This window comes from Engraulis encrasicolus, chromosome 21, assembly GCF_034702125.1.
Source record: "Engraulis encrasicolus isolate BLACKSEA-1 chromosome 21, IST_EnEncr_1.0, whole genome shotgun sequence".
Taxonomy (NCBI): Eukaryota; Metazoa; Chordata; class Actinopteri; order Clupeiformes; family Engraulidae; genus Engraulis; species Engraulis encrasicolus.
This window is the reverse complement of record NC_085877.1, coordinates 25,062,250-25,134,338: the sequence shown is the minus strand read 5'-3', so window position 1 is coordinate 25,134,338 and position 72,089 is coordinate 25,062,250. Positions and strand designations below refer to the sequence as shown.

Here is a 72,089-nt window from a genome sequence, read left to right as displayed (position 1 = left end):
AGACTCTGCCTCCCTACCCATCACAATGGACACCTGGTGTTGTTTTGGACTTGCTGTGGACCAGGCCAAGGCCGTCTCTCAGGCGGATAAGATCTGGTGCACAGTGGGGATAGGACTACCCAGTGCCACCCCCCCCCCCCCCCCACTTCAACGCGTCCTCTGTCTTATCTGCAACCTCTCTCCCTTCCCCATCTCCAACCCCCCCACCCCCACCCCCCGGTTCATACGAATGTTTGTCTCTACTGCTTTTTTGCTAAAATATGAGGTTTTTTTTCATCTATGCCTTGATGTTGTAACCCTATAATATGAAGACATGGACATATTTTTTACCCTCATCCTTTCCCAATGTGTATTAAACTTGAGCCTAGGTGGTGGAGGTGTGTTAGTGGCGGCGCTCGTATGAGCAGCGGCCCTGGGGTACATGTACAGTGTATTCTAAAACGCAATTTCGTTGTCAAATTTATTTGTCAATGACAATAAAAAGCTCTTGATTGATTCTTGAATGGCCGTCTATGGGCACCTGCAACTCTCTTAAAATCACCTTTAACATTTGTTTTCAAGAATATGCAACTTACCAAGTGTTCAGCAGTATTCACTGGTGTTCCTTAACAATTTTTGTAGGGAAATATGGCATCTGTCGTGTTTTATGTAGCAATTTGTAAATTAAGTTTCACTTTCACTTTCTTTCACAAAATGGCAAATAAAAAAATGACAGAAGCCATATTTCGCCTTGAAACTTGTTAGGGACTGCTAGTGAACACCCCTAACCACATTGTGAGCTGTAGACTTTCGAAAACAAATGTTTAAGGTGATTTTAAGAACAGAGTTGCAGGTGCCCATAGACGGCCATTCTAAACCTGGTTGAGATAAAATCCAAATCAGCCAAATAACAGAGACTGCAGCAAACATGAAATAAACAGTGAGGGGGACTCTAAAACATTGCAGACCACTCAGAAAATGGTCTTAATGTTCAAAAAAATGATTCCAGCGATAGTGTGAACGTAGCTTTGTACGCATAAGCATAGAATACATATTTGTTCATATCACAGATAACATAAACTACTAATATGCACACTTGCCCACTGTTAAAAAAAAATGGCTGAAATTTATGTTCAGAAAATAGCTGTTAAATAAATAGTCAACAACAAAGCACACCCCCACCCCCAAAGACCCTCTAAAATAAATGGCCCTAACAACACCGGGGCTTTCAGCTGTGATTGTTGTCTGAATCAAACAGTCCCTTCTTTGCCAAATCACATCTATAGAAATCCTGCCCAGTGATCCTGTTTTTGCTCTCTTGAATTTCTTTTCATTGGATACAATCGCAGATGAATGTGTGGAGCTCGGCAGAGTGCCTGGTATCCGTCTCGACCTGGACAGTTTATTTGTTTTTAGAGACTGTCAAGTAATTTAGTGATTTAGTTTCTTTTGTGTCCTTTTTAGTCCCAGTCCTTGACTATATTCATCTGGTATGGTAAGAGTCAGGTTATGCCTCTATAGGAATGCAGTAGGCTATTGGTTACCGTAAATATAAACAGGTCATGGACAATGACATTTAATGTAGGCCTACTTAAATTGAAGCCTCACAAATGTATATGTCTTCCAAGCCACAATATTTATCATCCCACAACAGCTGTCCTGTGTTCGTAAACGTCCATAAACCAATACAGTCTTGTCCAAGTGGATCATTACCGTCAGGCTGACTACCTGCCCAGAACCTGAAACATAAATTGAAACATTTTTGAGCAACTTAGTCACTCAGCAATTATGTTTTTGGCAGGAAAGCATCTAAATATGTTGATGATGAGATACAGACGTGATGTTATTGTTGAGTAGTGTGTTGTCCACCCAGCGCCATTCTCCTTCTTTAGCTGAATCAGTCAGGCCAATCCAGCAGTAATTATCAGGTTTCTGTTCCTGTAGGAAATACTGAGTCAAGGAAACCCACAATTAGTTGATACATGCCTATTTTTAGTCTACCCAAAATACATGTTACTCCATCAAACCTGTTCCTCTTGAGTCTCTATGATGACCAGGTGTCCTCCCATAGTCACACAGGCGTCTCTGCTATCAGCCCAGGTCTTCCTATCAGTGGGGAAGTAGTAGTAGTTCCCATTGAAATACTTCCAGCCATCTGAAAACTTCTCCCAAGCTTCTTCCTGTACATCTATTAGAATCAACAACATAATTTCAATCTATAGGCTTTACATTACACAGGGAAAGTGTACCAACACATCCAGACACACAGTTGCTTACACATAGGTTACCTGCTTACACAATTAATAAGCACCCTGACACATAGGTTACCTGCTTACACAATTAATAAGCATCCTGATATGTGTGTTAAGCCGGGCATGCCCGGCTTAACACACATATCAGGATGCTTATTAATTTCATGATTATTGTAAGGAAGTGGTGTATTTACCCTCCCTCGGCAAACAGCATGCAATTGCACGGCAAACCTTGTAAATGATTTACTCTGTAACCAATAGTAATACACACTCCATGGCACACATTCAGAATACTAATCACACATAACAGAAGAGCACTCTGTATAAGGTCAAACCACCCACACCAGCCACAAGGGTAAATGCACACTTAGGGGGCCCACAGCTACATGGGGTTGGCTACCTAGAAGGGGTTATAGGAAAGCAGGTCATAGTTACAGACCGAGGAGGGCAAAATAAGCTGAAATAAAAATAAAAAAAACCACAATGTAGCTTTCCATCAAGCTTTACCTAATATTCCATATAGTTTAGATCAACCTGCCCTACAAGAAAATGAATAGATACCAGACTGCATTTCACTTGGGATATAGGCTGGTCTGGCGATAGCCTAGAGCAGCGTTTCCCAACCAGGGGTACGTGTACCAATTGGGGTACGCGAGCACACTGAAGGGGGTACTTGGAAATTTTTAATTTTAGTAAATGAATGGAGCATAGTCACACTGGAATAGGAAAAGCGATGTAAAACACAGGTTTGGGGGTACTCGTGGCACAACAAAAAGGCTCGGGGGGTACATGAGACGAAAAAGGTTGGGAAACATTGGCCTAGAGCTAAATACCATTATCTTGAATTAAACAAACAAAACCACAATAATTGAAAAAATAATAACTAATAATGCTACAAAGAAACCTATCATTTTTATTATATACTGTATATTTTTCCTTTTTGACTGATTTAAATTCACTTGACATAGCCTTTACCTGTAAGGTTGGCCTCCAACGTCCTTATTACAACAGTGGCGTTGTCATATGACACTTGTAGAGATTCCAGCCTCTGTGTCATGTCTTGTGTGACAGATAAAATTAACGGTAAAAAAGAGCATTGCAAGGATGGAATATACACCATGGTCATTGTCACATCTGTAATTTCTCTTTATTTCGATTCCGTCATATATTTTACCTGTAAGGTTGGCCTCCAAAATCCTCATCACAGCAGTAGCATTATCCAGCCTCTGTATAATATCTTATGAAAGAAAGTATAGGCATAGGGAGTTTAGAGTTCATGAAGTGTTGCTCATGAGACTCTTTTTCTTTACAATTGGACTTTCATTTTTTCACTACCATGTTCTTGCAAAGAGGATAAGCAGCAGTATGATTAACTGTAGGTGACTTGTGCAACACCTGAGGGAGACTGCAAACACTTATTTTGATGAGAGTGATTTATTTAGTAAGGACTGCAAATTCTGGTCCCCCTCGATTCTTTCACGAGTGCATCCTATGACCAGTGCCTCGAAAGACACCCTGGTGTACGTTGGTTTCCTTTTCAAACAACAAAAACAAAACAAACAAAAAACAACAGGAGTTGGTTTACTAGTTGCAGAATATTTGGGTGTAATACTCACCTGAGTTTGTGACCTCCTTCAACACACCTAATAAAAAGCAAAATGTGTCATTAGATGTTCTTCATACAAGTTTACTTTACTGTTAAACCAATTTAATTACGGTGGTAAATCCATATCCAATGTTTTTAACTATCAACCAATAAAACAATAGTTTGTGTGTTCTTCCACTAATTCCAAAGTGAAAGGTACACTGTGTAGGATGGTGGCCAAAGTAGGTATTGCAACTATGCTGCTCATTGAAACTGCTGTCTACTGCCGAATTTGATCTTCTCATTAATATTTACAAAATAGTAAAATAATATTTAGTATGACGAAAGTACAGTAGGCTAGCCTACATTTCGCAGCTAAAAATGTCTATTTCTGGAAAATCAAAATGGCAGACATTTGAGATGATCCTCTTTTCATGTATGAAAAGTGCACATATTCCAGTCATAATGAATACTTAGACCTTGGTGGTGGATGTAAGTAATCATGAAAAAGGTAACATTCGTGAATGGGCATCATGAAATCTGGAAATAAACTACTAAAAATATTACACAGTCCACCTTAAGCATTATGCAGCTGGAAGCTAATAAGAAGAAGTCAAAAGTCTTTGCATGATGCACTATGAATGATTATCTTCACAGAGATAGTAGGCTTAGTGTGTGTGTGTGTGTGTGTGTGTGTGTGTGTGTGTGTGTGTGTGTGTGTGTGTGTGTGTGTGTGTGTGTGTGTGTGTGTGTGTGTGTGTGCGCGCGTGCGTGCATGCAGTACAGTGTGTGTTTTCGTAGGCCTATAGGGTACAAAGCCTTAGGCTACTTACATAGCACTGTCATAGTAACAGTAGTAAGCAGTAGGAGAAGACTCAGGCAGAGTAGGAGAACTGTGCATCTCAGAGAGACAGATGTGGGGCTTTCCTTATCTGGATGTGGACTCAGTGGAGACTCATCAGGGTCAGGTTTGGCTGGTGCAGAAATACAGAAGACAGGCATGTACAAATGTGCATAAAGGGCCCCAAAAGACTTGGCAGCACAAGTGTGTGTAATGCTGTTATGTAGAAGAGAAATAGAAATCAATAGAATGAAAAGGACACACACACACACACACACACACACACACACACACACACACACACACACACACACACACACACACACACACACACACACACACACACACACACACACACAAGATTCAAACTGGAAAAATGTCCAAAGTATCAAATAAGCACAATCAATACTTTATGACAATACTCACAATTTCTCGCTGCTTTGACCTCAGAGTAGATAACTTTGTCCTCGTCACCATCTTCAGTTTGATCACACATAGAAGAAAATGTTACAATGTTATTTCGGCCAACCGAATATGTGCCCTTATCAAAAAATGTAGTCCTTGCTCCACTAAAGTTCTCTGCATGGCCCTGCCAGAGACTATGCGCGGTAACACTTAACTTGACGCCGGCGTCATGTTTGACATAACCGTGTCATAAAGTCGTAATGCATTCATGCAAACATTTTATGACTATCATTAAGTGACATTCGGTTATGTTCATCTCTAATGTCAACTTTTCATGACCATAAAATGTTTATGACATTAACATTATGTTTATGCCTTGTACATAACTGTGTCATGACACTGTTTTCACACTATTATATGACACAGTTATGTCATACGTATGACACCGGCGTCAAGTTAACTGTAATAGACTATTCTCTGCAGGGACTGTTAAAAATACCCTGCAATAATGACTGCAAGCAAGCCGCTTTGGATGAAAGTGTCAGTGAGGTTCATCAGCTACATTCCATGCTTTTTCTTCCCCTTCCCCATGCAGAAACATCACTGCGGGGCCCTAGTTGCAGTCCCCGGAGCAACGTTACTGCAGGGTATTATTTCTAGTCCCCGGAGCAACATCACTGCAGTGCAGGGTATAAGTCAGTGTTGGGAAAGTTACTCAAAAACTGTAATGCATTACTGATTACATATTACTGTCTTTTCAAAATAATCCCTTACACTACTAATATTACTATATTTAAAATGTAAGGCATTACATTACTTTTGCATTACTTCAGTTACTTTCGCCAAAAGAACTGCAGGCCTAAATATGGATCTGGCACTTTATTAGTGTTAATCAAGCTCATGAGTCATGGCTTTTTCACCTCCCATGCAGGAGGTGTTTTGGCAGCATGCAGACTAAAACTACCAGGTTCAGGAATTGCTTCTTTCTGACCCTCCACACTGAATACCACTGAAATCCAGGTCATTGTAATGCAATTGTAACTAAAGTTATTTCGCATTGTAACTAAGTAAATATTACAGATGTTTTGCCATGTAATGCCTTACATTACTGCATTACAGTAAAAAGTAATCCATTACCTCCCAACACTGGTTACAGTCCCTGGGGCAACATCACTGCAGGCTATTAGTTACAGTCCCCAGAGCAACATCACTGCAGGGTATTAGTTACAGTCCCCGAAGCAACATCACTGCAGGTATTGGTTTTAGTCCCTGGAGCAGAGTGGAGTTACGTGGCCCTTGGCTCAAGGCCACTAAAGTCATTACCAGCTGTGAAGTGTGCAGAAGCGGCACCAAAGGGTTGTTCCCAGTTGCTATAGCAACCCCATCAATATGCTCAGCAACTCCAACAGCCCCCTTAAAAACGCCAACAACTGTCAATAGCAACCCCTCGTATTGTATAGCAACCCAACAAGATGCATGTCAGACGGCTTCTACATTCTTCAAGGGGTGTTCTTTGGTTAATGCAGTTTGCAACAGCCGAAGAAGGCCATCACAGGCCGAAACAGATTAGCAATTTTAACGTGTCTAAAAATGAACTATCACTATTAACTATAAGTTTAATTAAAGGCTCATAGCTTCTTTGCGCAGATGGTCCCGCGCAGATGGTCACTGATTGCTGAAAAGACTCAACTACATCATAATGCTACGGCATTACAGAGAGCCTTAGGCAGCAGATTAAGACATTACAATTTTGGTGACAGTAAGTTCTGTGAAAAGTGGTTAACAAAGAACAAGAGTGCCTTGGATGTAATAAAACCTTGGGATTTGAACAGAGGCAATTGTCTGGATAACATTCTATTCCCCATAGGGAAAAGATATACAACTTTTTAAAAAAATAATTCATATGGTATATTGACTGAATCATTTAGGTATGGCACATACTGTAAAAGTGGCCCCTTCCTCACCAGTGCCTTTGTGCTTCTGCTCCTCAGTTCCTTTTTTGATGATGGTGACATCAGCGTAGGTCACCTCCTCTGTCGACATGGCTATGATTAAGCAGACAAAAATGTTTAATTGAAAGCCCAACTGGGAAACTCCAGCTCCCTTTGACATTGTGAGACAGCACTCCCCAGCACACAAGTGAACACTGCACACAACAAAATTGCATTTATGCCTCACCTGAGCAAGGGGGCAGCCCCTAATGGCACCCCAAAGGGAGTAGTGCAGCGGGAGAAATGATCAGTGCAGTGGGATGGTGCCATGCTCAGTACCTTGCCCAGGGTACCTCAGTCATGGAGGAAGATGGGGTAGAGCATTGATTAATTACTCCCCCCACCAACCTGTCGAGTCAGAAGTCGAACCGGCAACCTTTGGGCTTCAAGTCTGACGCCCTAAGCGCTTACCAGACGCCTTTACTGCTTACCTGAAGCACTAACTAGATTCACTAGTAATAAATGTACAGCTTACCTGGGCTTGTGTCAGTTGTGGTAATATCCTTGTATCTTTTGATGGTTTTTTTTTGTTATTAATGTGAAGTCCTTTAAGTATTTACAAGGTAGTTACGAGGTGACTGAGTGAGTACAACGTGTGTGCTGTCTGTCTGTCTGCCAGGCTAATGTGGCGTGTAAATTGTGGCGAGCAAGAACCTTATGCAAAAGAAGAAGTATTTTTCTTTGCATTTCCTACACAAGTTCCCAAATTCAAAATAACATGGGTACCTGTCACCACCAGCTCTCAATTAACTTTTTTCCTCTCCAGCCAAAATGGCTTGTAGATACTGATTGTACTTGCCAAACACATACTCACTAAGGGGTCAAAGTGGCTAATAAATTGTTTTTTCAAATGAAAATATTATCAGCATTTGGCTGGTGTCAATTTAGAGCCCTGCCTGTCACCACTTCCTGTGAAGATTACATTAACATGTCGCTTGGGAAATTATGCATACGGAAATGACCTTGAGAAAGACATGAACAAGCAAGGAGTCAGCTCCTTTCTCCAGGGGAAGTGGCACATGATGCTCAGGCCATGAGTTTACCGTTGACTGAGAGCAGCTGAGTAGGAGCTGAGTAGTGTTGTTGTATTTATACTTCTGATGACTAGTCATTTTACATCGGATGGATATAACATTAACAATGTCACACTAATTTATTTTTTTGAGTGTGATGGTGCAACATGTTACCCCACCTGTGTGTGTGTGTGTGTGTGTGTGTGTGTGTGTGTGTGTGTGTGTGTGTGTGTGTGTGTGTGTGTGTGTGTGTGTGTGTTCTCAGGTGTGTGTTTATTAATGTGCAATATGTATTAAGTCTTTGTGTATTTTTGCATTTCATGTGAGCTGATATACAGTATAGCACATTTATATATTTTGTATGAACAGTCATTTATTACATGTCACATGCACATGCACTTAGGTCCATAAGCCGAATAAATCATTCAGAATTAAATAGTTCAGTCAAGTTTACTTTGATATTTCCTTTAATCCCGAAATACAGTGTTTACATGGCATTTTCAAAGCGGAGTTAAGCTCTAGTCAGAATTAAAGTCAGTTAATTCCGAATTAGATGTCTCATGTAAACGTAGCATGTGTCAGTTTTCACTGAAATCCATTTTGCATCCCTGAGCAAGACTCGTTTAAGACAGGTCATACACATAACCTCACAAGACTATTGCACATATGCCTTGCATGTGTAGCACAAACAAAAACAGAAGCTGGGACCTGGGACCTAGCCCAGTCGCAGATAAAGGCAGACAGAGGACACATGCCTATATACAGACATACAGATACAGGTATACATGCGCACATTAGGGTGCATCAAACGCCCCCTATGAAAAGATATTGCCTTGGCCCTATAGTAAAATTGTTATGCACCCAGTAAAAACACACTGTGTAAAATATTTTGAAATTTGGATGAAGTCTACCGGGGCCACCAGCCCCATGACAATAGAAAATAATGGTGATAGTCAGAATCATGGAATAGAAATTGACATTTCGCTGCATAAAGCTACCCAATAAAAACATATTGCCTCAGCTGTGTGATTGTGAATAATTTCACATTATCACTTTAACAATTTCACTGTATTACCTTATCAAATTTACCTGAAAGAACACACAGGAAACAGAGGTAGCATTTAAAATCTGCGAGCAGATTTTATTGAGTAACGGCCGGAGGAGTTACTGCGTGGGGAAACACCCAGCAAGTCCTAAAGTGTATACAGAAACAAGCCTATTTAACCAGTCCCAGCCCCACAGTCCATGACATAATCTAACAAGTAAAATACTAACGTCATCTTTCAAAGTTATCAATCTCCATGTCAACCTGGAAACATCTGGCTATCTGCCAGGACAATTGTAGGAAGAGTCCCCCTGACTTGGAAAGCAGGAAGGGCCAGCATCGCAGGGCCAGGAAACCCACAGACGCAGAGTCAGACAGAAATACAGAGAGGAAAAGCAGACAAGACAGAAAACAACTTAACTAGAGACCTATATCTATGAATTCAAATGGATATATTTTCATAAAATGTATAAATGCAGTCAATTTATTCACATATCCCTCCTGTTTATGAAAATTTAACCATTATTACTTAACAATCACCGTGGCTTTTATGCATGGTGTGTAGAATGAAAATGTTAAAATATAAAGGTCATAGCTATTCAGAACCATTACACTGCGTTAGTCTGCTCCATAAAGATTGAGCACTAAAATGTACAACAGTCAGTCATTAAATATGAAACTTCCTTCAAAGTTGACACTCTTGTTTACCCAACCTTTTTCCCCAAAGAAATTATGAATGGCCCCTTTATTGAACCACCCACTGTTTGCAAACCCATGTGAATGTTATTCAAACATTTGTATGTTCCTCACTAAACGTTGAATGCAACTGTATGCAATTCACTTCAAAACCTAAAATCAGAAAATTTCCTGAGAATAATAAAATAATCAGCAAATTAAATGAAACAATAAAATAATGGAAAAGATGAACTCAGTGAAACAATTAGGTGTGCAGTATACCCCTAACCTGTCTTACTTGCAGAAGTGGTCACTAACTAATGTCCATAATGTCCATCTTGTTGTTGTTATTGCCAGACCAGTCTCTCTCTCTCTCTCTCTCCTCGCCCATCGCTCTGTCTCTCTCTCTCTCGTGGCCACCCTTATGGGCAGCTGTCGTTGCTCCGTCAGCTCCAGTCTTTGCATGTGTCCATAGCACCCCTCCAGATTAGGACTGTCCGAGCCTTGGAAACACTCGGCCAAGCCCTTTGAGGAGAAGGTATCACGAGACACCCCCTACAAATCCAGTACCGTTCAACTCAGTCTTTCAGCAATCTTTCGACGATCTCTGGTACATTTCTTTGGCACCAGTCCGTGGATGCTGGCATCAGCTCCTTGCCTGCATGGCACTGTGGCAAACCCTCAGCGACTCTTTTGCACTCCTCCAGCCTTTCTCTAGCTGGCAGGATCCAGTCCTGGCATTTGTGCCCACACCTGCCATCAGGTCCAACTGACCTCAGCTCCTTGAACTCTGTCCATCGAAACTCCTCGAACGTCTCCTGACGCCCCTTTGTCACTTGAAACAACTCAGTCCACTTTCAATCAGAAAGAAACACCGTCCATTAATCCACAAAACTTTCAAAACGACATCGTTGATCCTCCGGAAACAGCAACAGATCATCTCAGCAGAGACAACCCTTTTGATGACATCAGTCCAACTGTCCATGTTGAACTTTTTTCTCACTTGAGAGACAGCTCTGTTCTTGAGAGAGATTCTCAGAGAGGCAGAGAGATCATCCACTGGCAACCTTCCATGATGATTTTCTCCTCTTCGACCACTCCTCAATTTCCACCTGTAACTACAAACCAATATTAGCACGCACCCAAATTATTTCACCATTTTCAACAATCAGTGTCAGTGTATTCACTAAACCTCAACCTATATGATGTTGTATGCATGTATGGTGCATTCTAGTGAACTTGTTCATGACCTAAAACAATTCTTTTGGCAAGTCATTTAAAACTCTACACTCTACCCCCCTTCCACAGAGAATAGAATTATTTTCTGTGGAACAGGTCAACTTCTCATATCTGAGAGGTACTTTGTGCCTAATGCAATCTCACGAATGCTTCGCACGCTTACAGTATTAAAACTCCAAGTCTCCAAATTTAGCGTTAACCAAAATAAAATAAGTTCCCCAAAATAAAGTAAATCCCAAAAAGTGTACTTGTATGTGATCACCAATGTCAGATATGACTACATGTCAACTAACTATAGTCTTTATGCTTCACATCTAACTTTGACTTAAGTATCCTTGTGTGCAAGCGTATCAACTTCATGTCATCAGTTCTAAGTGATCAAATAAACCAATTGCCTTTGTGGGCAAAATAACTCAAAACCCCGAAAATGAATAAACAAACTATGCAAACTGAAATCAAAATAAAATAAGAATGAAAAATGAAATGAAACTAAAAATGAGAATGAGAATGAATCACTGCTGTAAAGCATTACCTTAAACTCCTACAGTCTCAAATTTAGCGTTACTCACAGTCTGTGTCTGCCCCACTCTGTCACCATGCACCCCTGCATGCAGTGTCCTTTTACGACAGGTCGTAAAATTCCTTCCTTAGCTACTGAGAGGGAGAGACACACACACACATCCCTGGTTATAACATGTGTTATTACAGATGCTAAAAATACTCCACTGAGTAATGTTAAGAGAATTATTACAGCTATCAATAGCAGTGACGCAAAAATAAAATCAGACATCGTAGGTGATGTCCCAAACTGAAATTAAACCTTTCGAAGAAATAAACAAACCAAAATCCCATAAAGGTAAACCAAAGTAAAGAAACTAGAAGTTAAATAGACTCAATGTGTTTAGTCTATGTGTTGCTGTATTTCTCTACCGTTTTTCTTAAGATTTTCCTAATTTTGAGTTACTTAACAAACAACAGACATTCACACTCACCACAATGGAAGACTCCACATCACCTTGTCTCTTCCATTTCCTTCTTACAACAAGCACTCACTATTCTTTCTCTAAAGGACCCACACACTCACTCAAACCTACCAAAACCAGTGTTGACAAAACAAAACCCAAAACAACCCAAAGCATCGTTTCATAACTTGTACTTGAAATTAAAATAGACAACACTATTACGGGAGGACAACATTGTACAGCAAAATGATGAAAAAAAAAAACCCCAATGTAATCCCAAAACATAACATGAAACAGTCTCACAATAGTTAGGCCTGCACAAATCACTTCGTAACAGAAGGCATGCAGGTCTCACTGTCCGTCGTTCATGAGGTCATGGTAGATGTAGGGTCCTATCCCAACTCTTGTCAGTAAGGACAGCACACTTAAAATATGGAGAGGAAAACAAAGTTTGGGAACACATGCCATCAAAACACTACACACAATTCATAAAACTGGCAACACAAACCACCTTGCTGTCAGCATCGTCACAAATAAGATAGGATGAGATTTGTCTTCACATAAAACTGTGGCACATAACCACTTTTGAAAGAAATAAAATGAAGTCATAACTGCGTCTCATAATATTTTGAAACAAGTAGGCTTATATAAAATGCAAGGTTAAATCTCACCCAACTTGTACATTTTGACCCAATCAACCATAAACCATACTTAAAGCAAAATCAAATCCAGACAGAAGGGAGAAAAATAAAAGCAAACAAAACTGACAAATAAAATAAAGAAATAAATCACAGTTGGGAGATAGTAAAACAAACCTACTGCTTTAATGACTAGACTAGTGAGTCCAGTTAGGTAAAACCCCACTCACGGCACAGTCGCTTCTCAGAGGTACTCAACCCCAGTGTGAGGAAGCGCCTTCATGCACACCGGACCTCCAGCGACATCCAGTAATAGTCATTGAAAAGTTAAGTACCACAGTACTGCAGGACAATGACATAACACAGTGTCGTGATCAATGCATCACAAAGTCAGTAGTGTCATTCAGGTAACAGGAAATTCATGACACTATGTCTGAACGGATTAAAAGAAAAGGGAAAGAAAACCGAACCATTCCTCAGAAAAGCTTAGGCCTACGTTCAAACCAGTATTAAAACACAAAAAAACAAACAAACAGATCCATTAGGGATTATGAAACATGTGAAAGTTGCAAAGACTACTCAAATTACTCAAATGGTCTTGGCTATAAAAAGCTTGAGCATGCAGGTTCACAATGAAATTTCAGAAACAAAAACAAATACATTGTGGAAACAAAATGTGTAAAAATAAAATGAAAAGAACAGGATGACAAACTTCCATGTCGCCACAGCCCATCATAAGCGACAGAACAAAAATGGTCCCCCCAAAAAAAATAACATTGCAGTAAATAAAAACACATTCCATGTTTCGCTGTTTATACTCAGGAAAGTCAAATGTCTCTCGGACATTCTGGAGGATCACACCAACACGGACCAGACCGTCCTTCACTAGACGTCACAATCACTCATTCTTTACGTGCACTCAGTGAGGCAAATCACTCACATACACAACCCGGGGAGTGACACACACCCACACACACAGCATTCACACAGCCGGCACTCAAACATTAACATGGACACAAACATGAACATGGACATGGACACAAACATATACATGGGCCCATTTAGACAAACACAGACATACAGACAGGTAACCTATCAATTTAGAAAAAGTGTTACGTTATGTCACACTCACTGCTCATTAACAAAGTGGAAGGGATATTTCGCAAGTTATTGCCATGGCCAGCTAACTTCCACTGAATTAAGAGCAAATTGGGTGCACACTAGAGATTGGACAAATCAGTTCTTCTTATCTAGGGAACAATCTCGAGCCCAATGACCCGTCATGCCACATGCAAAGCACAAATTATATTTTCGTCTCTCACCCATACACCCTAAGTGTCCTCTACCCCTCCCCCTCCTCTGGGCACGGCTGCCACGCACTGGATTCTCAGTCTTTGGGAAAGAGAGTGCTCGAAAATCATCCAATAAGTCTCGATCTGCAGTCTGGGAATAATTTTCCACTACTGAGGATTGGGAGCGAGTATTTGTTCTACTCATTGTAGGGGTGGCAGAATTGACCTCGAGGGTCATCACCCCCTTTAACACATTGTGTGAGTAGAGAGGAAATGGGACAGGCGTCCGTTCAACTCGTGCTACGGCAAGAGCGTCAGGCGGAGCAGGGGGAACAACTAGGCCTATAGTAGACCTACAAGGTGTTGTGAGTGGAGCTGGGTGGTCCTGATATTGACCTCCTTCCTCACACCTTGTAACAGTCAACACATGGTCATCAGACACATACACAACAGTATCATCGTCATGTAGGCCTACTTTGTCAATTTGCATATGCGTCATTTGCCTATTCCTAAGTTTTGCTTCAGCAAGCCACAATTCACACACTCTGGCTTCTTCTTCATACTCAGCCATTTTTTCTTTGTGGCGAAGAAGCACATTTTCTAATAAGGCCTCACAATTTTCAATTGTAAGGCTTCCATTAAAGCCATATTTTACATTCCATCGCCTCACATAAGCTGAGGAGCCAGAATGCCGTTTTTCCATAAATTCAATATCACCACCATGATCAGGCTTTGGATTTGTGGTACCCATGACATAAAATGAGCTCGCTTCAAGAGATATAACGTGGTGTGACAAATCACCAGTTAGACTCTCAAAACAAAATATCACAAAGAAAGAGTACCTCAGCGTCCTGCCAAGGTTGAAATGTCACCATATGTCACCGGCTGAGGCAACACAAGTGGCTAAAAATAATTTAGAAAAAAAAAACTTTCATCAATTTTGACAAAACAAAACAGAAAGATGTCCAACAATTACTGTACGACCTGCAGTCCTAAATTAATCACAGAGAAGTAAAATAGCACCGCATTTCGGGGAAGCATCCTCTGTCTCAACTATGACAAAATTTTGAAAAGTTAAATTCTAATTGCAGAGGTTTAAAATTGCCATAAACAGAATTTGTTCAGTATCCAACTATTACTTTACACATTCAGCTAACAGCCAACTGCGGGGAAGTACTGCTCATTCTCTGATATGCAATAAATTAAACCGTTCGTATGATGAGAACCCATTGTCTTGTAACAAAACAAGGACAGAATTCGGACAGGCTACCTACAGGTTCCAAATACAGGTAATTTCCCATGCTACATGGCAAAATTCCCGGAGACAACGCTCTATAAACAGGACATTTCCCATGCTACATGGCAAAATTCCCGGAGACAACGCTCTATATACCGGTATGCTTGCCTGAAAAGGACTCACGTATATTACAGCCTGAAAAGGACTCACGTATGTTACAGCCTACAGGGCTTACAGCGTCAAGCCTAGGTCTTGATGCCCAACCAGCCACTAGCCAGGACTTAAGTAGTTCAAACTACTTACGCACGTCTGCGGAATGCCGTCAAGCCCCGGTCCTGGGGGAAAGACCAGAGTTCAACCTCCAAGATCCACGACTCTCACGTGGTGCGCACACTCTTCAGCATCAACAATGACCTGTCACCCCAGGAACGAGCTATCCTGGCAAAAAAAATTTAGAAATAAAAAATCCGAATCCATACTACCTCTATCCTGTGGGTCGCAGTTGGTTCTTTACTCAGTCAGTCGTCGCTGAATATGAAGGCGTAGTGAGGCAAAGTCACCTATTTCAGGATCCCAGTGAAAACTTGGTGTCCAGGCGTCCTTACGTCTTCACATATCAGGGAGGACAATTTTTTGAATCCGGCTCGAAGGACCAAAACATGTGAATAATTTCACATTATCACTTTAACAATTTCACTGTATTACCTTATCAAATTTACCTGAAAGAACACACAGGAAACAGAGGTAGCATTTAAAATCTGCGAGCAGATTTTATTGAGTAACGGCCGGAGGAGTTACTGCGTGTGGAGTCACCCAGCAAGTCCTCCAGTGTATACAGAAACAAGCCTATTTAACCAGTCCCAGCCCCACAGTCCATGACATAATCTAACAAGTAAAATACTAACGTCATCTTTCAAAGTTATCAATCTCCATGTCAACCTGGAAACATCTGGCTATCTGCCAGGACAATTGTAGGAAGAGTCCCCCTGACTTGGAAAGCAGGAAGGGCCAGCATCGCAGGGCCAGGAAACCCACAGACGCAGAGTCAGACAGAAATACAGAGAGGAAAAGCAGACAAGACAGAAAACAACTTAACTAGAGACCTATATCTATGAATTCAAATGGATATATTTTCATAAAATGTATAAATGCAGTCAATTTATTCACAGTGATAAAAATGTTTTATGCACAGTAAAATCACACTGTGTAAAATAAGTTGAAATTTAGATGAATTCTACTGGGTCCACCAGGCCCATGAAAATACAAAATAATGGTGATAGTGATGGGCAACCTGGATTCCAAAGCTGAAGTCCAGTGCCACATATTCCAAATTACATACCTAGTTTTACCTTTCCAATTAGGGCAATTGGACAGGTAAAACCAGGTAATTTGAAAGCTATGGCACTGCTTTTGAATCCAGGTTTCCCATTGTCTTAAAACAGAGGTGGACAAACACTGTGACACATTTGCCCCAGCCAATATAATGAACCAGCTGATCCTAATTACCACTTAAGCCAGGTTGATGAGGTAATAAGTGAAATCACCTGTATTGGGAGCACAGACAGAAGGAATATCTAAGCAGGGTGTGTATTCAGTCGATCCACTTACACAGACTTCAGTCTCGGGACAGACTGATGGTCAAACTGCTATATTCAGGCAAAATTGCTGTTTTGCAACACAATATCAATTCCTTGCTGCCTTGGACCACTGCTAGTATCAAGCAAGAGATTGCAAAGCTGTATGACTGTTATATTTGTGTGTTTCACCTGTGGGCCTACAATTCATGGAGGAACATCTGTACTAAAGCGGTGAATGCTCCTTGAAATCACTAGGCTACAAGGCAGTTAATACAACTGTATCGAAGAGTGCCATTACTTCTTTATCCCATCGCCTGTGGTGGTATTTCACTTTACTCTATCAGATGAGTACCATAACTTACCTGAGAGGCCCTTGGCAATGAACTCTGGACCTGGTGGTACCCATGACATACCCAGATGTCACTTTAGTACAGGTTTTGGGAAGCCACTCTTTCCAACATCACATACAGTTGTATTGACTGTACTCTATTGAACTACTGCAGGGATTTCTTGAAAAAACACAAAGTCATTCCAAGGAGCATTCACAGCTTTAATACAGATGTTCCACCAGGTATTAACCGCTACCTGTACAATCCTGTAGGCCCACAGGTGAAACACACGGAAGTCATACAGCTTCACAATCTCTTGCTTGATACTAGCAGTGGGTCAGTTGGTTCATTAGATTGGCTATATTTGGAATATGTGGCACTGGACTTCAGCTTTGGAATCCAGGTTGCCCATCACTATCAGCACTGTTTTGCATTTTCATGGGCCCCTGGTGGACCCAGTAGAATAGACCCAGTTTTTATTGGGTAGCTTGATGCACCGAAATGTACATTTCCAATATTTTGACTATCACCATTATTTTCTATTTTCATGGGGCTGGTGGCCCCGGTAGACTTTGTCCGAATTTCAAAATATTTTACACAGTGTGTTTTTACTGGGTGTAGAATATTTTTACTATAGGGCCAAGGCAATATCTTTTCATAGCGGGCATTTGATGCACCCTAGCTCACATGCATACTATACATAGGCTACATGACAAATGGCTTTTCAACATTTCCTTTACACAATGAATGTCCCGTTGCACCTAAAATGTTAAATGGCAATAACGCCAATAAAAGATGTAATATTGAGTATTTACTTTCAAACACACAGAACAAAAGTGTGTTTGCGAAAAATGCTATATTCATCTGGTATGTCAAGAGTCAGGTTATGCCTCCCTAGGAATGCAGAATTGGTTAAATACAAAAAGGTCATGGACAAGGCCATTAATCTACCTTGAAGCCTTATATTCACAAATGTATATGTCTCTAGCATCACAATATCTGTCATCCCAAAACAGCTCTCCACTGTAATTTGTCCATAAACCAATACAGTCTTGTCTTCCACCTGCATTGTCAGGCTGACCACCTGCCCAAAACCTGAAACATAAATGGAAACATTTTTGAGCAACCTAGTCACTGTCAGCAAACGTGATTTGAAAAAAAGAAACTTAAACTTAAATATGTTGATGAGATACAGACATGACGTTACTGTTGAGTAGTGTGTTGTCCACCCAGCGCCATTCTCCCTCTTTAGCTGAATCAGTCAGGCCAATCCAGCAGTAATTGTTCGGTTTCTGTTTCTGTAGAAAATACTGAGTCAAGGAAAACCTCAATTAGTTGATAAATGCCTATTTTTAGTCTACCCAAAAAACAACCTATAATTTTGAGCAGCATGAGAAAAATACAAGTTACTCCATCAAACCTGTTCCTCTGGAGTCTCTATGATGACCAGGTGTCCTCCCATAGTCACACAGGCATCTCTGCTATCAGCCCAGTTCTTCTTATCAGTGGAGAAGTAGTAGTAGCTCCCTTTGAAATACTTCCAACCAGCTGAAAACTTCTCCCAAGCTTCTTCCTGTACATCTATTAGAATCAACAAACTTCATTTCGTTACAGGCTTTACATTACACAGGGAAAGTGTACCAACACATCCAGTACCAACACATCCACAGTTGCGTACACATACCTGCTTACACATGCCCGGCTTAACACACGTATCAGGGAATTATTTATTTATTTATTTATTTCATGATTATTGTAAGAAAGTGTATTTACCCTCCCTCAGCAAACAGCAGGCAATTGCACGGCAAACCTTGCAAATTCTTTACTCAGTAACCAGGGGCGTAAAGTATACCCCCGCAACCCAGTAACCAATATTATTATATGGTGTGACGTCATCGGTCGAATGCTCCATTCATTTCAGTGGGGCTCCCCAACGTTCGCACGTCTGTTATTTTTCGATAACGGACGGGTTGGTCTATATCAGACCGCTGTCAATGGCAACAAGACTTTTCACTGCTAAAGCGTCTTTTCAACAAGACTCTAATCAGCTGCTGTGATAGACAACACCTGTTGTCCTGGCTACCTAGCTGTTGCCTAGCGGTGTTCCACAACGGCACTGTTTTGTTTTGCGTAGCAACAATCTTTTGACATGAAAAACTATAATAAACTTAACATTAAATAGGCCTAAAGAAATGTCCCCGCCATGTGTGAATCATTTAAGTATATCCATATAATAAGCGGGTTACGTAATACACACTCCATGGCACACCTTCAGAGTACTAATCACACAAAAGAACACACTCTATAACAGGGATGGGCAACTGGAGGCCCGGAGTCCACATGCGACCCACCTCCTCACTCAGTGTGGCCCTTAGATAGGCCCTGTTACGAAAATAATAATGTCAAGATTCTTTTTAAAACACTACTGAATTAATCTTTTGTAATTATACTGTTGGCCGATAGAGAACACTCCTATTCTACCAAACAATATCGGCAGTCAGTGAGCAACTAACTGCAACTCAAACTGTGTGAGCTGCCATCAGGTGCGTGGTCATGTGACCCTCCCATGGTGGCGATGAAAACATGTGGCCCTCCTTATCATGAAAGTCTCCCATACCTGCTCTATAAGATCAAACCCACACCAGTCACGAGGATAAACGTGCACACTCAAGGGAGCCCACAGCTACTGGGTTTGGCTACCTAGAGGGGCTAGGGAGAGCAGGTCATAGTTACAGACCGAGGAAGGCGAAATAAGCTTAGGCTAAATAAAAAAAACACAACACAGGGGAACAACATAAAAGGACAAAAAAGCTAACTGGAACACAACGGATGGGCAATCCCGGCGGCAACAGAAAGCCACCGACCAAACAGGCCGGTTTTCGACAGGGAAGAGTAAAAGGAAGGGACCCACAACTAAAGAGGTAATAGGGGAAGGAAGTGGTGAACAAGAAGGTACCGGTAGATGGGACAACTAATGACATGGAGTTCCTTGTCAGCGGCTGGGACCTGCCCACAATCAAAACAGTGACAAAACAAAATCGGGTTGGCGTTAACAAAATATGCAACCAAACCAAAACACTGGAGGAAAAACAGTGACCACAGAGTTAACCCTACTCCAGCTGTGGTCCTTGACCTTGACGGAACATAGGTGTGAGGCCCTTAAAATCTAGGGATGGAGAAGGAGGCCACGACGACTTGCAAGGCTTGAAGTGCACCAAACCAATGTGGAAATCTAATCATCAAACAATCAAAACAATCTGGAAATCAAAACATACAAAATGGAAGGCCTTTTTTATCTTGTGTCTCGATTGCATGTAAACTGAGAAAAACAAAAACTAAATGGCTCTCACTTTCCCTCAACACTGCCTCCACAGGTTTGAGGATCATACGATTGCTCTCTGTAGCATATTTACATAATAACTTTGTTCACACCAATTGTTGAATGGATTCAACTAATGATGTGTGGAAACTGGCGTAATGATTGTCTCCATCTATGTGGGCTATGACAAGACAATTTGGGAAACGAACTTAATACAAGTAGGTCTACCATTGTTTTAGGGAAATCCCAACCAATTTCAACATGCAGTTGTACTACTTTTACACAGGGGTGGAAAGTAACTAGATGCCATTATCTTGAATTAAACAAACAAAACAATAATAATTGGAAAAATAATAAATAGTAATGTTACAAAGAAACCATTTCATTGTTTTCTTATCATTTTGTATTATATATTTTTTTCTTTTTGACTGATTTAAATTCACTTGACATTGCCTTTACCTGTAAGGTTGGCCTCCAACGTCCTAATGACAACAGTGGCGTTGTCATATGACACTTGTAGAGATTCCAGCCTCTGTGTCAGGTCTTGTGTGACATAATGATAGAAAGAAGAAAAAGACATTGCAAGGATGGAACAGTATGCTCATTTTCACAACTGCAATTTCTCTTTACTTCGATTCCGTCCAATATTTTACCTGTAATGTTGGCCTCCAAAATCCTTGTTACAGCAGTAGCATTATCCAGCCTCTGTGTAATGTCTTATGACAGAAAGAAAGACGTAAACATTGCATGCTGATTTCGCACAGGTAGTCAAGAGTTTTTGTATGAAAAGAAGACAATTTTCACACTTCAATCTGCTACACAGTCCCTGTGAGACTTGTTTTATACATTTGGACTTTCAAACAGTTTTTTTTCTCTGTCATTTTCATTCAGGGAGGATAAGCAGCAGTATGATTGAATGTAGGAGGTGACTTGTGCAACACCTGAGGGAGACTGCACACACTTATTTTGATTTGAGTGATGTATTTAGTAAGGACTGAGTAAATTCTGGTCCCCCTCGCTTCTTTCACAAGAGTGCACTCTATGACCAATACCTCAAAAGACACCCTAGTGTGCATTGGTTTCCCATTTAAAAAAAAACCCAAAACAACAAACAAAAACAAACAACAGGGGCCTATACTACAAAGCTGGTTAAGGTTAAGTTAAGAGGTAAATCATCTAATAGAAGAGCCTGGAGTCCTCATTTTCTTAAGACAAGCTCTTGTATTAGATGATTTACCTCTTAACTTAACCTTAACTTATCCTGAACCAGCTTTGTAGTATAGGCCCCAGGAGTTGGCTTACTAGTTCTGCAGTTAGGTGTAATACTCACCTGAGTTTGTCACCTCCTTCAACACATCTAATAAAATACAAAATATGTCATTAGATGTTCTTCGTACAAGTTTACTTTAACCAATGTAATTCCGGTGGTAAATCAATATAATGTTTTGAAGTATCAACGAATAAAACAATAGTTAAGCTTAATAGTTAGAGTTAAAGTGATACTGTCCCATTTTTGGAAACCTCCCCTTGAGTTAAATAGTTGAGTTTTACCTTTCTCCTGTACTTTCAACCGTTCTCTGAGTATGGCAGTGCAAATTTTACCTCCATGCTAGCAGTTAACATTGAGTCCTATGAGACCAGCTGGCGGCTAACTGGTCTCATATGTTAACTGCTAGCTTGGAGGTAAAATTTGCACTGCCGTAGCCAGAGAATGGTTGAAAGTATAGGAGAACGGTAAGACCCTATTATTTAACTCTAGGTGTAAAATGAGCTTATTTCCAAAAATGGGACAGTATCACTTTAAGCTTTAGGCAGCTGGAAGCAGAAGAAGTCCAGTGCCTTACAGCAAAAGTCTTTGCATAAAGCAGTATGACCTGGATGAGTGACAGTCTTCACAGACGTACGTGTGTGTGTGTGTGTGTGTGTGTGTGTGTGTGTGTGTGTGTGTGTGTGTGTGTGTGTGTGTGTGTGTGTGTGTGTGTGTGTGTGTGTGTGTGTGTGTGTGTGTGCACGTGTGTGCGCGTGTGTGTGTGCGCGTGTGTGTGTGCGTGTGCGCGTGTGTGCGTGTGCATGTGTGTGCGGTGGGGGTTTAAGCCTTACTTACACAGCACTGCCATAGTAACAGTAGTGGCCAGCAGGAGAAGACACAGGCAGAGTAGGAGAACTGTGCATCTCAGAGACAAAGTGGTGGGGCTGTCCTGACATGGGTGTGAGGTGAGCAAAGATTCATCAGGGTCAGGTTTGGCTGGGGCAGAAATACAGAAGACCGGCATGTACAAATGTGCAAAAAAATCCCCCAAAAACTTGGCACAAGTGCGTAATGTTGTTACATGTATGTTGGGTTGTCCAGGATCTGACCCCATTTTTCACACATACAGTTGTCCTGATTAACAGCATGCAAATCTAAAGTGTTATAATACGTAAGTCATAATATAACATGTTTTTTAACCTACATTTTTGTGGACAATTAATCTCGGAGGAGGTGCTGCTCTCCTTATCTGGATATGGATATGATGAGGAGTCATCAGGGTTCGTTTTGGCTGTGGAGGAGATGCATAGGTTTTTATATGCTGAGGGCAACTTTCCCAACAAGGGCTTAGGCATTCAGCAGGCGTTTTTTGCAGGTGCTTTAGGCATCAATGGGTTAAAATAAGAATACCGGTAATCAATAATCTAATAATACTCACAATTTCTCGCTGCTTTGACCACAGAATAGATAACTTTGTCCTCGTCTGCATCTTCAGTTTGGTCCCGCATAGAGGAACATGTTAAAAATGTTATTTCAGTCAATATGTGCCCTTCTCAAAAAAGTGTTGCCCCTGCTCTCTGGCGCTGCCAGGGACTATTCTTAGCATGGTGCTGCCAGGGACTGTTATAAATACCCTGTAATAATAAAGGCAAGTCGCTTTGGATGAAAGTGTCAGTGAGGTTCATCAGCTACATTGCATGCTTTTTCTTCCCCTTCCCAATGAAGCAACATCACTGAAGGGTATTAGTAACAGTCCCCGGAGTAACATCACTGCAGGTTATTGGTTCTAGTCCCTGGAGCAGAGTGGAGTTAGGTGACCCTTGCTCAACGCCACTAAAATCATTACCAGGCTGCTATCATGCTTGTTATACTTAAATGACTGTACTGAAAAACTAGTTACCAACCCACAGGTAAATATAAACAGAACACACTATTTAGCTCTGATTCAAACTGTGTTATTTATCTCTATGTGCCAATACTACTACCACTTTTTAGAATATCCTGGACAATGTACAGTAAACATTGCACATGGCTCAAGGCCACTAAAATCATTACCAGCTGTTAAATGTGCAGAGGCGTCACCAAAAGGTTGTTTCCAGTTGCTAAAGCAACCCCAACGTAATGCTCGGCAACCCCAACAACTTACCGGATACCATTCCTCATAGGGAAAAGATACGAAACTTTAAAAAAAAAGATTCATACTGTATACTGACTATATTATGTCTGTACAGAGTGGCACATACTGTAAAAGTGGCCCCTTCCTCACCAGTGCCTTTGTGCTTCTGCTTCTCAGTTCCTTTTTTGATGATGGTGACATCAGCGTAGGTCACCTCCTCTGTCGACATGGCTATGATTAAGCAGACAAAAAATGAAGTGGTCTCACACACAGACCCAAAGACACACACACAGAGACACAGATACACACACACACACACACACACACACACACACACACACACACACACACACACACACACACACACACACACACACACACACACACACACACACACACACACACACGCGCGCGCACACACACACACTGAGTGTGAGAGCGAGAGAATGAGAGAGTGCAAGAGACAGAGAAAGTTGCAATAGGCATACAAAAAACATGTTTCAAGATTCACCAAGAATACAGTACAATTACAGCTCACCTGGGCTTGTGTTAGTTGTGGTAATATCCTTGTATCTTTTGATGAATTCTTTGTTAGTAATGTGAAGTCCTTTGTAGTTACAAGGTAGTGACGAGGTGACTGAGTGAGTGTAGCATGTGTGTTGCCTGGTCCGTAATGTGGGGTGTAGACTGTGTGAACAAGAACCTTGTGCAAAACAAGAAGCATTTTGTTTGCAATGTCTATGTAAGTTCCCAAATTCGAAATAAAAAATGGGTACCTGACACCACTTCCTGTAAAGATTACATTAATGTGTCGCTTGGGAAAGGATGCATAGGCTACACAAAGCAACCTGATAAAGACATGAACAAGCATAGCGTTTCCTCACATTAACAATGGATTGTTTACCCCTACTTCATTTCCTTTTAAAGAGAAGGAAGGCAGTGTATCTGTTTGTACCAAGTTTATTGTTTATGCGCTGCAAAACATGGAACAACAGTTTTCTGGTTGATTGATTGATTGATTAATTGCTCTATTGATATAGTGGGTGAGCGAGATGGGGAAGGATAAGGAAATTACTTAAGGCCATACTCGAGCCCTGGTCGCCGGATTCATGGTATGGCATCTTAGCACACTGCCATCTCAGGGTCTACAACTTCAACTTTCACAGATTCGATAACGTTGCTCATGACACTTAGCATCATTAAGCGTTTTTTCTGGACTAGAAATCACAACACAGTCCTCGTCTTCCCAGTTGTCTGGTTGGTTTTTCAACCACGGCCTGTAAGCAGAAAAAAAAACCAATGATATAGGCCTATTAGTTTTATCATATAGGGATTTTATAATCATTATTATTATTATTATTATTGTTACTTATATATATGATAGTTTGAGACGGTGACAGGAAGTGAGTGGGACAGAGAGACAGGGTTGGATAGGGAAATGACCCCGGCCGAACTCGAACCAAGGTCACAGCGCCCGGATGGTGGATGGCGGATGCTTTTGTAAGACATGACTAAAGTAGCTTTTTTGTGTGCATCAAAGTTTTATACATCAGGCCCCCGATCTATTTTATTACAGTAAGTATATTACATGTAAGACCAAAGAGGTTCTACTAACAGTGTGGTTTTATTGAAGAATGTCCCGTCTACCCAGTGAAAAGTGTCTTCTTCTTCAATATCAGTTAGGCCAATCCAGAACATCTGTCCTTTGTCCTTAATGAAATCCTGATTAGAATAGAATAGAACATAATAGAATAGAGTAGAATAGAATAAAAACAAACCAGAATATAAGAACAATGGAATGGAATAAGAAAAAAAAGCCATTTATTTTCACTATGCACACATACAAACATCATATTCATACAATGACAATAGCTACGTGTACACGGGCTATTGTAGCCTCTTACTGCAGAAGGGGTCGCCAGCGACCCTATTCACTTGCTGAAAATGCTTAACTACATCATAACAACATTGCTGTGACATTACAGAGAGCCATAGTGCTGCGCTAAGGGGTTAATCAAATTAAACTGTTTTAATATGCATCACATAAACAGTCCAATAATTGCAAATTGCATCAAATTGGTTTATTCGAAAAGTACCCATGTAAACTGGGCTGTCGAAACATTCCAATCGCCAGTGCAACACATTGTATGATCTCAGTTGACGACATGATGTAGGCCTAAACAAGTGATAACATACAGTACATTAGTGTAGTTGATGCAGGGGTTAGGGTTCGGGTTAGGGATGGCATCAATCGAGGTGTTTTCCAGTTACCAACCTTAAATTAAAAAAAAACTGTAGTAGGAGGACATGCTGTGGGTTAAAGTGAAGTAGCTAACCGGTCTTACAAGGTGTCAGTCCTTATGACAGGTTATGTATGCTGTTTGTTCTGTTCTGCATACATTTATAAATGGTGAAAATAAGGATATCAGAAACAGACAGTGCCTTCTCTCACACCTCCAACCAACTGCATAATTCATGCCAGAAATCTGAGTGCTTGCTTGGGAACCAGCACGGGCAGGGGGACTCATTCAGTTACCCCGAGAACATGATTTGCGAAATTCGAAAAATTGTGGTTTTGTTATATTTGTGTGTATCCGGAAGCCTGAGCACATCACATTCTTGAGAAGTTATGCATTGTGTTTAAAATGAAAGATAAAATAACCAGACAAGACAACATCTGATCTCATGCATGTTTTGTCAAAGAGCTTTTACCTTTGATGAGCTGTTCTTTTTCAGTCTGCTGCTACACCCAATGGGACAACGGCAATTGAATAGTGCATGAAAAACATGCACTACGCTTTTATTCCTGGGCAGTTTTTAATGGTATGAACACACACACACCACCATCACCACCACCTTAGACATGACCAGAGACGCCATTGTTTGCTTCATGAAACCTGAAGTCATACATTCACAGATTCAAAGTGCAACGTGTATGATGTCAGTGAAAAAGGATCATGACTATAACTGTGAAGTGTTTGCATGTCATACCATTTCTGCTTGACTGTTCAGGATAACCAGGTGTCCTCCCATAGTCACACAGGCATCTCTGCTATCAGTCCAGTTCATCTCGTCAGTGGAGAAGTAGTAGTAGCTCCCATTGAAATACTTCCAGCCATCTGAAAACTTCCTCCAAGCTTCTTCCTGTACATCTATTAGAATCAACAAACTTCATTTCATTCTATACGCACATCCAGACACACAGTTGGTTACACATACCTGCTTACACATGCCCGGCTGAACACACATATCAGGGTACTTATTGATTTCATGATTATTGTAAGGAAGTGGTGTATTTACCTTCCCTCAGCAAACAGCATGCAATTGCATGGCAGACCTTGCAAATTATTTACTCAGTAAGCAATAGTAATACACACTCCATGGCACACATTCAGAGTACTAATCACACAGAAGAGCACACTCTATAACAGGGATGGGCAACTGGAGGCCCGGGGTCCACATGCGACCCGCCTACTCACTCAGTGTGGCCCTTAGATATTACAAAAATAATAATGACAAGATTCTTTTTAAACCACTACTGTACTGAATTAATCTTTTGTATATTGGCCGATACAGATAATACTCCTATAATACTCCTAGAATCTCTGCTCCTATTCTACCAAACAATATCGGCAGTCAGCGAGCAACTAACTGCAACTCAAACTGTGTGAGCTGCCATCAGGTGCGTGGTCATGTGGCCCTCCCATGGTGGTGATGAAAAAATATGGCCCTCCATATCATGAAAGTCTCCCATACCTGCTCTATAAGATCAAACCCACACCAGTCACGAGGATAAACGTGCACACTCAAGGGAGCCCACAGCTACTGGGTTTGGCTACCTAGAGGGGCTAGGGAGAGCAGATCATAGTTACAGACAGAGGAGGGCGAAATAAGCTTAAATAAAAAAACACAACACAGGGACCAACATAAAAGGACAAAAAAGTTAACTAGAACAATCCCGGCGGCAACAGAAAGCCACCGACCAAACAGGCCGGTTTTCGACAGGGAAGAGTAAAAGGAAGGGACTCACAACTAAAGAGGTAATAGGGGAAGGAAGTGGTGAACAAGAAGGTACCGGTAGATAGAACAACTAATGACATGGAGTTCCTAGTCAGCGGCTGGGACCTGCCCACAATCAAAACAGTGACAAAACAAAATCGGGTTGGCGTTAACAAAATATGCAACCAAACCAAAACACTGGAGGAAAAACAGTGGCCACAGAGTTAACCCTGTTCCAGCTGTGGTCCTTGACCTTGACGGAACATAGGTGTGAGGCCCTTAAAATCTAGGGATGGAGAAGGAGGCCACGACGACTTGCAAGGCTTGAAGTGCACCAAACCAATGTGGAAATCAAATCATCAAACAATCAAAACAATCTGGAAATCAAAACATACAAAATGGAAGGCCTTTTTTATCTTGTGTCTCGCTTGCATGTAAACTGAGAAAAACAAAAACTGAATGGCTTTCACTTTCCCTCAACACTGCCTCCACAGGTTTGAGGATCATGCGATTGCTCTCTGTAGCATATTTACATAATAACTATGTTCACACCAATTGTTGAATGGATTCAACTAATGATGTGTGGAAACTGGCATAATTATTGTCTCCATCTATGTGGGCTATGACAACACAATTTGGGAAACAAGTAGGCCTACCATTACAAGTAGGCCTACCATTGTTTTAGGGAAATCCCAACCAATTTCAACATGCAGTTGTACTACTTTTACACAGGGGTGGAAAGTAACTAAATGCCATTATCGTGAATTAAACAAACAAAACAATAATAATTGAAAAAATAATATCTAATAATGTTACAAAGAAAATTTCATTTTTTTATTATCATTTTGTATTATATATATTTTTCCTTTTTGACAGATTTAAATTCCCTTGACATAGCCTTTACCTGTAAGGTTGGCCTCCAACGTCCTAATGACAACAGTGGCGTTGTCATATGACACTTGTAGAGATTCCAGCCTCTGTGTCAGGTCTTGTGTGACATAATGATAGAAAAAGAAGAAAAAGACATTGCAAGGATGGAATATACAGTATGCTCATTTTCACAACTGCAATTTCGCTTTACTTCGATTCCGTCCAATATTTTACCTGTAATGTTGGCCTCCAAAATCCTTGTTATAGCAGTAGCATTATCCAGCCTCTGTGTAATGTCTTATGACAGAAAGAAAGACGTAAACATTGCATGCTGATTTCGCACAGGTAGTCAAGAGTTTTTGTATGAAAAGAAGACAATTTTCACACTTCAATCTGCTACACAGTCCCTGTGAGACTTGTTTTATACATTTGGACTTTCAAACAGTTTTTTTTTCTCTGTCATTTTCATTCATGGAGGATAAGCAGCAGTATTATTGACTGTAGGAGGTGACTTGTGCAACACCTGAGGGAGACTGCACACACTTATTTTGATTTGAGTGATTTATTTAGTAAGGACTGAGTAAATTCTGGTCCCCCTCGCTTCTTTCACAAGAGTGCGCTCTATGACCAATACCTCAAAAGACACCCTAGTGTGCGTTAGTTTCCCATTAAAAAAAAAAACCCAAAACAACAAACAAAAACAAACAACAGGGGCCTATACTACAAAGCTGGTTAAGGTTAAGTTAAGAGGTAAATCCTCTAATAGAAGAGCTTGGAGTCCTCATTTTCTTAAGATAAGCTCTTGTATTAGATGGTTTACCTGTTAACTGAACCTTAACTTATCCTGAACCAGTTTTGTAGTATAGGCCCCAGGAGTTGGCTTACTAGTTCTGCAGTTAGGTGTAATACTCACCTGAGTTTGTCACCTCCTTCAACACATCTAATAAAATACAAAATATGTCATTAGATGTTCTTCGTACAAGTTTACTTTACTGTCAAACCAATTTAATTCCGGTGGTAAATCAATACAATGTTTTGAAGTATCAACGAATAAAACAATAGTTAAGCTTAATAGTTAGAGTTAAGCTTTAGGCAGCTGGAAGCAGAAGACGTCCAGTGGCTTACAGCAAAAGTCTTTGCATAATGCAGTATGACCTGGATGAGTGACAGTCTTCACAGACGTACGTGTGTGTGTGTGTGTGTGTGTGTGTGTGTGCGTGCGTGCGTGCGCGGTGTGGGGGTTTAAGCCTTACTTACACAGCACTGCCATAGTAACAGTAGTGGCCAGCAGGAGAAGACACAGGCAGAGTAGGAGAACTGTGCATCTCACAGACAAAGTGGTAGGGCTGTCCTGATATGGATGTGGAGTTGGTGTGGAGTCAACAGGGTCAGGTTTGGCTGGTGCAGAAATACAGAAGACAGGCATGTACAAATGTGCAAAAAAAATCTCCCAAAATCTTGGCACAAGTGCGTAATGTTGGTACATGTTGGGTTGTCCAGGATCTGACCCCATTTTTCACACATACAGTTGTCCTGATTAACATCATGCAAATCTAAAGTGTTATAATACGTAAGTCATAATATAACATGTTTTTTAACCTACATTTTTGTGGACAATTAATCTCGGAGGAGGTGCTGCTCTCCTTATCTGGATATGGAGATGATGAGGAGTCATCAGGGTTCGTTTTGGCTGTGGAGGAGATGCATAGGTTTTTATATGCTGAGGGCAACTTTCCCAACTAGGGCTTAGACATTCAGCAGGCGTTTTTTTGCAAGTGCTTTAGGCATCAATGGGTTAAAATAAGAATACCGGTAATCAATAATCTAATAATACTCACAATTTCTCGCTGCTTTGACCACAGAATAGATAACTCGTCTGCATCTTCAGTTTGGTCCCGCATAGAGGAACATGTTAAAAATGTTATTTCAGTCAACCGAATATGTGCCCTTCTCAAAAAAAGTGTTGCCCCTGCTCTCTGGCGCTGCCAGGGACTATTCTTAGCATGGTGCTGCCAGGGACTGTTATAAATACCCTGTAATAATAACAACTGCAAGTCGCTTTGAATGAAAGTGTCAGTGAGGTTCATCAGCTACATTCCATGCTTTTTCTTCCCTTTCCCAATGAAGCAACATCACTGAAGGGTATTAGTAACAGCCCCCAGAGCAATATCACTGAAGGGTATTAGTAACAGTCCCCGGAGTAACATCACTGCAGGTTATTGGTTCTAGTCCCTGGAGCAGAGTGGAGTTAGGTGACCCTTGCTCAACGCCACTAAAATCATTACCAGGCTGCTATCATGCTTGTTATACTTAAATGACTGTACTGAAAAACTAGTTACCAACCCACAGGTAAATATAAACAGAACACACTATTTAGCTCTGATTCAAACTGTGTTATTTATCTCTATGTGCCAATACTACTACCACTTTTTAGAATATCCTGGACAATGTACAGTAAACATTGCACATGGCTCAAGGCCACTAAAATCATTACCAGCTGTTAAATGTGCAGAGGCGGCACCAAAAGGTTGTTTCCAGTTGCTAAAGCAACCCCAACGTAATGCTCGGCAACCCCAACAACTTACCGGATACCATTCCTCATAGGGAAAAGATACGAAACTTAAAAAAAAAAGATTCATACTGTATACTGACTATATTATGTCTGTACAGAGTGGCACATACTGTGGCCCCTTCCTCACCAGTGCCTTTGTGCTTCTGCTTCTCAGTTCCTTTTTTGATGATGGTGACATCAGCGTAGGTCACCTCCTCTGTCGACATGGCTATGATTAAGCAGACAAAAAAATGAACAGAAAAATGAAGTGGTCTCACACACAGACCCAAAGACACACACACAGAGACACAGATACACACACACAAACACACACACACACACACACACACACACACACACACACACACACACACACACACACACACACACACACACACACACACACACACACACGCACGCGCACACACACACTGAGTGTGAGAGCGAGAGAATGAGAGAGCGCAAGAGACAGAGAAAGTTGCAATAGGCATACAAAAAACATGTTTCAAGATTCACCAAGAATACAGTACAATTACAGCTCACCTGGGCTTGTGTTAGTTGTGGTAATATCCTTGTATCTTTTGATGAATTCTTTGTTAGTAATGTGAAGTCCTTTGTAGTTACAAGGTAGTGACGAGGTGACTGAGTGAGTGTAGCATGTGTGTTGCCTGGTCCGTAATGTGGGGTGTAGACTGTGTGAACAAGAACCTTGTGCAAAACAAGAAGCATTTTGTTTGCAATGTCTATGTAAGTTCCCAAATTCGAAATAAAAAATGGGTACCTGACACCACTTCCTGTAAAGATTACATTAATGTGTCGCTTGGGAAAGGATGCATAGGCTACACAAAGCAACCTGATAAAGACATGAACAAGCATAGCGTTTCCTCACATTAACAATGGATTGTTTACCCCTACTTAATTTCCTTTTAAAGAGAAGGAAGGCAGTGTATCTGTTTGTACCAAGTTTATTGTTTATGCGCTGCAAAACATGGAACAACAGTTTTCTGGTTGATTGATTGATTGATTAATTGCTCTATTGATATAGTGGGTGAGCGAGATGGGGAAGGATAAGGAAATTACTTAAGGCCATACTCGAGCCCTGGTCGCCGGATTCATGGTATGGCATCTTAGGACACTGCCATCTCAGGGTCTACAACTTCAACTTTCACAGATTCGATAACGTTGCTCATGACACTTAGCATCATTAAGCGTTTTTTCTGGACTAGAAATCACAACACAGTCCTCGTCTTCCCAGTTGTCTGGTTGGTTTTTCAACCACGGCCTGTAAGCAGAAAAAAAACAATGATATATTAGTTTTATCATATAGGGATTTTATTATCATTATTATTATTATTATTGTTACTTATATATATGATAGTTTGAGACGGTGACAGGAAGTGAGTGGGACAGAGAGATAGGGTGGGATAGGGAAATGACCCTGGCCGAACTCAAACCAGGGTCACAGCGCCCGGATGCTGGATGGCGGATGCTTTTGTAAGACATGACTAAAGTAGCTTTTTTGTGTGCATCAAAGTTTTATACATCAGGCCCCCGATCTATTTTATTACAGTAAGTATATTACATGTAAGACCAAAGAGGTTCTACTAACAGTGTGGTTTTATTGAAGAATGTCCCGTCTACCCAGTGAAAAGTGTCTTCTTCTTCAATATCAGTTAGGCCAATCCAGAACATCTGTCCTTTGTCCTTAATGAAATCCTGATTAGAATAGAATAGAACATAATAGAATAGAATAGAGTAGAATAGAATAGAATAAAACAAACCAGAATATAACAACAATGGAATGGAATGGAATAAGAAAGAAAAAAATGCCATTCATTTTCACTATGCACACATACAAACATCATATTCATACAATGACAATAGCTACGTGTACACGGGCTATTGTAGCCTCTTACTGCAGAAGGGGTCGCCAGCGACCCTATTCACTTGCTGAAAATGCTTAACTACATCATAACAACATTGCTGTGACATTACAGAGAGCCATAGTGCTGCGCTAAGGGGTTAATCAAATTAAACTGTTTTAATACGCATCACGTAAACAGTACAATAATTGCAAATTGCATCTAATTGGTTTATTCGAAAAGTACCCATGTAAACTGGGCTATCGAAACATCCCAATCGCCAGTCCAACACATTGTATGATCTCAGTTGACGGCATGATGTAGGCCTAAACAAGTGATAACATACAGTACATTAGTGTAGTTGATGCAGGGGTTAGGGTTCGGGTTAGGGATGGCATCAATCGAAGTGTTTTCCAGTTACCAACCTTAAATTTAAAAAAGCTGTAGTAGGAGGACATGCTGTGGGTTAAAGTGAAGTAGCTAACCGGTCTTACAAGATGTCAGTCCTTATGACAGGTTATGTATGCTGTTTGTTCTGTTCTGCATACATTTATAAATGGTGAAAATAACCCTATCGCGCCGGATGCATCATATATGTCTCATCAAATTCAAAGCCCTCTCCACGCTGACACACAAAAAAAAATCGATCTGAAAAACATCCTGCGTGTCATTTCCAAACGTCCTGCAGTACACGGAAACCGCCACAAGAGAGCAGCGGTCGACAACAAGTTGACCACAGCTCGGCGAAAAACAGGAAAATGGGGTAGAAGCGGTTTCCCTGACCGACGCTGAGATTTCGTCAAATTGCATAAGGTTTGTGTACAAATTTCCGAAATATAACTCTACATCCTTTAATTTGAACACTTGCTTTGTGCAATTAAGCAAGGAAGAGTTTATATTTTTACACCGTGTTGCAGAGAGATCGTGCTAAAACTGATGAGACATATAAGCACCATCCGGCGGTGGCAGGAAGTCAGCCATCAATGCATTTGCTCCATAGGGAAACTTACAAAGCACACCACGACGATCGTTTAACAAAACACACAAGTTGTTTTACTTCAAGACAAAGATATTGCCTTAAGAAACAGGTTTTACTTGCAATTTTGAAAATGTAATGCAAAATGTTGAAATTATGATCTCGTAAAAAATGCATTGAAGTGAATGGAGAAATGGTCCAATTGTAGTAATGGACCCATATATTCAAATTACACATCAAAAATGAATAATGATCTATATTACACTCATAAATAGCTTGTTGAGCATTCGATCAGCTATGTTTTTACATAGATTTTAAAAAATTACCCAACCAGGCTGTGGGAAATGTAAAATATGGTCCTGCTAAAACAAGGATAGGCTTAAAAAAATGGCAGGATCTCACTAAATATTTAAAGATAATCCTCAAATTACATTGTCTGACAACTTTTTTAAATTAAAAAAAAGTTGTAAATGCATTAAAAGTCATTTTTCAATGGTCATGAAATTGGAATTTTCATTCATTAAAAGCCTGATGCATCATATATGATGCATTAAATATCTCAGCGACCTTAACAAAATTTTGAAATTTTTTTTAACATTTCTTATAAGGGACCAATATTGAAGCAAATTCCAAAAAAATAGAATTTTCTCTCATTGCTTTCATGGTTCAGGTTTCACAGGGATAAGGATATCAGAAACAGACAGTGCCAACTCTCACACCTCCAACCAACTGCATATATTCATGCCAGAAATCTGAGTGCTTGCTTGGGAACCAGCACGGGCAGGGGGACTCATTCAGTTACCCTGAGAACATGATTTGCGAAATTCGAAAATTGTGGTTTTGCTATAGGCCTATTTGTGTGTATCAGGAAGCCTGAGCACATCACATTCCTGAGATGTTATGCATTGTGTTTAAAATGAAAGATAAAATAGCCAGACAAGACAACATCTGATCTCATGCATGTTTTGTCAAATAGCTTTTACCTTTGATGAGCTGTTCTTTTTCAGCCTGCTGCTACACCCAATGGGACAACGGCAATTGAATAGTGCGTAAAAAATATGCACTACGCTTTTATTCCTGGGCAGTTTTTAATGGTATGAACACACACACACCACCATCACCACCGCCTTAGGCATGACCATAGACGCCACTGTTTGCTTCATGAAACCTTAAGTCATACATTCACCGATTCAAAGTGCAACGTGTATGATGTCAGTGAAAAAGGATCATGACTACTGTGAAGTGTTTGCATGTCATACCATTTCTGCTTGACTGTTCAGGATAACCAGGTGTCCTCCCATAGTCACACAGGCATCTCTGCTATCAGTCCAGTTCATCACATCAGTGGAGAAGTAGTAGTAACTCCCTTTGAAATACTTCCAGCCAGCTGAAAACTTCTCCCAAGCTTCTTCCTGTACATCTATTAGAATCAACAAACTTAATTTAATTCTATACGCACATCTAGACACACAGTTGGTTACACATACCTGCTTACACATGCCCGGGTTAACACACATATCAGGGTACTTATTAATTTCATGATTATCGTAAGAAAGTGCTGTATTTACCCTCCCTCAGCAAACAGCATGCAATTGCATGGCAAACCTTGCAAATTATTTACTCAGTAACCAAAAGTAATACACACTCCATGGCACACCTTCAGAGTACTAATCACACAGAAGAGCACACTCTGTAACAGGGATGGGCAACTGGAGGCCCGGGGTCCATAGGCGACCCACCTCCTCACTCAGTGTGGCCCTTAGATATTACAAAAATAATAATGACAAGATTCTTTTTAAACCACTACTGAATTAATCTTTTGTATATTGGCCGATACAGATAATACTCCTATAATACTCCTAGAATCTCTGCTCCTATTCTACCAAACAATATCGGCAGTCGGTGAGCAACTAACTGCACCTCAAACTGTGTGAGCAGCCATCAGGTCCGTGGTCATGTGGCCCTCCCATGATGGCGATGAAAACATGTGGCCCTCCTTATCATGAAAGTCTCCCATCCCTGCTCTATAAGATCAAACCCACACCAGCCACGAGGATAAACATGCACACTCAAGGGAGCCCACAGCTACTGGGTTTGGCTACCTAGAGGGGCTAGGGAGAGCAGGTCATAGTTACAGACAGAGGAGGGCGAAATACGCTTAAATAAAAAAACACAACACAGGGGAACAACATAAAAGGACAAAAAAAGCTAACTGGAACACAACGGATGGGCAATCCCGGTGGCAACAGAAAGCCCTGACCAAACAGGCCGGTTTTCGACAGGGAAGAGTAAAAGGAAGGGACCCACAACTAAAAAGGTAATAGGGGAAGGAAGTGGTGAACAAGAAGGTACCGGTAGATGGGACAACTAATGACATGGAGTTCCTAGTCAGCGGCTGAGACCTGCCCACAATCAAAACAGTGACAAAACAAAATCGGGTTGGCGTTAACAAAATATGCAACCAAACCAAAACACTGGAGGAAAAACAGTGGCCACAGAGTTAACCCTGTTCCAGCTGTGGTCCTTGACCTTGACGGAACATAGGTGTGAGGCCCTTAAAATCTAGGGATGGAGAAGGAGGCCACGACGACTTGCAAGGCTTGAAGTGCACCAAACCAATGTGGAAATCAAATCATCAAAACAAAGTGGAAGGCCCTTTTTTTTTAAATCTGGTGTCACGCTTGCATGCAAACTGAGAAAAACAAAAACTGAATGGCTTTCAACTTTCCCTCGAGACTGCCTCCACAGATACGATTGCTCTCGATAGCATATTTACATAATAACTTTGTTCACACCAATTGTTGAATGGATTCAACGTCTGATGTGTGAAAAAAGTTATTTTGGAAAATGGCATAATGGTTGTCTCCATTTGTGTGGGCTATGACAAAACAATTTGGGAAAGGAACTTAATACCAAGTAGGCCATAGTTACCATTGTTTTAGGGAAATCCTAGCCAATGTCAACATGCAGTTGTAGGCTACTACTTTCACACGGGGGTGGAAAGTAACTAAATGCCATTATCTTGAATTAAACAAACAAAACAATAATAATTGAAAAAACAATAACTAATAATGTTATAAAGAAACCATTTCATTTTTTTTATTATCATTTTTATTATATACTGTATTTTTGACTGATTTAAGAGGAGTAAGGAATTTTTAGAGGTTCTTCTAGAATTTTACTGGAACACTCTACAGCTCCTATAGACGTCTGTGTTAAAAATCTCGCAAAGACATTATGACATCATAATGAGAACTCAAAATTTGGGCAAAATTCTAATCACATATTTGTGATGGTACTCCTCAAAGGGTTAAATTCACTTGACATTGCCTTTACCTGTAAGGTTGGCCTCCAACGTCCTAATGACAACAGTGGCGTTGTCATATGACACTTGTAGAGATTCCAGCCTCTGTGTCAGGTCTTGTGTGACATAATGATAGAAAGAAGAAAAAGACATTGCAAGGATGGAATATACAGTATTCTCATTTTCACAACTGTAATTTCTCTTTATTTCGATTCGTCCTATATTTTACCTATAGAGTTGGCCTCCAAAATCCTCGTCACAGCAGTAGCATTATGCAGCCTCTGTGTAATGTCTTATGATAGAAAGAAAGATGTAAACATTGCATGCTGATTTGACATAGTCAAGAGTTTTTAAAATTTTGCTGCACAGTGCCTGTGAGACTCATGTTTTATACATTTGGACTTTCGAACAATGTTTTTTCTCTGTCATTTTCCTGCAGGGAGGATAAGCAGCAGTATGATTGACTGTAGGAGGTGACCTGTGCAACACCTGAAGGAGACTCCAAAAACTTATTTTGATGTGAGTGATTTATTTAGTTTAGTTATTTAAGGACTGAGTAAATTCTGGTTCCCCTCGCTTCTTTCACAAGAGTGCACTCTATGACCAATACATCAAAAGACACCCTAGTGCAGGGGTGTCAAACATACGGCCCAGAGGGTTCAATCCGACCCGAATGTTAAAAAAAAAATAATAATAATAATTTTAAAAAAAATAACCGAAATGCGCAATTACGCCACTGGGGGGCAAAATCGAGACCTGCATGACATTAACCCAATGGTCCTCTCTCTCTTATATATGTTCAGTGCACATCACACTCTTAAATGGTGAATTTGTACTGTGACAGGCATTTGATAAAGCTCATATATAGACCAGAGATCAAATGTTAATACTTCTTATTCGTATTGTATTGGTATTGGTTATAATTAAATGATAAATATAATTGTATTTGTATTGGTTCATGTTGAGCTGAAACAGGATGTTAAAATGCATTAAAATGCAGGAAATTACATCTAAGAAATACAACATTTTCTGGGGGAAGACCCCCAGAGCCCCCGCCAAAATTAAATGTCCTGTATTTTATTGATTGACGGTTGGCAATGAATGAATTAAATCGAGAAATTTTGCATAGGATTATAGCATTGCATTGCTTTCTTCATATTGAAAACACTTTTAAAACATGACAAAGATAACGCGATAGTACTGAAAATCAATCCTCTGCTTTAAGGGTTTTTTTTTGCGATGATGTTACTAATGCGGTCCGCTTCAGGTCCACATGGGTTGTATGCGGCCCCGAGACCAAAATGAGTTTGACACCCCTGCCCTAGTATATAGTGTGCGTTGGTTTTCCATTTAAAAACAAACGGTAAGACTTTATTTTAGGGATACATATTAGCACTAATACATACAATGTTAAGGCCTGCATAAGTAATTTGTAAGGCATGTACTAAGAAAACTCTAAGGACTACTAGGTCCTTACTAAGGTTAAATTTTTAATAAATCCCTTATTGTACATGAACAAGACATTTGAGAATACATGCCTAACAAATGTTTGACTTTGATTTTTACAAGCGTTACAAGTTACTTACAAAGGTACATTGTATGTATTAGTGCTAATAGATGTATCCCTAAAATAAAGTGTTACCAAAAAAATAAATAAATAAATCAACAAACAAAAACAAACAACAGGGGCCTAATACTACAATGCTGGTTCAGGATAAGTTACGGAAGGTTAAAGGGGTATGACACTATTTTGGGGCTTAATACAGTTAAAATCGTTGGCCAGGGTTTATAAAGGTCGTAAAGTGTCTTATTTTTCATGTAAGCCATTGTCTTGCTTTAAGACAAGTTAAAAGAGGGAGCATGTCGCTAAGCTAGTGAAAGTCAATGGATCCATGTAGTATGCTACAATGCTACACGGATCCATTGACTTTCACTAGCTTAGTGACATATTCCCTCTTTTAAAGGGTTTATGAAACGAAAACAAAGTAAAGGAATTTGACCATTTCCAAGACAGATTCTGAAAGTTCTAAGCCTTGTGAATAAAATGGGATATTGTCTGGGTGATATTTTGTCCTAAAAGTCATGTTAAAACATTCCCAAAAAGTGTTATGTTTACTTTTTTTCGTGACATGCAAATTTTATGCAAATGATATGCGTGACATAGAAGGGGAAAGTTCACCTCATTCCACCTTGTTCAGATCAATGGCGGCTAGAACCAAAACAAAGCGCAGTGTCAAGCAGTGTGTTGCTGGAGGGCCGAACGGTGCCAGTTGCAAAATGGCTACTTGACAGAAGGAATATCTTTGCACAAGTTCCCTTCTGTGAAGAATGATGGAACTGTGGCCGCCAAGGAGAAGGCTAAAACAAGGGCTCTGTGGATCCAATTCGTACGCAGGCACTGGCATGGTTTTGAAGCAAGCTCGTGGTCACTGTAGTGCTCGGCACATTTCCACCTCTCGTGCTTCACCACAAATGTGGAGATCGCGGGCATGGTTGGACTGAAGAGAATGCTATTGCCTCAAGCAGTTCCAACAATTGACATCGCCGGCGTGCAGACTGAAACTGCCCCTGTAACTGCTCGGGCACGAAGACAGGTGAATGCACTGCTTTGCTTTAGGCTACTCGTTTTACCTTGTCCATCTGCTTTGTATGTTGTTTTCAGGAAAGGGTAATGCACATTACATGACAAACCGATGTGAATGCTCTCGGGATATGCACTTTTTGTTGATTGCCATTCAACTGGTCAATAAATTGGTTTTGGGAGGATATCCGCGCTTCAGCCTCCGTGGTGCTCTCGGTCGAGGACAGCCAACTCACAGACTGGGCTACTGCTTAGCGAATAAACGGAGATGCATAGCGTAGGCCTACTTTGAAGCGTTTGTTTGTTTTTAGTATTGTGGTGCACGTGTGGCTGACGTTTGGACACACCTCGTCCTCAGAGTCAGGCTGAGGGACACGCGACGCCTGTGACTTTGAGCAAAAAAAATAATAATAATGATAAACGCTAAAAATATGTTGAGGACTCGGGCTATCTAGGGTGTTTTTCCAACAGCCTAATATCTCCGTTTTTTTTCTCTAGTTGATGATATTTTTGCATGTACATGCATTTCAATCACACTATATCGCGCAATTGAATCAAAATGCTCCCCATTTGTCAACAAATACACACGCCACGTCATCTTTGGGTCATGGCAAAGCGCCCTTAGCAACCGTAACCATAAACAAAACGAACTGTCAGGCTATGTCAACAATCGTCATTTCGCCTGTCAGACATGTCACTTTCTGCAGATGTATCAGTGCCTCTGAGATAGATTTGTGCTGCTGTTTTTTTTGCTCATGAGGTTGGATGTGTGGTTTTTCGACACGCTGATATTTGTATCAGAATTTTGGTTCCTTTATAAGATGTGGGTCCATCAAATGTGTTGTTTTCTCAGATCGCCATACTAGCAAACCAGGGACTTTCCTCTATGATGTCACAGCCCAGCTGATTAGTCAAACCAAATTTCACAGAATTCACACTTTGAGCTGACATTTTCACAAGTTCCTCCAGGATGATTGGGTTCAAAGTCTCATCGATGCTATCAGAAAAAACAAGGCTTTTGTTTTCGTTTCATAAACCCTTTAACTTGTCTTACAGCAAGACAACGCTTAACATGAAAAATAAGGCACTTAACCACCTTTATAAACCCCAGCCAACGATTTTAACTGTATTAAGCCCCAAAATAGTGGCATACCCCTTTAAGTTAAGAGGTAAATCATCTAATAGAAGAGCCTGGAGTCCTCATTTTCTTAAGACAAACTCTTGTATTAGATGATTTACCTCTTAAAGGGACACTCCACCCATTTGAATTAGGCTTTCCATTGCTAGACACCCAGTCATACTTTTGAATGGTCATGCAACACTCTCTCAATTCCCCCTGAGACAGGAGAAATCCGTATTCACCTGTTAACTCTTCCTCCTACAATGATGTAAAAATCGTCATTTTGAATCATTGTTGGAGGAAGTGAAAGAGAGGTGGATTTCTGCTGAGACTATAAGCCTTTTCCCCCACCCTTTCAACCCCGCCCATAGGCCCTGAAGGCCGGCCATCTTGAAATACAAATTAGGGGGTCAAAACATTGTTTTAGGGTAAAATAAGTCACAGATTTGGAATCAGCATCGCAATACTATGCAAACATAATGATTTAATTACCATTTGCCCAAGTTTATATGGATTTTAGGCACATGTTGCTGCAAATGACCCAGAAACAAAGCTGAACACAGTGGGGAGCATGCGCCGCTAAAGGGTTAAAATTCTGAATTTTAGTCAATCATAGGTTAAAAAAAGTGTACAGACTTAAATTCTGAGAATTTCACAATCAGATGACATCCATTTATAATGCTGTACCTGTATCTATAGTAAGGCAACTGGAATTAGCAATGTTAAAAAAATGCTTATGCATCTGTCTGGCGGCCATCTTGAAATACAAAATAGGGGGTCAAAACACTGTTTTGGGCTAAAATAAGTCACAGATTTGTAACCAGCATTTCAAAATTATGTTTACATTACGATTTTATTACCATTTGCCCAAGTTTATATGGATTTTAGGCACGTAATGCTTTAAATGACCCAGAAACAAAGCTGAACACAGTGGGCAGCATGCACCACTAAAGGGTTACAATTCTGAATTTTTGTCAATCATAGGTTAAAAAAGTGTACAGACTTAAATTCTAAGACTTTCACAGTCAGATGACATCCATTTATAATGCTGTACCTGTGTTTATGGTAAGGCAACTGGAATTGGCAATGTTAAAAATGCTTATGTATCTGTCTGACGGCCATCTTGAAATACAAATTAGGTGGTCAAGACATTGTTTTAGAGCAAAATAAGTCAGAGATTTGAGATCAGCATTGCACAATTATGAATATATGATAATTCCATTACCATTTGCCCAGGTTTATATGGATTTTAGGCACATGTTGCTTTAAATGACTCAGAAATAAAACTGAAAACAGCATGCGCCACTAAAGGGTTAAAATTCTGAATTTTTGTCAATCATAGGTTAAAAAAAGTGTACAGACTTAAATCCTGGGCCTTTCACCAGACGTTGCTTGTATTGAAAACAAGCAGAAAAAAATTACTCTACATGTTTTTAGAAAAATGGGTCGACATAAACCTTTGTGGGCAGCGCCTTCTTTCGACGTGACGAAACACAGAAAGGCTTTCGTGATTCGCTCGTTTCTCTGCATTATTTATGTCAATTGGGAAACACCGGGAAACACAGCCAGGCGAGGTGACGCACCGCTATGAGAGCCTTGCAAGTGAGTTTAACTTGGGGTGAACGTCCGATCTTCAAAAGGAGTGAGTAAAACTGTGTTTTATCGGAAGTTGGCCTTTAAAAATACAAGATGTGTTGTATGCATTTGCTGTGGGTTTTCTGTGGGCATTTAGCCATGTTTGGGGGTTCGGGTATCTTGGTACACCGTCTCAGTTTAAAATGTGAAATGTTTGTTTGAACACGTGTTAACAAGAGAATAAAATAAAAGACGGAACACAGGTGAAATCGCTATGGCGATATTTTATAACTTTAATGGTAAAACAACGGTAATGAAATGGTTCTTCTAAGTGCGCACATGTTTAACATCAGAATCCTCTTGCTGAAGTGAACGCATTATTGTAAGTAGAAATGTTTGTAGCCATTTTACCTGTGGCAGTCTTTTGGAGGTGTTGGATCAAACAGAGCGCAGGTCAGCCGAGTCTTTTGAAGGCTCCGCCCATGGTGCGCGGCAATGGTTAATTGGAGCAGGAGTATTTTTATTTTAAAACCTGTTCTAGGTATTTCTTGTAATGTGTAGCTACTCTGTGTTTTAGGTATTCTGTAATGCATGCAGGGAAAATGTGTAAAACTGTTAAGTCATGTCTAGCTTAGTTCATTGTTTTAATCAGTAGGATGACTGTGACGTTAGTCTTTTAAATATGGGCTGCGAGAGTCAGTAGGGAGATCGCCTCGGTAGCGAGAGGACGCACTGACGTGAGCTCTGCCAACCTCAGGTCTGTTGCGACTTTTGAAAGCCTAGTTTTGTGGGCCTTGTCCCTGTCTTTTTGTTTTGTTTGTTTTGCTTCAGTGTTTTGTTTTGTCAATGTTGAAAGTATATGCCGGTAAGAAAAATAGAAAGAATATTTTTGCACGAGAATTTCCCCTGACTTTGCTCATCATTTTGGCTGACTACCCCAACTGCTCGTGCTCGGCACACTATATTACACTTCCCAAAGGGGTAAGAAACCAAGCTTACTGGGTGTCGTCATTGATATTGTGAGGGCCAATGGGGGCAAGCGCTATTCAGACATACATCTATTCAGACATACATCTATTCAGACATAGGCTACCGATATTCCGACATCAAACAAACCATAGTGTTAGGGTTAGGGGTAGGGTTAGGGTAACAGCATGCACTCTCCCTAAACTGATAAAACCTGAGCAACGTAGCACAAAACACAGATTTGGCAGATTTCGGTGGGAAACGTGCTGGTAATCAGACAATAGACATCAATGTCTGAGAGTGGCATGTCTGAATAGCGCCACATAACCAAGGGCCAAGACATACAGTAGCCTGTAAGCTTTGGTGCACTTTGTCTTTGTCTAGATTCCCTCCATGGGTTATGTGGCGCTATTCCGACATGTCGCTATTCCGACGTTAATGTCTATTGTCGGAATACCGACACGTTTTCCACCGTCCGCCGCTATTCCTACATGCCGCTATTCCTACATGCCGCTATTCCGACATCCCTAATCCTAACCCTAACCCTAACCCCCTAAAAAGTGTCGGAATAGCGGCATGTCGGAATAGCACTATGTCGGAATAGCGATCCCCCCCCCCCCTCCATGTGATATATTACCTCCAAAATCATTTTCACAACAGTGGCATTGTCATATGACATATGTAGAAATGATATGATAATGATTGAATACTGTAGTAATAACAGTAACATCAAGAATATTATTGTTGTGCAGAATAAGATTATTCTTCCTTGCCTGAAAGCTGCCTCTCCACTGCCGTTTTCTCAAGGGTGAAGTTTTCGTTCTCAGTCTGAAGATTCTGCAGGTGAACAGCCATTTCTAAATCAGAGCATTAGAGAATTTGCATTTAATTACAATTCGATAAACCTAGGGGGAAAACATGTATTTACTTTTCTCTCTACTACTCTATTAGACTCCATATTAATTATGTACGGTGTGTCTTGTGTTGTCCACGCTAGTTCACCACTCGATGCTAGTTGGCACTTCCTGTGACCTGCAGCTTGAATGATACTCTGGTGCCTTGACACATACTGTTTTTTTCTTTAAAAAAAACTACAGCATGGAGTTATCCGTCCTACCAGGTCTACTCTAGATATCATAGGCCTACAGTGTGTGGTTGTTACACTCACCTGTGTTTGAGACCCCCTTCAACACATCTAAAAATGAAAAAGAGCAGTGGCCACATGAGATGACCGTGTTGTACAAGTTTCTCATCAAAATAGTAAGTCAAACATTGTGTGAATATCTACAATGTGTGTGTGCGTGCGTGCATGTTTTTTACATACTTGGGTACTAAGCCTTACTTACACAGCACTGCCATAGTAACAGTGGTAGCCAGCAGGAGAAGACACAGGCAGAGTAGGAGAACGGTGCATCTCAGAGACAAAGTGGTAGGGCTGTCCTGATATGAATGTGGAGTTGGTGTGGGGTCAACAGGATCAGGTTTGCCTGAAGAAGAAGTACATTCACAAATAGAAATACTTTTTTGTTTGGAAAGCTGTCGTACCCCCTCTCCATTACTTAATTGTCAAATACTTTAGGATGCATGCATAATAGATATAGAGTACTAGATGTTGCATTCAGCCTTTTGGCAAGGCCAACCTAGGAGGCCACCAAATTGGTCCAGCGTTCCTATGTTTTTCATGCTATAAGCAAAAGAGGGTGTTTTACCGCTACCGACAGTATAATTTATGAATTGCCTTGTCACGGGTTGATGTTCATTTGAGCAATCGGCACCAAATAAACACGACATTGGTCACATTTAGTTATTTCTTACTATAGAAAGGGCTGGTAACGCAACATCTAGTATTCTACAATAGGCCTACAGTATATTTTGTATCTGTTTATCTAAAACATGTAAGCTGTCAGACATCTTAATTTTCCTTGGGATTAATAAAAGTACTGTATTCTACTCTACTCGATCTATGTGTAAGCATGTGGATGCTAAGTAATAACAACATATTAGGTACAGTATCCCTTATTATTATATGTATGCCTGTATTTCAATTATAACACCTAGAAACAGAACATAAACATATAAAATGCCATCTTAGCGTGCATATCAGTTAAACATGTACAAATATATATTATTTTTTTTAAAGAAAGAGAAACGCAGAAATAATGCAAAGAGCAGGCTCACAATAATGACAGCAACGTCATCAGTAATCCACTACAATAATACTTACCTGTGCAATGTTTCCGTGTTTTGACCTCGGAGTAGACAGCTGTGCCATCATCCACATGTTCTGTTCAGTATAGAGGAGAATGTTACAGTGTCATGTGAGCAAACTTTTAGTAAAGAAAGTGCGCTCAACTCCGAAAAGTTTCTTACAAGGTCTTTGGGTGCGAGCAAACAGCAAAGTTCATGTATAGTAAAAAAGCCGCACTCCCGGATCAGTTTCTTGCAGTTTTAATACTGGGTTAGCATGGGATGTAGGCATGGTGGTTTTTAAAAAGACCAGTCATAACGTTAGCTAATTGCCACGTAAGCCATGGGAAAATAAAATATATACATGTGAACCATAAAGAAAAAACAATGAATGAATAGACACACCACACCATGCGTGACAGAAAATAAAAGATAATAACTAGATTGCATTTCCTCACAGAAAAAGCTGGAGTATGCTTGCCCGTCTTGCATTCGCTGCCCTTAATGCATGCCTTGCCCTTCATGCATGTGCTGCCCTTCATGCATACACAACATACAGTTAACCATCTAGATATGAGCTAACTTTCTGTTTGGTATGTACCATATTGGCAAAAACACATTTTCAGTAACTGTAGCGCCCCCCCAGTGGCCGTATTGCACTGAATTCGGTAGGTACCCTTTGGGTGTACTGGAGATCATGTGTAAGAAATTTCGTTAAGATCCGTCAAGGTGTTGCTGAGATATGAGCTAACTTCCTGTTTGGACGGTGTGTTTGTCTTCATTGTCAATTTTGATATGCTGCTGTGCGCCGATGCTTTCAGCTATTGCTCTGTAAATTTCAGCATAGGTGCAGAATAGTCAAATGGTAGTCTGATAATTGTAGGACGATCAGACAAAAATTGCGGGCGGAGCATACATTTGAATACATTTGAATATGTCAACATAACGGCAAATTGCTGATGGTAAATATGACATCATAGTATGCGCTTTACTCGGCTTGCCCCACTGATTTCAGCGATACCAAACGTTTGATGAATTGAGGTCAAGACGGGCCAATATGGGCACATTTTTTTGCTTATTGTAGCGCCCCCTAGTGGCGTATTTACACAAAAATCATTATGTGTCCTCTGGAGATAGTGCTGATTATGTGTACAAAATTGGGTTCTGATACAAGTAGCCGTTGCCGATATATGAGCTAACTTCCTGTTTGGCGACTTCAATTTGAGCTATAAGACATTTTCAGTAATTGTGGCACCCGCCAGTGTCCAGCTTGCACGAAAATCAGTATGTAGCCTCCGGCTATAGTGAAGATATTGTGTATCAATTTTCGTTGTGATACGAGTAGGCGTTGCAGAGATATGAGCTCACTTCCTGTTTGGCGTCTTCACCGCCAACTTCGATTGGCTCCTGTTCAAAGACGGTTTGATCAATCGTTCCGTAACTTTTGGGGTATATGTATCTTAGTCTGACGATTACCTGGTTACAATTTCGGGACAATCCACCTTAAAACGTGGGCATTTTTATTGATTTTTACAAAATTCAAAATGGTAGGAAAACTATCCAGGTGGAAAATGACGTCATGGTTGGATTCGTCTTGGTCCAACGTTTCCAGGGATACCAAGTTTTTGAAAATTGGACCTACGGTTCAAAAGTTACTGTTTTCCTGTTGGTGGTGCTAGAGAGTTTGGGTTATCCAAAAACTGAGTACAAGCACACAACTACGTTCCAAACCGAACAGTTTGCCATTGGAACAGACTCTATTTCGAAGATTTCTTGCCATTATGAAGCGTGGTAGAATAAAAAAAATATAATGAGAATAAATGGAGAGATAACAATATAAACGGGGGAATAACAATGCCGCTGGTAAGCACACTAATAATAGCATTTTCCATACAAGTGTCATTATATATTATATATTCCTTATTAAGGCCACCAGGGTGCACCGTCTGGAGTGTGAAGATCCAGAACGCCTCTCTCTGTAGCAAAGTGCGGTCCCTGTCACCACCCCCCCCCCCCCCCCCCCCCCCCCCCCCTTCTGTGTTGATTGACCAGCTCTATGCCCTGGAATCTCAAAGAGCATATATGTCAAAGCCCATACAGTGAAAATGCCGCGCTACTGGGTATGTTTCACATTTGCACCTTATGCTGCTCTTGTGTTCAATTATACACGCGACCAGCGCTACCAAAGCGAATTCGCCAGGGGCGAAGCTTCCTGAGCGACCAGAGCGAATTTTAACGATTAAACAAAATCTAATCGTAGGCGAATTCGCTATGACGTGGTTCAACAATTGTAATGTTCATATCAACGGATGTCCCAGCCTGTCAAGACAGAGCCGTTATGTGATTAGCTGAATCAAATATGTCAATGCTGCGTCTGGAGCGAACACAGCAAATTTAAGGTGAAACTTCTTCTGCTACCCACGCTACCAGGCAGCGTAGTTCGCTCTTGGTCTAGACTCGGTATTAAAGCCTACACAATAAACCAGAAGCATAAAGTACATTAAAGCCAACCCAGTCACGTACCAATATGAGGTGGACCCCCCACACACAATCTATTAAGGCCATGATACACAGGGCAACTTTTTTAATGTTGCCGGCAATGGGCAACTAGGTGAGAGAGAGAGAGATAGGGCAACTTTTAGGTACAAACCTAAATATATATAACAGCATATTATGATAGTTACTAGTATAGTATGCTGCAATAATATGATGATATGAATGAAATCATGATGATGTGAATTAAATAATATGAATTAACTGATACCATGATATGAAATATAATTAATTAGCCCACATCTGCCTTCCCAACATGTGACAAACAGCAGGTAACTCCAATCAAAGCACTCCAGCACTCCATGAACATAAACATAAACGACTCAAGTCAGTGCTATTCCATTGGAGGAAGACTCACTACTGTCTGCTTGCGTCTGTTCAGCCTTGTCTTCTTGCTTCTGGCCAGCGTCGTCTTTTTTAGTGAAGGTAACATCAGAATATGTCACATCACTCATCTGCATGTCTGCAAATACATTAGATACATTACACTACTGAAGAGATACTTCTATCCAAAGGGACTCACTCATCCTACTGTGAAGGACAAGCTACATAAACATGAGAAAGAAGGTGCAGCTATTACTAAGACACAGAAAAGGAGATGGCAACGGTGAATGAAATGGACTAATACCTTCAAAATATGCTCTAAGAAGAATCAAATGTTATTTATCTGTTGTACTGTAAGATGTCTGCTGATGTTGCTACTGTGTCTGTGGGTTATTTTTATTGTTAACAAATCATGCCCCAATTAGAATGGTCAGGATCTCAGAAAGGGCTGAGCAAAAAAAGGTACTGCTTTTGGAGAACTAACCAGTCAAGTATAAGCAATACAACTTCTCACTTAGTCACTGGAGCCACCGTGACTTAAAGCAGGTTAAAAGGCACAACCTTTTGAGTGAATACCAGATGCATACATCACTGCTTTCTGGACGCTCTTTGAGTGACAGTTTATATAAGGTTAAACATCTCATGTACAGTAGCATCTCGCAAATGAGTAAATGTGCAAGGTTTGCCCTGCAAACACAATTGATTTGAGCTGCGTTTTTCGCCTCCACATAGGCGAAGGGTGGCAGAGCAAATAAGAGGTAGAGACATGGGGTAGGGCCAGGACACTAGGCCATACTACCATAAAGCAAAACGGCATTAACTACATTGTTGTTGAAAAGAAATTGTTATAGTTATAACCCCCCTAACAGACACCGTTCCATCAGTTGCACCAGTGGAACGCTGTGATAGTTAGTGAAAAAAAGCTTAAGGCTTAACCATACTACTACACCACTACGATACAGTGCACAGGGCCTTTATTCATTGCCGTTGCCATTCTGGTAACAGCTAATTTACAACAGGGGCCCTGTTGTACTAGGTTATTGCCACATTCTTTGCAGATCAATAATTTTATTTAACTTTATATTTTGATACGTCATTAATATAGAGTAACAAAACGGCCACATATCAATAATCTACCTAAAGCAGCTTAGGCTGGACAACAGAATCATTTTAAAGTAATTTTACTCAGCTCGGAGCACTGCACAGTTGGGCTACTTCCTTTATATGTATATATATATGTTGTTGTTGAAAATTTGAAGATGACGGTAAATGTAAACCTCATGCAATGCAATGCATCAGGTGAAATTTTGAAATTATAGTCTTTCATCGTGTTAACGTGGACTAAACAATCCTGTGTACATTTACACACATTGCATCTGAGAGGAACCATTAAATGAAGTCTTAATACCAAATCAATATAGCTAAGGAGTAAAAACTCACCTGGGGTAGTCTTCTTGTATCTAACCTTTCATACGTGCACCATCAGATGAGTCCTTACCAATTTTGTCTTGAGGGCTGTGTACTGTCACCTATTACACTAAGACAATGAGGTCCTGGTTATTAAACTGCTGTGAGTTTTTGAGTGATTGCTGTTTCCTGACTGAAAATTACAGGAAGTAACAGCTGTACTTATGTACTGTAAGTTACAGTATGTTCCATATACAGAGCCAGCCTGACCAACAAAAAGATCACCCACTCCAATGTCATTAGAATGCCTTTACTGTAGCTTTGATTATGGAGCATATTTGCTTTGAAATGGTCTCGATCATTGTCTGCAATGTCACAAGATTTATTTCCATCTGGTGTTGCATTTTTCATCAGGGTCTTGTATAGATGATGGTGGTGGAGTCTGACTGCTAGGCCCTATATAAGGCCTTCCCAGCAACTCTCAATGGGGTTAAGGTCTGCACTCTCTGGTGTTCCATTTTTGTTGTTGTTATTGTACACATATCACTCATACACTCACAGACAGACAGACACCTACATATGTCTACACAGAAATAGTTGTATAAATAACTGTCACATTTCTTCATACTAACACTAGGCAAGTTGCATTTTTGTGGTTGTTGTTGTTGTTGGTTGTTGTTTCCCTTTACTTTGGATGGGGAACTAACAGCACAAACGCTGCGGTATTACGAAATGATGCTGCTGCAACTTCCACCTTCTCTGCTCTATTGACAAGGCTCGTGATGTGCTACAGTACATTACAGCAGGGGCCCTGCTGGCCACCTTGGGCCCCCCCTTTCTCCGTGAACCGCGACGACAGCATGGCCGTCAGCAGGTTCATCCGGGTAACGCAGTCACGTGTGGGAAAAGTTCGGAGCCCGGTATGAACACGGGCGGTTCGCAGGTAAGTGCTTTAGTGCCGAACGTAACTGGTGCGGGCACCGACACCGGCTCTGTTGTGGTCGGCCTGAATCCCCTATTAGAGACCATTACACATCTTCTAGAGTGTATTTGGTTCCAGAATACTCTCTCAGTGTTAAATTAACACTGCATTTTAAATGTGTGTGACAATAGGGGTGTGTGTATGTTACAACGAGCCATATAAAAGTAATCAGTGATACAAGTAGTGAATAATAAGTAATACAATAAACACTACGCACAGATTAATACAGCAATGGTAAAGTAGTGGTGGATTTAGTTTAAAGCAGCATCAATTGAGGGGTGGAAAGGAAATTACAGATACACTCAAACACATATTCATTCATGTAGCAAAGAGAGATATCCTCCGCGCTCCTGCACTTCACAATCTGGTGCGTCTCTGGAAAGGATTTGGTAAATGCAGGGGAAGACAGGAATCACCGGAACATCTTCAGATGTGGAAATTAACTTGTTTTATTGGGCAAGCGCCAAGACTAACGTTTCGACGTTCACAAGTATTGACTCTGAAGAAGACGTGTGAACGTCGAAACGTTAGTCTTGGCGCTATCCCAAAAAAACAAGTTCATTTCCACATCTGAAGATGCTCCGTTGATTCCTTTCTTCCCCTACTACATCTATTCATTACTTGGGTGGACGGGGTAAAAAATATCACTCTGAGTGTCAATCTAGAATAGGCTACATGCAATATACAATCTATTCATTATTTTTTGTGAGATGGGCATGGATGGATGGGGTAAAAACAAGCTAGAATACATGCAATGTACAACCTGGGGTTGCACTATGGCAAAGCTTAACTGCACATAATTGGGAGGGAAAGTAATCTCATCGCCCCCTGCTGGCAACGTTCCAACCCCCTGCAACAAATGAATGTTTTTTTTCTTTGAAAAATTACATCTCGGCCCTGACGACGAAGTAGAAGTAGTGGCAGTCATATCATGGGCATGTTGGCCCGTTTTATCGAATCAGGTGGTAAAATGTTCGGTTTTTCACTGATCTGAGCTTATTTTAATATTCTTTAAAAAGCTAATACAGAACTACACTGACTGGCATGTGTGGCGTGTTTACTCCATGTAGTTAGCATAGCCAAATTAGCATAGCCAAACATGAGCCAGAGAGGTGGTTACTCGTCACCACAGAAGCCATCATATCTACTAGAGAATTTAAAACCATACCAAAATGATCGCGTGTATATATGTGTAATAAGAAGACAATGTGGAACTCATAGGATTACAAGAATAAGAAGATATGCGAAGAACTTGCGTTCGTTCGCGTTCATTTGTTTCTCTGTGTTGTCAACGAGGCGCAAAGCACAGCATGCTGGGAGCTGTAGTCCGTTTCCGACCAGATTGGCACAATTTCTATTTTTCTTAAAAGGGCAAAAAATGTCTTAAGATTTTCACAAGTAGTAGTTCATGCTATTGTGTACGCTGAAAATGTGTCTGGTGTTATAGTTCCAAGTCATATCTTTGTGGGATTTTTTTAAAAACTCGTATATGGGAGTTTCAATAGGATCACCCTGGTGTTTGGAACGTAACCGCTAGGATCGCTGTTTTCCACTTTCCCTCCCAATAGGCCAGCACAGCCGTATAGTTACGCAACACGCTACAGACATGAGCATTATGATTGGAAGACAGAGGCAGGCCAGATCCATGGCCCACCATAGATTATCCCCTGCCGTGACACCAATACGCCCACACCAAAATTATTTTCTGCCATTGGGTTTTGTGTAGTTTAGGCATACTAGTCTACTGTCGCTGTCCTGCAGAAACCTTGTAACGCTTCCTTTCACTAATTCATTTATTCATTTATTAAAAATATAAATCATTACTATTGGTTAGTTTCCATGTGTATATGAGTTTTATAGATATTTAAAAACAAATTTTAATGATGCAATGTGTTCTTAGTTAGAAAATAAAAAACAATAAAAAGTCGATTTACAATGTTGTCATTATGCAAGTGTGTCATGTACAATGGTTAAAACACCATAAATACTCCTTGACTTGAAAATGTCAGATTACCGGCACCAGCCAATCTTGAAGCCATTATTTAAACACTTAGATCGCAGCACTGACTCACATGACATACAGCGCTATCTGTATGTTATTATGAAAATCCTTTTTTTCTGTTTCATTTTCTTTCACATTTACTGTAAAAACTGAAACATCGTACCAATTCACGCCGACTGTTGACAATCACCAAGTGTCCTCCCTTAGTCACACAGGCATCTCTGCTGCCGGGCCCAACAGCCAATCTGGGTGGGCCTATCCCACCCAGGCCCGCCCATAGATCCGCCCTGCTCTCAGTCCAGTTCATCACATCAGTGGAGGAGAAGTAGCACTTTCCCCTGCATCCTCTCCTGCTGGCCCCCTAACGTGGTTGGGGGCGGGCGAGACTCTTGTGCGCTGGGTTGGGGTGAGAGACTGGTCCAGAGACTGTTTTTTTTGTTTTGGCTGGGAGGAGCCCAGCCAACGGACATTTACTTTTCTTATTTTCTTTTTGTAGGCTGTTTTTAAAGTGTGGGTTGGGTAGTGGGTAGGCCTGGGGATATTGGGGGAATAGGCATTGAGGGGCCCTTGCACCGTTGCTGTGTTAAGTAGCACTATTTCAGTCTAGAGTGACTTGCACACTTGTTGTGCCGTGCTTGTGTGACCTTTACCTTTGCAGTGTCATAGCGTTGCCCTAAGTGTGGGGATGCGATTTGCCATGTATTTACCTGGCCCTGAAATGTAATTGACTGGATTAACTCAATTGAATCGTGGGCAGGATTTCCACTCAACCTTAACATCTCCAATTGTAACATGATGTAATTAGGTTGGTGGAACACATTTTCTTCAAAAAATGTAGTCATAATAACCTACAGTAAATACTGTACTATGTTTGTACACAGAAATGGAGTTGGTGGAACACATCCTTATCAAATGTAACCACAATAATATGGATAGTCCTACTGTTTATCACATGATCTCATTTCTATTACTACTATTAGTATTAGAAAAAAAAACTAAAAACCCAACCAAAACCAACCACCAGATCTGCACCAATGTATTAATTAATACTATACACAAGAGTCTATCACAAAATGGCAAGTATGTAGACCTATAAATATTCACTGCTTACCATCCTTCTGGGTCTGTCCTCTTTGCTCTATGTTCCCTCTCACACATGTGCCACACTAATGTCGATCTGACAAACTTACTGGGAACACTGGCATGGACACAATTCATTAAAAAAATATTTGTTTCACTCAACTTCTCTTCTCAATTTTCAACAACTTCTTCATTCAAGCTGCATGAAATGTCACATTTGATTGTTGCTGTGTGCGCGCGCGCACACACACGCACACACACACACACACACACACACATCCAAAAGATTAGTGAACATTTAGTTTGTGACAAGTGTGCAAATGCCCTTCCACCTGACACATGTGCAACATTTTATAGTATATGGCCAAGGGTACAGTGGTGCGTCACGCTCAAACGCCCTACCATATATGGACACATTGGCCATGGGGACCCATAGTTTGAATCCAGCCTAGGTCATTTCCCAGCTCTACCCCATCTTCTCTCTACTGTTGTATCTTATAAAGCAGGGGAAGGCAATTAGGTTTGGACGCGGGCCTATATTTTTCTGACAATGGTATCGCGGGCCGGCCATGGCCATGGTAAAAGAGTTTTTTTCTGTTATATTAGAAAGAAATGCTATTAAACATAAATACAATTAATTTCATGTAATTTGATTTTGATTTTAAACATTAATTTTCTTGTACTATGCACTATGTACTAATATATGTCGACTGCTGCATCTCAGCGTCAGAAAAATATGCAAATTAAGTAAAATAATCACATTGAATTGTTCTTAGAGTAAACATAACAGCATATATATACGTGTGTTTTCAGTGTCTAGTCTACGGTCTCTTGTATTTGCCTCATGTTCTAGGCCTATGCCTTTGTGAAGTTTCTGTGCCATCCCTTGTTTTTCCCTGCCCTTGTGCTTTAGTTCTGTTGCCTCCATGTGCCTCTGTTTACTTCCTGCGTGTTTTGATCCACCATGTGCTTCAGTTTGTTTTCATATCATATCGTCGCTGTCAGGCAGAAACCACTTATCTCCACTTCTCATTGTTTTTTATGTATTGATTTATAAAACCACATTTTCTTTAAAAAAATAATCATTGCAACATTAAAGTTGGCTACAAAATTATTTATCATACACCAGTGTTAATTTTGTCAGCTTTTTTTTATTTAGTCGTAGTCTTAGTCACAATGACGAAAATCAATTTTAGTCTTAGTCATATTTTAGTCATTGCCTTCCCAATTTAGTCTTAGTCTTTGTCTAAATGACGAAAATCAATTTTAGTCTTAGTCAATTTTTAGTCATTTTAGTCATTTTAGTCAACACTGTACATAATAGAACTTCTCCACACACTGCTTCTCTTTTTTAACATATATCATTGACTGGACAGAATAAACCTTCTCCGCGCACTGCTTCTCTTTTTAACATGTATCACACTGTGCAGAATGAAACTTCTTCACACACTGCTTCTCTTTTTTCTATTGTATTTAACACCAGTGTTAATTTAGTCAGTTTTTTTAAATTTAATCTTAGTCTTAGTCACAATGACGAAAATCAATTTTAGTTTTAGTCATATTTTAGTCATTGCCTTTCCAATTTAGTCTTAGTCTTAGTCTAAATGACGAAAATCAAAAAAGGGCTTTGACGAAATATTTTAGTCATAGTCATGGTTGACGAAATTAACACTGTCATACACATATACCCATGGAGACTGACCAGTAGTACTGTCTTATATTTTATAATAAATAAAGAACAAACATAAAAAACTAAAAATAATAGTGGAGATAAGTGGTTTTTGCTGGACAGCGACGATATGTTGGTCTCCGCCCCTTGGCCCTAATATTCCCTAGTGTTTTCACCTGCCTCGTTGTCCCTGTCTGTTTCTAGTTCTTGGTTATAGTCCTCACCTGTGCCTTGTTGTCTTCTGTGCTTTAGTTCATCTGATTGTCTCCTGATTAGTCCCCTGTGTCTTGTTAATTGCTTTCTGTGTATTTAAGCGCTGGTGTGTCTCTTTGTCCTTGTCGATCTACGTAAGTCTAACCCTGTGTTCTCCTGAGTGTTTAAGTGTCAGGATTAACACACGGGGGATTCAACCCAGGTTGCTTGAATATCAGGCAAAGACTTTACCACTAGACCACGGTTAAGACTCAAATGCAGACAGAGGCAGAGGCAAGGCAGGTTCAAGTTCAAAGTTTTTCTTGTTTACTTTTCAAAATGTGGTTTACAAAGCTTGGCAGAGTTCAATATCAAAGTAACGCAAATAATCCATAGGCAAACATAAAAGTCCCATAAAAATCCAGGAAAAAGTCGAAGCACAGAGGATCCTTCCAAGCAATTAGCAAATGTTCAAGCAAAGCACAAACAAAGTCAAGAGCACTTACAGAGTCGTGTGTTCACAAGGCTGGCAAAACCAAGACTGAGCAAGGGGCAAAAAACAGAGGAAGCTTATAAGCAGTAGTCAATCACTCAAGAAACAGGTGAGGGTACTAATTACATGAGTAACTTACCTGACTAGGTCAAATCAACAAGGATACAAGGCACATGGCAGAATGACTCAGCAAAACAAAAAAACACAAATGAGGACATCTAGTGGCCAAAAAAGTTCAAAACAGTCAAAACCTCACATTTAAGTGTAAACCCGTAAGTGTCTTCAGTTCTCTATGTTGATTTTCCCCCCTCGTGGGTATTTTTGTTTGTTGATTGCAGCGTGTCTGAATTTTCTGTTTTATAGTCTTTTTGTGAATAAACCCCCCCGTTGAACCTTTGACCGTTTTTGCGTGCTGCACTTGGGCTCCAACCCTGAAAATCCTGACATATAGCCTATGACACTGATTCTTGAGAAAGTGGCTAAAACATGTCTCAGCAATAAACTGCCAATTCTGTTGAAAATAAACTACATTTTCATGAACAAAATGAATCCAGGTAAAGACCCAGGGGTCTGTTACACAAATGTACAGTCGTTTGAAATATTTAAGTGTAATTTTATTACTTTTCATGGCTATAAACCTGCCCACACCCTGTAAAAACAGCTGTCCCAAGGACAAACATCATCATTTCAATTGACTTAAAATGTAAAAATCACTGATAATATTGAATAATATCACCATGTTGTGAAAGTCCATATTGAAGTGGTTCTGCAGATATGCACATAGTGCGTGTAAAGCAATATTTATTACTATTTTCTGATTGCTCAAAGTGTGTCCAGCATATTAGTCACCACCGTCAGATTTTTTTAAAAGGACAATAAAATCAGGTATGCACAAGGTCATTGTCATTACTTAGGACCCCTTTTCAAACCTTTAGCTCTACTGAATACTTCACCATCACTGAAGCTCCTGTAAGTTTACTATTTTCTCCTCAATTTGTTAATTTGTTTGAACACTGGTACTGTCCCAACCATAAACTGTCAACACCGTCGGGGTTTTTAATAGTATTATGTTACATTAATGTTAATTATATATACTTTTTCAGAAGCGGCATGAAGCCCCTAAGACACAGAGCGAAAACGAAGTGGCTAATGTGAGCAAAAAATGCATAATATGTAAAAGAGTGTTTTTTTGTCTCACACCGTCAGATGTCACCACCATCAGATTTTGTTCCGCTCATCATCTTGTTCCATATTTTACTAAATTGTGCTGGTTAATGAAACATTACCAGACATGTTAGTAATAATTGTGACCCAAACTTATACTCTAGCCTCCACTGAGGTGCATTTGGAGGGTTTTTTGTCACAAAACCTGACGGTGGTGACATCTGATGTAGTTCACAAAAAAGCACGTGTTTTACATGTTTTTGACAAGTTCTAAGAATGTGCTTCCAATAAGTACAGTTATGTTGAATTGTAAAAGTAATTCTCTTAAATACAGTAAACATATTTTTTTTTACTTCTAATTCTGTCTGACGCTGTTGACAAAACCAAGAAAGAGCCCATTTTATGAAAAATTTAAAACACGGGGAGCTTGGCCAATACATTCAATGCACAGCCAAGACCTTCATCTATGATAATACACCTCTATATTTTGGATTTGAACAACTTAAAACCTGTTTATGCCACATTTTCAATAATCTAGGCCTACTTCCTAGAGTATCTAACAAATGAAGAAAAAACACATGCACAAACATACTGTGCACACACAAAAATAAAGTGTTTATGCTAGATGTCATTGACTTGAGAGGGCTATTTATTTTGCTAAATGTAGGTAATAATTAGGTCACTTTCACCACCCTCAGATTACTGTCACCACCATCAGTTCTTAAGTCACCACCGTAAAAAGGAGTTTTTGACATTTTAAATGTATGTGCTTACAAAATTTTCCTTTGGAGTTGTTGAATTATCAAAGTAATAGCAAATTTAAGCCTACACGAATATTTGTGAAATTACAAAAAATTGTTTGGTCTATTTAGGCATTAAGTAAGCATTGTCTGACAGCACATATTTTTAAATTAGAACACATGAAACAGTATTAAAATAGAATGAAAGTGAATTTTCAACATTTAAAAGCGTATGTGGGAACCAAAAAACACATATAATCACTTAAAAACTCCAGATACATATGCAACCATATCAATACACTTTTTATTGCTTTTAATTGTGTCTGACGGTGTTGACAAAAAACAAGGTATGATCGGAGAAAAACCTGATTTCTGGAAAAAAATCAAAATGGGGAGATTGGCCTTGTGCATTTCTGAAAAGCCAAGACCTTTGTCTACGAGGATATGCCATATTATTTTGTAATTCACTTCGTTTTTTTCTTTCAAGATTACAACCAGTTTTAGACACTTTCTCAAGAATCAGTGATATATTAGTGGTGTGTTACTGATGTTATCGGACATATTGCAAGGGAGGTTAATTCGTTTTCTGCTGGCAGGCGCGTGGACCCCACAGGTGCTTTCCATTGCGCTCAGAGAGAGCACGGGACAGAACGCGTCTTTTGATTTGTAATTGGTTTGCAGTCGTCTGAATTTGGTAAACTCTGGCACTGAAGCTCACTGCTTTGTGCCTTGACGGTGAAAAGCTGGCATTGAAAATTAAGCGCATAGGACCAGTGTTAATTTTGTCAGCTTTTTTTGATTTAGTCTTAGTCTTAGTCACAATGACGAAAATCAATTTTAGTCTTAGTCATATTTTAGTCATTGCCTTCCTAATTTAGTCTTAGTCTTAGTCTAAATGACGAAAATCAATTTTAGTCTTAGTCAATTTTTAGTCATTTTCGTCATTTTAGTCAACACTGTACATTACAGAACTTCTCCACACACTTTTAACATATATCATTGACTGTAGAGAATAAACCTTCTCCGCACACTGCTTCTCTTTTTAACATAATCACACTGTACAGAATAAAACGTCTTCACACACTGGTTCTCTTTTTCTCTATTTTATTTAATACCAGTGTTAATTTCGTCAGCTTCTGTTGTCCGCCTGTCGGCCTTGTTTATTTATGAACAAATTCCCAAGCTGGGAAACAAAGGCATTACAAAGTCAGTGATCAATACCCACCCACCCCACCCCAACCTTAGATAGGCCTACAAGTCACATGACCCATTAGGTCAAGTGGAAAATTAAAACAAAAATTATTATTAATATATTATTAAAACTAACGACACATGTTATTTACCTAATACCATACATTAATGACATACAAATATCAAAATGTAAAAATAAGAGAGAGAAAAAACCAAAAACAAAACAAAGCATGTGAGACATCTCATTGTGCGTGATACGCCAGCAAGTCTGTAACTCCCTCTGCAGTTCTTTCCCACATTTGTATTGTGGAGACCCTTGCTCCATGGATTCTTGCAGTAGACAGTTCCATCATTGTAACATCTTGAAAGTACAACAGCCATTTTCTAATAAGAAGCTTATGTGGGGGGAGCCATCTCTGAACAATTAGGGTTTTTTTTGCTGCTGTTAGGCCTGCAAGCAACACTTTTCGCTGTTTCTCTGTACATTCAAACTGAGAGTCGTCATTCAGTAATAGTAAACTTGGTTGTAATGGGATCTCTTGTTCTAATAATTCAGACAAATAAAAAGTTACCCTTTCCCAAAAAGATCTAACCTCTTTACCATCCCCAAACCATATGTTTATATGAAGAGTTCAGATGCAAAACCCCCTAACTCCATTTCTGAAGACCTGCACTTCTATATTTTTAGAGAACCCAATTGTTGGTTTGGTTTACATTCATGTACTTGATAATACATATAAATAGTTATATTACATACATAAAATAAGAAAATATGCAATTTTGATAGCTTTGTATTAAATAAAAATGAATTAAGATTATTTTCTGAAAAGGCACTTAGGGGGTTTTGCATCTGAACTCTTCATATGTAGGCCTACCTGGGATATCTTTATTGCATAAACTACAGTATAGGCTATTTGTGTGCTGCTTCGCATGGAACCTATCGATGGGCGTCCAGTAGGCCCTGTGACAAAACTTAAAATGAATCAACTGGTGATTGGGGTTGTTTGATGCACTGAAAACATTATCCCATACCCCTTCCCAGTCTATAGAATCGCTTTCCACATTGCAATATTTTCTGAAGTAGTTGGGGATATCAATTACTTGTCTAATAAACTAATAAAATAAAGGGTTTGTATCTTTACATGAGGATTGCCTTGGCCACCACATGTTGCAAAGTGAGGCTGCATGCAACATGTAGGCCTATCCTTGCAACATGTATCCTTTCCCTAAAGTCAAGTCAGTAGGCTACAGTGGATATGAAAAGCACTGGCAATACCATTACAAGTATATGAAGATGTTCCTATCTTTAAATGTAGCTTAGAGAAGTCTGTTTGTCCATACATAGGCCTAAGCCAACCTTAACATAACCAAACACTACATAATAATAATAATAATAATAAGAAGAAGAAGAAGAAGAAGAAGAAGAAGAAGAAGAAGAAGAAGAAGAAGAGGAATAATAATAATAATAATAATAATAATAATAATAATAATAAGAAGAAGAAGAAGAAGAAGAAGAAGAAGAAGAAGAAGAAGAAGAAGAAGAAGAGGTATACCAAAACCAAAACCATAATTATAACAAAAATTAGACATAAAGTACTTTATAGGCTACTCTAACTCCTTGCTGTCATAAATAATTAGGCCTACGGCTGGGGGGGGTATTGTAGTAGTTGTTCTAATAGGCATATAATCAATTTCAGCCTAATCATTCTTAATATTAATTGCCCTTTCGTGTATTCTTTTGGGCATGTTAGGGTTAGTATTAAATGTTTAGAGAGGTAAAAATGAACTTCTGATGCTATAACATCCATGGACTTACTCCACAGTGTTTCTGAGGCCTGTTATGGCCTAGTTCTAACATGTTGGCATAGCCTATGCAAATCAGAGGATATCAATTAGATATGACCAAACTAGGCCTACAACACTTAAATATTAAAATTGCACCAAAGGCTTCATGTTTAAGTTTTTACTTTTTAATGTTATTACTTAAGTATTTTTGACGGCAGATACTTTTGTACTTCTACTCAAGTAAAAAAGTGAGGTGAATACTTTTACTTTTACTTGAGTAGTTTTCAATGCAAGGTAACTGTACTTTTACTCAAGTACATAACTGTTGTACTTCGTCCACCACTGCAACTATGGCAGGCATTGATTGTCGCAATGCTATTCTCTGGTGGAGAATAATGGGTAACGCTTTACTTTACGGTACAGTTACCATATGTAATTACTTTGTACTTTCTGGGTAACAACAGGGTAACAGAGAGAAGTTACATGGTATCTAATGGGTAAAAAGGGGATAATTACAAAGTAAATACCATTAATTGGGTAACAACAGGATAACAGAGAGAAGTTTGATGATTAGATGGTTAGAATATACGCAGTAGTTTCATAGTAATTCTTGAGATATGTGTATTACATAGTATTTACTTTGTAATTATCCCCTTTTTACCCTTTAGATACCATGTAACTTCCGTCTGTTACCCTGTTGTTACGCAGAAAGTACACAGTAAATACTGTACCGTAAAGCAGGGTTTCCCAAACTGGGGTGCGTGCACCCCTGGGGGTGCGTGGCCTGCCACAAGGGGGTGCGCGAGCTGAATTGAGAAATGGCGGATACGTGTGTTTATGCAGCAATAATGAAAATTAAGTCGTTTTTTTTTTTTAATGGTGCATTGTATGCTTGAAGAAACATCAAGTCTATTGGAAATGATGATTTCCTAAATGACTCTGCATAATGTGCAATGATTTGTGCACTGAAGCTAAATACAAGTACACCAAAACATTCGCTTAGGGGGTGCGCGAACCACATTGAAATGTACAAAGGGGTGCACAAGGAAAAAAGTTTGGGAACCACTGCCGTAAAGTAAAGCGTTATCGGAAAGTGTAATGGCATTGAAAAAACGCCCACCTCTCGGACACGGTGGTGACCTGGCCAAGTCTCATGGTACTTTGAATTGCTACCAAGCCAACGTTGAGAATAGATATATGGTGTTTTTTTTTAATTGCCAGATAAGAGTCACTACCCAGCCCACCACTACCAAAAATATTGATCAAATCCTTTTCAGCACCCCCACTTGTACAACTTGCAAATTTCCTTGCAAAACTACTTCCAACTTATACTTTCACAGATTCGCTTGTGAAGCATATGACACTTTGTATCATTCAGTTCATCATATTTAATCTCTCCACAGTCCTCTCCTCCTTTTATATTATTTGGCTCGCCTGGGTACCACAACCTGAATAAGGAGGATAATGATTAGTGAAGTCAATGTAATGAACATTATTTATTAAGAATGCAGCAGTGCAAGAATGCAGCAGTTAAGAATGCAGCAGTACAACGTGTGTTTGCGGCCTCATAATGTTTCCCATTCCACATGTGGAACACTGAAGCGGCTGTTGAGAAGACTTAAAGGTGCACTGTGCAGGAAATGGTCAAAAAAGGTTCATGAAAGTTAACAAAGTAATAAACTTATATTTTCTAGTATGGCCCAAGTATAGTCATTTTTGCAGCTACAAATGACTATTTCTGGAAATTCAAAATGGCGGACCATGGACTGGAGAAGATCCCACTTTTCATGTATGAAAAGTGTAATTTTTCCAGTCATAATAAATACTTAGAATTCAATGGTGGTGGTAAGTATTCATGAAAAAGGTAACATTAGTGAATGGGTAGCATGACTTCTGGAAATAAACAACTATAAATCTTACACAGTGTACCTTTAACAACCATTGGTAAAGCATACTACAGCACACAAAGCCTTCAGTAATACATTATGACTTAGTCACCATTCTCTTGACCATTATGGTAACGTCTTGTAATATATAACAGGGGCCCAGTCATAGGAGTTCAAATAATTTAGCAAGGTAGATTTGGCCAAAGTGGGGCAGTGTAATCTTGGGCCCGGGTGACTGCTCCTCTCAACACTGACCAAAGAGTAAAAGAAACCCTTTTTAGTGGAACCAAATATTATCTGAATGGAGTTAATTTCAACTCTTTAAACGTCATATTAATCCTGGTATTTGCTTTACTGTGAAGACCATTCAGTGAACAAGGCTAGTCTTAGAACGATATCGACTTTGCTTGCTACATTTCTACTGTATTATAGTGTGTTGACAAGCTGTCTGTATAGCCAAGTTGCTACTTTGTCCCAATTATAGCCTAGTTAAAGGGCAACTGCAGTATTTTGAACATTAAAGTGGAATTCACCTCTGGGCATTGTGTGCTTCTATCACATGTAATTTATCCTCATTTTGCATTTTACATGAGAAAAATAAAGTAATATGCACTATTTCATTTAATTTAATACAATTATGTGCTGAACCGCGATTGCCAAAGCTATTTTAACATACTCAGTTAACCAGAATGCACTGCGGGAAACTAAGTCATCGTTGCCAGGTTAACGCGTCACCGAATTCGAAGGAATCTTGCGTTCTGGCTGCTCAGTGCTCGCTGCCAGCAGTCGTGGCTGGTTTTAGGACAAATGTAGGCTGATATCCGAGACAGATTGATGTTGTTAATGTAGACTGTTGAAAAACATAACACAATCATGCGTTTTCCTCACTGGGTCTAATTGCGCAAACTAGGCTATAGCTACTAACAGCAAATAAAAAGCGAATGGAAAAACTGTTGAGAAGTGCAGCTCGTGTCGCAACTGTCGCTGTCCTCAGATTAGTGCTGAAACGGAAAATGAGAAGGTAGCCTAACCTTACATTTAGCCTATTTTTGAAAAAAAAAATGTTTAATGCTCATTCAAGAAGGAAGTAGCCTATCTATCTCTGCTCATATTATATCTGTTTAATCCCATCAAATCCAAAGGCGAGGCGGATTTGTCTCCGTTCAACCAAAGAGCGCTCGCTTTCTCGCCCGCTCTCTCTCGTGCTCGTGGTTGACCAAAAGCCGTTTCATCCGGACCCCTCTGCTGTTGGTCTCTAACAAATAGGCCTACAAGCCAGAGGGAGTTGATTAATTATAGGCCTAAATAAAACAATCTGCAGGCTGGCTTTTAAAAATGGTCTTCATCCCATTCATTGACTAATGCAAGTGCAACATGAAGGAAAATTTCCCCACGGGAAGTTGCACCGTGCGCACGTATTTCTGGGCATTCAGCTGTTCATAGGTTATGCTTTCTGTTTTTAGAAGCTGAGAAATGACTTGCGTGAAACTGTAGCTTACAAACCCACATAAATAGCGCATCGGACACTCCACCGTCTCCATCTCGCCAGTTTGAGGGAGGTGTTGGGTTAGACCTGCATTTTGAAGATGTAGCCTAGGCTATCGTCGCTTACTTTGGGCAAGTGTTTAATTTCATTTGTCCGCTTGCGTCTCAACTGTCCCTCGAGAGGAAGTCTGTGTTTATAATTTATGCAAAATAGGCGGCCCTGACTGCCTGGGGAGTGAGCTGAAATCTACAATGACTTGACAGTAGATTTCAGTAGCCTGCTTGAGTGTGCCTTGTTCTTGCTCGTGTTGTTTAATGCAATCAAGTCCAAGTGCAGTAATGATAGCCAGGGCATGCATTTATGGCTACCTTGTTTGCAACCTGCGTAAGAGGAGCACGAACATGGCCAGCAGTGCAAGGAGGACGACGCATGGGTCACGCCTTGTTTGAGGATAGAAATGGTCGCAGCACCTTTCAAATAACTTTGAATAATCTTAGAATAAATCCTGATTCAATTAAAGACAACTTCACTGGCGTGCGCCTATTGTTTAGCCCATTAGGACTCGGAGTGTCAGTGGCCACTGCACCGTGATCCGGACCAGAACTCAAATAATTCAGCAATCTTTGAAAAAAAAAAAAAAATGAATAGCATATTAAAATTAATAAAGCAAAACAAAAACAAAAAAACGTGTAGGCAATGCAATTGCCGTCATTACACCTCGCTGGCCTAATAGGCTACACTTGGCAGGCGTAGACATCGTGGACTGGTGAGCTCCGATAGCCTATCATACTGTAGGTCATTTGTAATGTGAGCGCATATTAACAATGCGGACAAAACATTTTTTGGAGCAGTTGGATTGAATGCACCAAGGCTTTTACTACTGTGCAGTAACCTATACTTGAAGTAGGCCTATTATCCGGACAATGTAAATATCTCCATCCTCGAAATGTGTTATCTGCCTGCCAGCTGTTCTGTTCTAGCCTGGGAACTCCCATACTGCCTTTAATTCTACACAATCGTTTCGATCTGAAAGACAATCTCACTTGTGATTAGGTCTGGTGTTAACCAGGCAAGTTCTGTTCCATGCCGCCTGTCATTCCGAGATGATTTGATGACGCGTCAAATCAAATCACCCAGCAACGTTCTAATGGCATTGTAGTCGTTATTTTTTCTTCCGGTGATTTGATGACGCTTCAAATCACCATTACTAAAACAATTAATAGCTTTTATATTTAATATTAAGATATTATATTCAGTGGCTACATAATCCCCTGTTATAATGTGGTCTATTACAGAGATAGGGCACAATATTGTTTGAAAGGTGAATTCCGCTTTAAGCTTCTTTTCTGGGTTGTCTGCAATGTTTTAGAGTCCCCCTCACCATTTTTGTTGTTGTTTGCTGCTGTCTCTGTGAATTTTGTCTCAATTGGCTTTACAATGGCCGTCTATGGGCATGTCCAACTATGTTTTCAAAACCACCTTAAACAATTGTTTTCAAGACTGTGCAGCTTACCAAGTGTTCAGGGGTATTCACTGATAATCCATAACAAGTTTGAAAGCCAATTATGGCTTCTGTCATTTTTTTTATTAGCCATTTTGTGAATTAAAGGGAAAAAATGTATTTACAAAATGCTACATAAAACACAGCAGAAGCCATGTTTCGCAACAAAAATTGGTATGAAATATTAGTGAATACCCCTGAACACTTGGTAAGCTGCACAGTCTTGAAAACAAATGTTTAGGGTGGTTTTGAAAGCATAGTTGGACATGCCCATAGACAGCCATTATAAAGCCAATTGAGACCAAATCTGTAGTAGCCAATTAATGGTGACAGGAGTAAACAATAAAAAAACGGTGAGGGGGACTCTAAAACATTGCAGGCAACCCAGGAAAAGAGGCTTAATGTTGAAAATACTGCAGTTGCCCTTTAACTGTATTTTATGTCACAACCTCTGTGTCTCACTTGCTTGTTCCCCACTCTCTCATGGAACATTTGTTAATGTTCCCACAGATCTACCTGCCACTGCAATAATGAGAAGTTAACTGCCAATAATTTGAACTCTGCATTCCAATTGGCTACTGGCTTACTCACACTGATTGAAGTTTAAATATTTTTTATCTCGGAACCCTGTCCAGGCCTCGCTGAGTGAGTAATTAGTAGTCATGTGTGTGAATGTAGCAGTATGTGTTTGAATCTTACTAACCCTGTGCCTTTCGGATCTGTCATGGGTGTGCCGTCCACCCATAGAAAACGTTCCTCTTGGGTAATATCATTTAAACCAATGAAGTGCCGTGCTCCAGACTTCGCTATAAATTCCTAAAGCAATGAAATATTGTGGTCAGTATTTTGAAAAGGGAAAGTGATTCCCATTTGTCTTTCACAAAGCACACAAAATGAAACCCTGTCACTGAATTTAACCCCTCACATGCTCAGTAAAAATGCTGTTAATTCAACACTTAGAGACCATTAAACATCTTCTATATTTTGGTCCCAGAGTACTTTCTCAGTGTTGAATTAAGACTGCATTTTAAATGTGTGTGACAGTAGGGGTGTGTGTATGCTACAACGATCCATATAAAAGTAATCAGTGATACAAGTAATGTGTAGTAAATAATGCAATAAATGCTGTGCACAGATTAATACAGCAATTGTGAAGTAGTGGTGGATTTAGTTTAAAGCAGCATCAATAGAGGGGTGGAAAGGAAATTACAGATGTGATGTTTGAATAATGGTCACCTGGTTTTTTCATGCTTGCATGAAAAAACCAGCTTGCAGCTTGCAGCTTGCATGACAAATAAAGTATATTCTATTCTATATTCTATAAGTATATTCTATTCTACTCCATTCTGGTTCACAGCAGCTGCTGTAAAGTGTGTGTGGGTGCTGTTGTGAAGTTGGTGTAGGTAAAACTACATTTATTGGACGTGAGGAATATTCTTCCTCACGCAGGGGCAGCAAAATATGTAGGGGTAATCCCACAGTTATTGGACGTGAGGAATATTCTTCCTCACGCAAGGGCACCAAAATATGTAGGTTCTACTACATTTATGGGTACGGGGACTATGTGTAAGGGAGTACAGTAATGTAATTATAATTACATTAATAAGTATACAATTCTTATACAGTTCCAAATATGTAATGTGTTATTACTATATTTGAGGAATAAGAGTATAAGAAATGATGCATGAAGAGTGTGTTAAACTCTTCACGCTGGGTATCAATAATGTGTAGGTGTGTACTTATGGAATCGTCAATTGTCTAATTAATGATTGCATAAAACACGGTTCATGACCGTCTCATAAAATCATGACCATTATTGACTAATAATCTGAAGGGTTTGTGTGAATTCTTTTCTGGTTGACTTCGTAGAAATTGTTCAAATAAGACAAACACAGTTCACCACAATGTACATTTATTGTAAAAGCATCATCCGGTCATAACACTGATACAGTCAATGTGACTTGCAGGGCATAAGAACTTAGGTAAAATATACAATATATACACGGGGTATGAGAGGATGCGCTCTCTGTGTGTGTGTGTGTGTGTGTGTGTGTGTACGCTATGCGAGAGAGAGAAAGAGAGAGAGAGAGAGGAGGGGCGAGTGGCGAGCGCTTTCTGTGAGCGCCGCGCACCTCTATTACCGCGTGTGCCAAGCGGTGGGAGGAGAGAGAGAGAGAGAGAGAGAGATGTAGCCTATGTTCTATGAACTATGGCTCAAATGATTCTGCGCAGCGCGCAGGACCGAAATATGAGATACGAGGAGGGGCGTTAAGCTTTCGGCTGATAAAGCGGGAACTTATCTTCAAGATAGAATTCAACCTAATCAGAGAATACTGTCCTTTGTCTAAAGGCGTTACAGTATGTGTGGGGGGGAGGGAAAAGGGAGCGTTTGGCGCTCTTTTCCGACAATAGCTTACGTCCTCGACTCGATAACTCTCTGGGTTAAAACACTGGTACGTGTATCTCTGTGAGTGGATAATTTACATGTGGGTGCAAGTATGCCAATCCTGCAACTACAGTAAACTAAGAATAGCGTGTGGCTATTTGTGGTGATGAGAGGGGAGAAAGAGAGAGAGAAAAGAAAGAACAGATAGAACAAAATAACCCAAAATAAAATATATCACACTCTACAAGTGTGGATATTTAAACACAACTCCTCAAAGCTATGTAACAGTTCTAACTGAATATCTTTGCCCAAACTCAGTGCTTACTGCTTATCCTTGGTAGGAAGAGAGAGAGAAATCCTTTGATCTCTCGGGCGAGGTGGGTGTGCGCGTCTTGGTACGCACGAGTTCCTTTTGTTCTCCAAGCGATACCACGCGGTTCCGGCGCGAGGTTGCAATATGTCCAAAAAAGGTCTTGCTTCTTTGAACGGGGAAAGGAAAAGGGTATTTCGTTGTGTAGTCCGATTGTCTTTGCGGTGCCGTCCTGCGAAGGTCCAGTGAGAAGGGCGGGTGCACGTAGGTCCGTTCCACGCGTAATAACTATACCGGCTGTCCACTCTCTTGGGGAACAGACAATCAGGCTCAGCCGAGTCTCCGTGGACTCTAGGCGAGGTCCTTGATTTCGGTACCAGTAAAAAGATTAACAATTGTCCGTACAAAAGTTATCCTATAGCGCGTGAGTTCCTCGTGGGTCCTGACTCACTGCTCTCCTAGCAGTGTCCGCAAAAGTCAAATGCAATACAAACGAAAACCGGTTGAAGGAAGAAATATATCGACCGTAGTGTTAACCTGGCCAAGATAACTTACAGTTTCAATAATTTCTAAAATAGACGTCCCTCTAAGGAGACGGGTCTCGACACGTCTCACATCTCGATGGAGGAAGTCGGGCGTCCGGCCTAGGGCGTCGGGCTTAGGGGAAATAGGCGATAGAGCTCTCTATTGTTTCATACCTTTACCTGGGGTTTTATACATACGGGGCGGGGCTGAGCCGCGTATGTAATTTGATCAGGTACAGTATAGAAAATGGTGTCCTCATTTTACAAAATGGCGGCCATCCGTAAAATGAAGGGAAATGAATTAAACTTTGGTGTAATAGTCCCTACATTGGTCAAAAAAACAGCATGGCATGAATACGCCGGTGTGGTTATTTCAGAGTTATATGGACATAACAGATACACTCAAACACATATTCACTCATCTTAGTTATTTTACAGTTATTTCAGCAAAATCTATTCCTTACTTTTTGTGAGGTGGGCATGGGTGGACAAGGTGGACAACATATCCCTCTGAGTGTCAAGATAGATTACATGCAATGTACAACCTGGGGTTGCCATATAGGCAAAGCTTAACTGCACATAATAGACCAGCGCAGCTGTATAGTTACGCGACACGCTACAGACATGAGCATTGTGATTGGAAGACAGAGCCAGGCCAGATACATGGCCCACCGTGGATTATCCCCTGCCGTGACACCATTGCCGCCACCGAAATTATTTTCTGCCGTTGGTTTTTGTCCTGCAGAAACATTGTAATGCTTCCTTTCACTAATTCACAATTTATGCATTTATTAAAAATATAAATCACTTTATATTAATGTGCATTATTATCCATTTATTACATAATTTCACCTTTCAAATTTGACACCCCCCAAGCAGCCCCCGCCTGATGTCTCCCTACCTTCCTAGGATGAGTGGACATCCAAACATGAACATATCCTTATCATCATGGTCTCAAAATGTCTGTTACAATCCAAGGTTTATGAAAGTGTATTCTTGTTTTACTGTATGTCAACCACAAGTTGTACAACTCCATTCAAACTAAACCACTTTATTGTGAAAAAAACGATCACGTTTTCTTTTCCTCATGAATTGTGCTGTTTTTGCATACACTTCCATATATTTTCATATGATCAATGGTATTCCACATGATCCCCAGACCCTGCTGATTACATGGGACCACTGGAGTGGCTCTGTGACATTCCTACCCTGAAAGACGAGCCTTAGAAGAGAAGTAGGCAGGTCTTGTTTTACGCAGCTTTGTGTTGACCCATTTGCTTTGAATGACTGCAGCTCCCTCAAAGCAAGAGCTAGAAACTCCATTCAAAGACTGAATGATAGTCCGGAGTCCAGGTGTTCAAATGAGTCATATAGCTCTTCTGTGTTACAGCCAGGGACAGAGGAATCTCAAATCTGCTCAAGAATGCCCCTTTCTTCCCATGTTTTTACTGTTCAGTACTGTACAGTAACATCTCTGTAATACTACCCAAAGGGCATATCCAACTAAGTCAGATGACTGTAGAACACCTCAAGGGGTAAGCTTTCATTTGAGACCATCATGAGGCTTCTAGCTCAAAATGTTCTTGAACAGTAAGACCTTATTTGTGGGGTGCATTTTGACTAATAATCAAAAGGTCTACAATAAAACACATGGCAAAACGCATGTGCATATCCACACAACTGTCTTGGGAAAGGTCATATATAGCTGTAACAAGATCCACTTTTACAAACAGCTTCCGTAGACCTGTGAGTAAGAATCGAATGTGTTTTCAAGGCCAAATGTATCAGCTAAACTGCTGAAATTTAGTAATTTCCAAGAGTTTCTAAAAAACCCTGTCAGAAAAAAGATGTTCAAACCCCTGTAAGTCCTTGGCAGTACATCACAACATCTTCCTGTCACTTCCTGTGGAGTCTCTACTTTCAAATGGTACCAGCCACTTCATGACAGGTCAAAGTATGCAGGCACAGGAACCATTTAAGTAGTGTTGTGTTCTCATCAACAAAATAGACAAGGAGAGCGGCGTGCAGTTTAGGGAACTTTATCGGTTACTTGAAAGATTCAAACTGGTACAGCATTCATTACTATATCTATATATTGTATCACTACGCGCAGCGCGCGGCTAATTACTGCTGTATTATTACTCAGAAAGTAGTTCCTTTGAACATAACAACTCCTCCCTTCTAGCTTTGAAGTACACTAGAGAAGCTAAACACTATACTCCATATTATTTTTCTGTGTTCTTCTTATGTAATAAAACAAGGTTTCAAATTAAAGTCTCTCTGTGAAAACTCTAAATAAACATGATCAATTTAACTCAGTTATCCTTTAAGCTATAGTTCTAATCTCTGTGGAGGGTGGCGCTCTCGTTCAGGATAGCGCCTTTCTGGTACATCCGGAACAGGTCTGGGAGAAGCAGCTGGGCTATCAGTCGCTGGAGCAGGCTCTGCATTCAGTTCATCTGGTGGTTCATCCGGTGGTTCACCTGGTGTGAACGATGTGAAGTCCTCACAACTGTCTGCACAGTCTGCATCACGGCATTGGTCAATTCTGTTGGAGTGACGGGTACTAGAGTGCAGTAACTGATCCACATGTCTGCGCCAGATCAGTCCAGGTGGTACTCTTACAGTGTAAGTAAGTGGACCCGTATTGGAAACTATCTCACCAGTCTGCCACTTCTT

The 72,089-nt window shown here is 40.2% G+C and overlaps 4 protein-coding genes across 5 annotated transcripts; all 4 read right to left on the bottom strand.

The window, feature by feature from the left end:
- Positions 1-1,146: 1,146 nt before the first annotated feature.
- Positions 1,147-3,888, bottom strand: LOC134437730 (hepatic lectin-like). Its single transcript, XM_063187248.1, has 6 exons — positions 3,848-3,888; positions 3,406-3,468; positions 3,207-3,290; positions 2,007-2,167; positions 1,817-1,929; positions 1,147-1,718 (listed from the first exon to the last, which is right to left on the bottom strand). Exons 2-6 carry the CDS (start codon positions 3,431-3,433, stop codon positions 1,571-1,573), a joined length of 534 nt encoding a protein of 177 aa, XP_063043318.1. The 5' UTR covers positions 3,434-3,468; positions 3,848-3,888; the 3' UTR covers positions 1,147-1,570.
- A 14,418-nt stretch (positions 3,889-18,306) lies between these two features.
- LOC134437317 (uncharacterized) lies at positions 18,307-23,973 on the bottom strand. The gene is made up of 7 exons (XM_063186807.1): positions 23,895-23,973; positions 22,833-22,919; positions 22,484-22,624; positions 21,710-21,736; positions 21,033-21,095; positions 20,839-20,922; positions 18,307-18,641 (listed from the first exon to the last, which is right to left on the bottom strand). Exons 1-7 carry the CDS (start codon positions 23,971-23,973, stop codon positions 18,475-18,477), a joined length of 648 nt encoding a protein of 215 aa, XP_063042877.1. The 3' UTR covers positions 18,307-18,474.
- Positions 23,974-24,670: 697 nt separating this feature from the next.
- LOC134437728 (C-type lectin domain family 4 member F-like) lies at positions 24,671-50,108 on the bottom strand. Its single transcript, XM_063187246.1, has 10 exons — positions 50,053-50,108; positions 48,647-48,751; positions 45,773-45,832; positions 29,871-30,011; positions 29,527-29,553; positions 28,848-28,910; positions 28,648-28,731; positions 26,736-26,896; positions 25,360-25,466; positions 24,671-25,021 (listed from the first exon to the last, which is right to left on the bottom strand). The coding sequence occupies exons 2-10, from the start codon at positions 48,747-48,749 to the stop codon at positions 24,898-24,900; spliced, it is 870 nt and encodes a 289-aa protein (XP_063043316.1). The 5' UTR covers positions 48,750-48,751; positions 50,053-50,108; the 3' UTR covers positions 24,671-24,897.
- LOC134437729 (C-type lectin domain family 4 member E-like) lies at positions 32,131-37,600 on the bottom strand. Of its 2 annotated transcripts, XR_010032465.1 has the most exons (5): positions 37,536-37,600; positions 37,339-37,422; positions 35,262-35,422; positions 32,774-32,880; positions 32,131-32,446 (listed from the first exon to the last, which is right to left on the bottom strand). XR_010032465.1 is itself a non-coding variant. In XM_063187247.1 (3 exons), the coding sequence occupies exons 1-3, from the start codon at positions 35,337-35,339 to the stop codon at positions 32,323-32,325; spliced, it is 309 nt and encodes a 102-aa protein (XP_063043317.1). In that variant the 5' UTR covers positions 35,340-35,497; the 3' UTR covers positions 32,131-32,322. The 2 variants fall into 2 exon arrangements, 1 of the variants encoding a protein (XP_063043317.1); XM_063187247.1 differs by lacking the exons at positions 37,339-37,422; positions 37,536-37,600 and having other exon boundaries at positions 35,262-35,497.
- Positions 50,109-72,089: the final 21,981 nt, after the last annotated feature.

What these genes read in the sequence shown, in the direction of transcription:
- LOC134437730 (XM_063187248.1), bottom strand. Translation starts at nt 3,433, where the DNA reads ATGAGGATTTTGGAGGCCAACCTTACAG. An exon ending in GTTGGAGGCCAACCTTACAG is followed by an intron (nt 2,168 to 3,206) that starts GTAAAGGCTATG and finishes TGATTCTAATAG; the next exon opens with ATGTACAGGAAGAAGCTTGG. An exon ending in TAGAGACTCAAGAGGAACAG is followed by an intron (nt 1,930 to 2,006) that starts GTTTGATGGAGT and finishes TCCTTGACTCAG; the next exon opens with TATTTCCTACAGGAACAGAA.
- LOC134437317 (XM_063186807.1), bottom strand. Translation starts at nt 23,973, where the DNA reads ATGTCGACAGAGGAGGTGACCTACGCTGATGTCACCATCATCAAAAAA. An exon ending in GCAGAAGCACAAAGGCACTG is followed by an intron (nt 22,920 to 23,894) that starts GTGAGGAAGGGG and finishes TCTCCTCCACAG; the next exon opens with CCAAAACGAACCCTGATGAC. An exon ending in GATTAATTGTCCACAAAAAT is followed by an intron (nt 22,625 to 22,832) that starts GTAGGTTAAAAA and finishes TTTCTGCCCCAG; the next exon opens with CCAAACCTGACCCTGATGAA.
- LOC134437729 (XM_063187247.1), bottom strand. Translation starts at nt 35,339, where the DNA reads ATGAACTGGACTGATAGCAGAGATGCCTGTGTGACTATGGGAGGACAC. An exon ending in TGAACAGTCAAGCAGAAATG is followed by an intron (nt 32,881 to 35,261) that starts GTATGACATGCA and finishes TATTCTAATCAG; the next exon opens with GATTTCATTAAGGACAAAGG. An exon ending in TTCTTCAATAAAACCACACT is followed by an intron (nt 32,447 to 32,773) that starts GTTAGTAGAACC and finishes TTCTGCTTACAG; the next exon opens with GCCGTGGTTGAAAAACCAAC.
- LOC134437728 (XM_063187246.1), bottom strand. Translation starts at nt 48,749, where the DNA reads ATGCAGATGAGTGATGTGACATATTCTGATGTTACCTTCACTAAAAAA. An exon ending in ACAGACGCAAGCAGACAGTA is followed by an intron (nt 45,833 to 48,646) that starts GTGAGTCTTCCT and finishes TATACTGAACAG; the next exon opens with AACATGTGGATGATGGCACA. An exon ending in GAAGGAGGTGACAAACTCAG is followed by an intron (nt 28,911 to 29,526) that starts GTGAGTATTACA and finishes TTCTGTCATAAG; the next exon opens with ACATTACACAGAGGCTGGAT.